This window comes from Arachis ipaensis, chromosome B4 (assembly GCF_059453495.1).
Source record: "Arachis ipaensis isolate K30076 ecotype BB chromosome B4, ASM5945349v1, whole genome shotgun sequence".
Lineage (NCBI taxonomy): Eukaryota > Viridiplantae > Streptophyta > Magnoliopsida > Fabales > Fabaceae > Arachis > Arachis ipaensis.
Genome location: NC_142439.1, coordinates 1842800 through 1902259, shown reverse-complemented (window position 1 = coordinate 1902259; position 59460 = coordinate 1842800). Strand labels below are relative to the sequence as shown.

General features: G+C 34.9%; 6 protein-coding genes across 6 annotated transcripts; 2 read left to right on the top strand and 4 right to left on the bottom strand.

The window, feature by feature from the left end:
• Nucleotides 1-5848: 5848 nt before the first annotated feature.
• Nucleotides 5849-9871, bottom strand: LOC107638283 (NAD(P)-linked oxidoreductase superfamily protein). The gene is made up of 10 exons (XM_016341483.2): nucleotides 9423-9871; nucleotides 8500-8591; nucleotides 8281-8321; nucleotides 8026-8190; nucleotides 7924-7946; nucleotides 7739-7810; nucleotides 7489-7656; nucleotides 7155-7237; nucleotides 7006-7068; nucleotides 5849-6193 (listed from the first exon to the last, which is right to left on the bottom strand). The coding sequence occupies exons 1-10, from the start codon at nucleotides 9628-9630 to the stop codon at nucleotides 6008-6010; spliced, it is 1101 nt and encodes a 366-aa protein (XP_016196969.1). The 5' UTR covers nucleotides 9631-9871; the 3' UTR covers nucleotides 5849-6007.
• Nucleotides 9872-12566: 2695 nt separating this feature from the next.
• Nucleotides 12567-17653, top strand: LOC148566443 (uncharacterized). The gene is made up of 5 exons (XM_088483637.1): nucleotides 12567-14795; nucleotides 14961-15556; nucleotides 15604-15887; nucleotides 16452-16786; nucleotides 17141-17653. The coding sequence occupies exons 1-5, from the start codon at nucleotides 12567-12569 to the stop codon at nucleotides 17651-17653; spliced, it is 3957 nt and encodes a 1318-aa protein (XP_088339763.1).
• A 691-nt stretch (nucleotides 17654-18344) lies between these two features.
• Nucleotides 18345-19057, bottom strand: LOC148566442 (uncharacterized). The gene is made up of 2 exons (XM_088483459.1): nucleotides 18863-19057; nucleotides 18345-18794 (listed from the first exon to the last, which is right to left on the bottom strand). The coding sequence occupies exons 1-2, from the start codon at nucleotides 19055-19057 to the stop codon at nucleotides 18345-18347; spliced, it is 645 nt and encodes a 214-aa protein (XP_088339585.1).
• A 10232-nt stretch (nucleotides 19058-29289) lies between these two features.
• Nucleotides 29290-32498, top strand: LOC107638284 (FAD/NAD(P)-binding oxidoreductase family protein). Its single transcript, XM_016341484.3, is given in 5 exon segments — nucleotides 29290-29673; nucleotides 30492-30796; nucleotides 30928-31138; nucleotides 31891-32367; nucleotides 32369-32498. Coding segments are annotated over 5 exon segments (1332 nt in total). The 5' UTR covers nucleotides 29290-29424; the 3' UTR covers nucleotides 32459-32498.
• Nucleotides 32499-33781: 1283 nt separating this feature from the next.
• Nucleotides 33782-36468, bottom strand: LOC107638285 (V-type proton ATPase subunit c''2). The gene is made up of 4 exons (XM_016341486.3): nucleotides 36171-36468; nucleotides 36007-36084; nucleotides 34381-34551; nucleotides 33782-34254 (listed from the first exon to the last, which is right to left on the bottom strand). Exons 1-4 carry the CDS (start codon nucleotides 36284-36286, stop codon nucleotides 34086-34088), a joined length of 534 nt encoding a protein of 177 aa, XP_016196972.1. The 5' UTR covers nucleotides 36287-36468; the 3' UTR covers nucleotides 33782-34085.
• A 10200-nt stretch (nucleotides 36469-46668) lies between these two features.
• LOC107638286 (putative 2-oxoglutarate-dependent dioxygenase AOP1) lies at nucleotides 46669-51859 on the bottom strand. The gene is made up of 3 exons (XM_016341488.3): nucleotides 51145-51859; nucleotides 49070-49391; nucleotides 46669-47056 (listed from the first exon to the last, which is right to left on the bottom strand). Exons 1-3 carry the CDS (start codon nucleotides 51531-51533, stop codon nucleotides 46814-46816), a joined length of 954 nt encoding a protein of 317 aa, XP_016196974.1. The 5' UTR covers nucleotides 51534-51859; the 3' UTR covers nucleotides 46669-46813.
• Between the last annotated feature and the right edge of the window lie 7601 nt (nucleotides 51860-59460).

The window sequence follows — 59460 nt, the reverse complement described above, 5'->3', positions numbered from 1 at the left end:
CGATTTATTGGTGGACTCCCTAAATAAGGGTTCAAATTGGTTTTATATGATTTATATTCATAATACTCTCTCGACTCCCAAATTTCAAGCTCATATTTTTTTCAGAACACAAAACGACAAAGTTTAAAATTGCGATTATAGAGGACAACTTGAATCATATTTATCGATTAGACGGAGTTATTCATATTGTCGGTAACATTAATGAGGAGGTGAGTACATAAAATTTCGTTCTTCATGTTAGATTAACAATGTTAGCAATTTTTAGTAAATTAGAACTATTATATTCTAAATATTAATTAGAGTAGTGATTTACAAATTTCTATTAGAATTTTAAATTAGAAATGTTAGTGAAAATAGTAATTTAGAATTGTTTTAAATTAGATTTTTATAAAAAAAATAGAAATATTAATGATAGGTGGATGTAAATACTTTGGAGATTTAATTTTTGTGGATAATAAGACTAGAGTATCATGTATGGTAGAAATTTCATGATTAAATTTTGAATATATGTTATGATTAGGCTTTAATATTTTAGGATAAGATGGTCATCATTTTTGCTAAAGACGTACTTAAGTTTGGTTTAGTTCAATTTTTTGAAGAGGTGATTGGGCCTTTCAAAAAGTTCGTGTGCTTGTATTTGCAGCTTTTAAAAGTTGTGGGTACTTTTAAAAGTAGTTAAAGGGGAGTTTTTTTAAAGTTAGTTTATAATTATTAAAATTAAAAAGTCTAATATAACCTCATATATTGATTAATATATAAATTTAATTCTTATATTAATGTCTATTATAATATTTTTAAATTTTAAAAATTATTTTACCAAATACACTTGTTATATTTGTGCTTATTAAAAGTCATTTTTAAATTAATTACTAAACACAGATGCTACAAATTTTAAAAAACTAAAAACTTTATCAAACTAAATCTTAATAAATTATAAGATTATGATTTTAACTATTATTTAATTATTTTTTTCAACGGGACATGAATAATTTAGAATTCTTTTAATATAGTTTTTTTGTCAATTATGTAAAGTTTATTCTAGATTTTAGTGAAAAATTACTATTATACAGTCGACCCAATGTATTACTAGCATGAAGAGACAATACGCTATGTTTCTAGACGACCAAATCATATCATATATGCAGGTTGCCATATTATACCTTTTTGTGAGACTCAACGACCACTGATTTAGCTTGGATGAACCGCTAATTAATACTTTTGTGAAAAGATGGCGTCTCGAGATGCATACTTTCATATGCCATTAGAGGAGTTCACCATTACAAGATGTAGCATACTAGCTAGGTCTTCCAATCAATATTGACTACATGAGTGGATGCCTGACAGACTTTGAGAGATTTATTGAGAACGCCCGACTTGCTTGGACTTGGTTCGAGGAGCTACTCGGTGTGTTAACTCATACAGATTGTATTGATAAGTTCACGGTGAAGTGCTAATGCTTTCTCCAGATACAAATGAAGAGACTATTAGGAGATATGTGAGGGCGTACATTATGATGTTGTTATCGACTTAGCTGTTTGATGACAAGTTTGGGACACGTCTTCACATTCGGTGACTCAGCTAACTTATGTAGCTAGGCTGCAAGACTTAGGCAGATTTAGTTGGGGGCTCACACTCTTGCATGATTATATCGATGCTTATGTCATGTTGCCAATAAGAACGTCGTTAAGTTGGCATTTCCCTGCTTTCAAACCCATTGAGTTTGACGCATTTTATTGATCGTTGACGTCAAGATACTTATGTTTTCTAAGTGTGTTATGTCGGTTACTAGTCATTTCAATAACTTGTTATTGTCGATCTAATTTCTTGGATGGCAGGTGGTCAAGATATCAGTCAACCTTGAATGAAAAAGTGTGAGATATATTTTCAAAAGGAAAAGTTTAGGGGGCAGCAACTTTTGTATTTTTTGGCCAATACTTAACCATCAAAATAAAAGTGAGTGATTTTCCACCATTAGATGTAATCTCACACCATTAAAAACACTATTGATGGTCAATTGATGGTTACAAAACACCAAAATTGCTGGCCCCTAGCATTCCTCTTTTCAAAATATGTGAATGCTATTTTGAAGAGTTACATCTCTTCATAGAGTTGTGACTTATTTAAAAGTTATACCTGTTAAAAGGTTGCAACTATTTAAATAGTTATGTCTGTTAAAATGTTGTAACTATTTAAAAAGTTGTGTCTGTTGAGTACATAGCTGCATGTTGCATGTACTCCGTCTCTATAAATTTTCCTCATTTCATTATCATTGGATAATCCATCTCAACACTTTCTTTATGCACAAAAGAAAGAATAGAGAATATTATTCTATAAATTATCATTTAGTGTAAGGCTTGACTGTGTGAGTGTATAAACAAGTCAAGTGTTCTTCATTGTATCATACAGAAAATTCGCCAGTAATCTATTTTGCACACCATTGTAAATTGGTGGGGGCGAATTAAGCCTAAAGGAAAGTGTGTAACACACGCCTTGAAGAATTGCGCTATTTGATTCACTATCCCCTTCTCTCATAACTCACAATCTTTAGGCTTAATTATTCACCAATAAAACAAAAATGGCCGCTGCATAAATTAAGGAGATGACGTCGAATTTTGTCAAGTTAGAAAGATTTGATGGTGAAAATTTCATACGATGGCAAAAGAAGATGCATTTCCTTCTCACAACACTAAAAATGGCATATGTTCTTACCATACCAAGACCACCAGAAGTTGAAGGGGAGGCCGTTGCAGAAACACGAGCCAGGCAAAAATGGGACAACGATGACTATATATGCACTAGGCACATACTCAATGGCATGGCTAATGCATTGTTTGATGTCTACCAAAATGTTGGGAACGCAAAAGAACTATGGGACAAATTAGAGACAAAATATATGGCCAAGGACGCAACAAGTAAGAAATTTCTTATCACTCGCTTTAATAATTATAAGATGGTTGATGGTAGATCTGTCATGGAACAACGGTATGAAATTGAGCGTATTTTAAATAATTTTAAGCAACATAACATGCACATGGATGATACCATCATTGTATCTTCAATTATTAACAAACTCCCTCCATCATGGAAAGAATTCAAAAGAACTATGAAACATAGAAAGGATGATGTTTCTCTTGAGCAATTAAGTAATCACCTTCGTATTGAAGAGAGTATCGTAAACAAGACGATACTAAAGAGTAAAGTGCTCATGCTAATCTTCACGTAATGGAAGATGGAAAATCCAATAAGCCCAACAAGAAGAGATACCGAGATTTTAATAAATCTCAAGGTAACAATGGTGATTTCAGAAAGAAAAAAGAAAAAAAATTGTTTTCATTGTGGAAAACTAGGACATTTTAAGAAAGAATATCGTTTTTTAAGAAAAAAGAAAGAAAAGAACGACACAGCAATAAAAGATAATCTTATTGCTGTAATTTCTGAGATCAACATGATTAAAGACATTGGATCATGGTGGATAGATTCTGGTGCAACTCGATATGTATGCAAGAATAGAGATTTTTTCAAGACATTCAAAGAAGAGAATGGGACTATTCTGTACATGGAAAATGCATCAACTGTTCAAGTAATGGGCAAAGGAACGTTGGAACTTGAATTCACTTCTGGAAGAGTACTGACTCTTACTGATGTATATTATGTACCCGAAGTCAGAAAAAATTTAGTTTCTGTCCCTCTACTTAACAAGTATGGGTTTAAGTCTGTATTTGAAGGAGACAAATTTATTCTGTCTAAGGGTGGAGTGTTTGTGGGTAAAGGATATCTACGTGAGAATATGGTTAAATTGAATATTGTAAATAATAATAATAATAATAATAATAATAATGTTTCTGTTTTTATTTCTGAGTCCTTTGATTTATGGCATAATCGTTTAGGATATGATAAAATATGATCTTATTCCAAAATCAATTAAAAATTCAGATGTATGCACAACTTGTATGTTAACCAAAATAACAAGACTTCCTTTTCAAAGGGTACAAAGAAATTCAAAGTTATTAGAATTAGTCCATTATGATGTATGTGATTTGCATGGTTGGCCTACTATAGGTGGAAAGAAATATTTTGTAACTTTTATTGATGATTTTAATAGATATTGTTATATATATATTTGATGCATTCTAAAGATGAAGTTTTGGATAAATTTAAGATTTTTAAAACTGAAGTTGAATTACAACAAGAAACCTTTATTAAGTGTTTAAGGTCTAACCGTGGAAGAGAAAATTATAATCCTAGTTATTTTGAGTTCACTGTTATTATTCATCAAAGCACTGCAGAATTTGTTGCTTGGCAGCAGCAAGCAAAGAAATTGAATGGCTTAGAGATTTATTACATAAAATTTCAATTTGGCCAAAACTAATGGCACCAATTTCTATATATTGTGATAGCCAAGCAACATTATCAAAGGCTTATAAGCCAAGTTTATAATGGAAAATCTAGATACATTGGAGTAAGATATAACTATGTTAAAAACCTTATTGGTAATGGAGTTATATCTATAAATTTTATAAGGTCAGAACAAAATCTTGCAGATCCTTTGACGAAAGGATTGACAAGGGATTTGGTGTTTAAAACATCAAAAGGGATGAGACTAAAATCTGTATTTTAAATAATTACCAATGGTGGAAACCCAACTCACACTTGAGTAACATTAAGTCTTGAGTTCAATGCGGTAAAGTACACTATTAGAGTAATTACAAGTACTCATAATTATTTCTTTCATCCCAAGGTAAAAAGTACTTGGAACCATAATGGTATAAAGGAACAGGATGAGCTTTGCTCTTAATAGACCTATAGCAAGTATATTATTGTTAAAGTATTTAATTATGGGATATTTTTGATAGAGTCTACCTATATGAGTGTGAACTGAGGCCAGTTCTTAGAATTAAGATTTTACTCTTAAAACACTTACGAAAGGATACAAGACACAAGGCCATGTAGTATACTAAATGTGTCATATTAAATATAACATTTAAATGATACCGAAATTTTATGTGTCATCAGTGTACGCTTGTTCATATGAGTTAAATGGTTCAAAACTTGTCTACTATTTTAAATTCGGATGAATGAATACCACTGGTTACTAGGTAAAGTTTCAAATCGCAAGATACCTCTACTGAAAGCATAAAACTTCCAGAATGATAAGATTGAAAAGAAATTTTGAAAATGATGGGGGATTGTGAGATATATTTTCAAAATATGTGAAAAACTATTTTGAAGAGTTACATCTCTTCATAGAGTTGTGACTTATTCAAAAGTTATGCCTGTTAAAAAGTTGCAACTATTTGAATAGTTATGTCTGTTAAAAGATTGTAACTATTTGAAAAATTGTATCTGTTGAGTACGTAGTTGCATGTTGCATGTACTCCGTCTTTATAAATTTCCCTCATTTTATTATCACTGGATAATCCATCTCAACACTTTCTTTATGCGTAAAAGAAAGAATAGAGAATATTATTCTGTAAATTATCATTTAGTGTAAGGCTTGACTGTATGAGTGCATAAACAAGTCAAGTGTTCTTCATTGTATCCTACAAGAAATTCGCCAGTAACCCATTTTACACACCATTGTACATTGGTGAAAGTGAATTAAGCCTAAAAAAAAGTGTGTGTAACACACATTTTAAAGAATTGCGCTATTTGATTTACTATCTTCTTCTCTCATAACTCTAAAAAAGGACCCATAGCGATGCAGTGGAGGCTAAAGCTGGATTTTAATATTGATTTAGGCAAAACTGGTATTGATTTAGAAGTGGACAAAACACAGTCATATTGATAACTCAACAGAAGCTATATATCCTAACAAAATTGTACAGTAACATGTATGAAGCTAACGGTATAATTAAAATTTTGCTGTTATTATTTCACAAATTAAGAATTGTACTAGTTTATTGTATTATTTTCTAAATATACGTGCTTGTTTATTTTTTGCAGGGCTATAACTTTACAATTGGTTTTGGAGCCATATGGTGCAATAACAAAGCGCTTAACTATAATTTCAGAGGTTTTCAACAGGGAAACCAACGACAGGCCCAATTTCTGAAGCCAAACTTCGAAGCTCAGCCACCTCGTCATCACTGAGTCTCCATCCAAGAGCACCTCTGAATTCCTCAGCTTGTTCGGCTGTTTTGGCTCCGGGTATCGGCACCACATTGCCCTGTGTTATCAGCCAGTTCAGAGATACCTGACAAAACAAATAAAAAACCTTTTCGCTTTATCAAGATTACGGAGCACAAGCTCAAGCCACAAAACACAACAAATAAGGACCAAAACTAAAAACCAAGTATTTTATAAGAACCAAAAACTTATTTAAGCCTAATAGATATTTTAGTTAAATTAAAATTAAGGACCTATGAAGCACGGATACTTCGCTAAGTTGTCGTGTTCTCTGCTTGCTTGCAGTATCCAACGGTATCTTAATAAAAAATAAAAAATTCTTCTTCGGACACGTTTGGACACACCTTAAATACCATAATGTGTTAGCGTATCCACCTTTATTCTTAACTTGTATTCTTGAAATAAATTTAAAAATAGTATATATTATTATTTATTAAAATAAGATATTAAAAATAATTAAAAAAATTAATTTATGTTTTAGTATCAATAAAATATCAAAATACCATTACGATTTATCTAAAAAATACTTTATATTTTATATATATGTGTCCCTGTATCTTATAAGATTTTAAAATTCGTGCGTCGGTGTGTCCTGTGTCGTATCGTGTCCCGTGTTCGTACATCATAAGGACTATTGCCCACGTATAATGCAAATATGCAATACCACAATTTGCTAGCAACGTGCATTTTGTATTGATGAAATTAAATTCACAGTTCTTAAGGGTCAAGAAAGAAAATTATATATTGATGCCATTAATTTTCCATCTTCAGGTTCAATAATAGCATATTAACTGTTATAGCATCTTCATGAATTTGTCAAATCAGGCTATACCATTAGTCAAATGTTCAAGTTATATAATGGAAAAGAATAGTTTGAACCTGTGTAGAAGTTTTATCATACTTCTTTCCTATTTCAGCGATCCTATTCAGCAAAGGTTGAAGCTACAAAATCAAGAAAACACATTAGTTATAAAGTAAATGTGACTACAAATGATTAGATCTAGAATTTGAAGAAAGGTCCCCCCCACCCTTGTTAGAAACTCCGGAGTATAAATTCTACTTCGAGGCCCACTTGGGGGTTTATCCGGCGTATACTTTCCAGTAAGAACACCTGCTTAAGATAGAGATACTGCATAATCTTTTACAGCAATTTTGTTATGAATTCTTGGCATAATAGAGATTAATTTTGATGCACTGACATTCGTGCAATCACATCCGTTTTTTTGGATGACCATTCACGTGGTCCATGTGAAAAGTAGTTATTTTTACTGGCATTACGTAATTGGATGCATGTGTAAAACTACTTTACACTGACAGTGCATAAAAAATATAACAAACATACTACGATAATGAAGAGTTAACCTTGAGCAATTGGTGAATAGGCAATCAATGTGATCCCAAGTTCATCACAGGCAGCCTTTACACCCTTTTCTTCCGGGGCTCGATAAATGAGGCTGTAGTTTACTTGGTTTGAAGCCAATGGAATACCTCTCTTCTTGAGCTTCTCGAAAGCCTCCCGGAGTCGTTTTTCTATCCAGGGTATTCAGATCTCAGATAGAAAATAAACAAGTATATTCAATGCAAAAGAAACCAACATTCTTTGCAGAATTACCGCTATAGTTCGAAACACCAACAGCCTTCACAAGCCCCTTCTCGACAGCATCACCGAGACCATCAATATACCCTGAAAAGTAATTCATAGGTGAACTAAGCTTTCTCTTGATCCGATCTTGAATAAGTTCCATTAACCATATGAAATGAATGGTTTGAGGAAATAATTTTGCTACACTTGACCACCTTCATTTCCCCACACACCAGGCCTGAAAAACAGCACATTACATTGTTAACAAAGATTATTGCACAAAAACAGTTTCATTTAACGGTCTTAGAAGTACAGACCAATGAAGCTGATAAAGATCCACGGAATCAAGTCCTAGTCGACAAAGGGAATCTTTAAGAGCAGAGAGAACGCTTTGCCGGCCGAATCTCCATGGTAGCGCAGCAAACTTAGTTGCAACTGCAATCTCAACATCTGGATCCTTTTCTTTTCGTTCCTTAATAAATCTTTAGATAACAAACAAATAGATGCAGAAAATTTTGCTTATTCCTTCAATACTGCATATGAAAATCATGTAAATATTTTAAAGCTCATACCTTCCAAGAAGAACCTCTGAATTTACAGCACCTAGAGCCAGCTGAAACAAAGAACACAGTTTATTAACATCAACTGATATTTGTCAAAGTACTTAGATTTATGAGATGGTTTACGATATTGATAGGGCACGAAATTATTGTTGATACATGCAACTAAGGACATCTTATGAGAAGAGGCTTGGCAATTACTGAAGAAAGCTAGATGAGTCAAAGACTCACCCCAGAACCGTAGACTTCAGCAGTGTCGAAAAAGGTTACACCGCCGTCAATACTGGCGTTAAAAGCATCTCTAGCAGCCTTCTCCTTCCTATCTGCAACACCCATGAACAAAAGATGAGTAGATTCTTAATCTCAAAGCGTATATTTAGTAACTATTCCATCCAATTTCAAAGATAACATATATTTTCATACAACAAAAACCTCTTTTTGCAGCCTTAACATCCTTATATGCATTGAAAGAGTCTACCTAGTTCCAATGTTTACCATATAAACCTAACTACCTAAACTTCCTAAAACAAAAAATCCTATGCCGCTATCCAATGGAAATTACTACTCACCAATGCTTGACAGCCAAATTTGTTTGAATATTTGACAATTTAACAATAACAACTTTTTAGAAGTTACTAGGAAAAGCTTTTGCAATCATCAAAAATTGAATATATCGAACAACTTTTTTAATCAAGAATTGGTGCCAAATAAAATATTCATGAATTGTCTATTAAATAAAATATTTTTATAGTTTCTATTCAAATACAATAGATGCACTCTACAGTACATATCAAAGTTGTATAGAGAGAGTATAGATTCTTTTTGTGGCTATTTTTGATTGTGCGAAAAAACTTTCTTCTAGGGCTTGAACTTGTTAATAGTACTATTTGATTCCATAAAAAGAAATATCTGTCAGCGTATAATTCACCAAAGGAAAAATCTACAAGGCCAGCAACTTTATCAAATTCTGGCGAGCATGTAACCATCAAAGAAGAGTAAGCCATTAGATGAAATCTCACACTAATCTCACACCATTCAAAATCTCATTAATGGCTATTTGATGGCTATAAATCCCAAAAGTTGCTGGCCCTAACATTCCTCCCAAATATTTCTAACACAAAAGCAATTCTTTAAAAAGAGAGAGATATTATTACCATTCCAGTCAAAATTGTTCCAGTAAGTAGTATCTCCCCATGACCAAGCTCCAATTCCAAGTGTTGTGACCTTCAAACCAGAGGCACCCAAATTGACCTTGTCTTCCACTCTCTTCACAGTCGCAGAACTCTCCCACTCCGATGCAACACTCCTTATTCTTGAATGACCCACCAGAGTAAAACCAGCACTGCTTATATGCAATGACATGAGTCTAAATAAATTAATAAATAAAATGAAACTAACTGACTAATATTTATGAATATAACAAAAAAACAGCTATGTATGTTTGTTATAATATGAATGAGAGGATCCAATTCTTTTGTTCGATCGAAAGTTCAAACAGCAGATAAAAAATTTGCGGCACAGGTTCTTGCAGACGGACGCGGATTCGTTGCTCCACGACATTTCTGTGAGTAACGTTCTTCACGGTGTATATAATGACCATAATGTCCCTCCGTCGCCCCATGTGACCATAATCCCTCCATGTTTTTTTAATAAATTAAAAGTCAAATTTTTAAAAGGTTAAGTATGATTTAAATCTCTAAAATAGAGGTTATAAATTTTTTTTATTTTTTATTTTCTATAAAATAATCTCAAATATTTAACTTAATTTTAAAATTATTTTTTATTAAATTTTTAATTTTTATTCTAAAAATATTCTTAACTAAAAAAATATTAAAAAAAGAAAAAAAAGAGGGGAAGGAAAAAGGGTATTAGCTGGAAGGGGGGTGGGGTTTTAATTGAGCGAAGAAGAGGGGGAAGGGAAGGAGAAGGGCCACCGCTGCTGCTCTTCGTTGTCGCCGCTTTTGCTCCTAGTCGTTCGGTCCTCGCCATTGGATCTCACTGCAAGGGTGGACGTCGCGAGCCGTTTCTGCTCCTCCTCCTTGCCCTTGCCGATGTTGTCACCTCGCCCTTGCTGTCGTCTCACCGCACCTCCTCCTCGCCACGCACCTCGTTTCGTCGTTTGTTTTGGTAATTATATTTATGAATTTTTTGTTCTTGTAATTGGAGGTGAATTTGGGGATTTCTGATTATTGTAGTTGCATATGAGTTTTATTAATGAAAGAGGAAGAATTTTAATTTTGAGTTTTGTTAATGATTCTAAGTTTTGATGATGATAATAATGATGATTTTTTTGTTTTTCTGAGTTCTGCGTTTTGATGATGATGACGATAATGATGATGATATGATGATGATGATAATGATTTTCTGAGTTCTGGGTGGGGTGATGCAGATGGTGATGGAGTGGTAGTGAGTGGGGATGATTGTGGTGGGTTTTGAGTTCTAATGTTTCTTCTTATAATTTCATTATCCATTGTTGTTGTTGTTGTTGTTCGTCTTATGTTTCTTCTTATGCTTCAGGTTTATTTTGGGAAAGAAGAGGGAAGGTTATTTTCGTCCGAAGGACAATTTTAAAATTAAGTTAAATCTTAGAACCATTTTATAGGTAAAAAAAGGTTGGAGACGAAAAAAATTTTCAACCTCTATTTTGAAGACCAAAACCGTACTTAACTTTTTTTAAAACGTTTTAATTATTAATTTATCAGTTTAAAAATTTAACCATTTTAATTGTAAGTTATAATAAAATAATTTTATAAAATTATAATTAAAAATAATTTATTATATTGTCATAAAAAAAGAATAATATACGGTTATTAAATGATATAAATTAAAAATGCAAAAAATATAAATATATTTTAATATGTTTAATTTTTAATTACATATATATTATTTGTTATATTATATTTTATTTGTTATACAATGATTAATAATTAACAATTAAAAAATAATAAAACTTATCAGTTTAATCAAATTTTAATTTTTGCATTTTATTTTTTTGAACGTAAAGTTATTTTATATCCATTTAATATATATATATATATTATAATAAATATATTAAACTAATATATTAATAATAAGCCTAATTTATAATAAAAACAAATAATAAATTTTATCAAAAAATGAAACAAATATTTTAAATAAGAAAAAAATATTTTAAACAAGAAAAAAATAGGCCTTTCTGATCACTATTTTATCACTGGCATTGTAAATGACTGGAAATGGCAGGGCAAAGACGAGTAGGAGCGAAAGAAGCTAACTCGAATGATTACGCGCATTAGCTATCAAGCCAAGAAGCAAGCCAAGCAAGGTATGAAATTTGTCCGTAACCCAGCAGCTTTTTCTTTCCCGTGTTAGGAGGCGCTATCTAGGTACCAATAAGTCTATTGTCTCCCCACCCACAGGGGGTAAGGAACTGGGACGGAATGTTTCATTCGCTGAAAAACAGCACCGAAAATAGAATAATAACCCTCTTCCTATGCAGTTAGCTCGACTCCAGGTATAGCTCTTAATAGGCATGTAGCCGTAAGTTAAAAAGTGGAAAAAGTTTTTATGCACCGGGACTTTTGAGAGTTTAGAATGCGAGCCACGTGCTTTAATATAGATTATTTATATTAATTTTATATATATATATTTATTTTTTGGAAGAAAGAAGCTCAACACTCAAGATGGAGCATACATAGTGATACGTCACCCACATCCTCGGTCGCCCGGAATACTCGGCACGCAAATATCTGAGGCTGGCGTCACATCAAACAAACTCGAAACAAGAGCAGGTAAGCTCTGCCTCACCTGTCCGAATAAATAGACACGTGCATCATAAAGCTCGGTCCCGCATCAGCCACCCAAAATACTCGGTACGTGAGCAGATAAGCTCGGCCTCGCCCATTCGAAGAAATAGGAAACGTGCTCAACAAAACAGAAGATCATAACCAACCTACAAACTAGGACTTATCCACTAACGGGTAGAAACCAACTCCTATAAAACCTAGCTAATATGCTCGGCTAGGTCTCAGGTTCTATCACTCTCATTCTTCTACTTTTACTCTTAACTCACTCACTGAGAACCATTACTGACTTGAGCGTCGGAGTATCTTGTGCAGGTATTCCCGCCGCGGTGTTTGACTTCGGCCGACGTAAAGCTCTTCCTCCTTGGTGGTGACTCACTCGGAAGCGCTTAAGCTCGGCCTCCCTAGTGTTCGGACGAACCACTTGGCGCCCACCGTGGGGCCGAATACGTCTAACCCCACTTTTTCCTTCGTTTAGTCTTCTACTCTATTTTGCAGGATTCCCGATCCTCGAACATGGCTGACAAGGAAAACCCACAACTCTCACAGGACGACCTCCTGGCTCAAATCGCCGAGCTTCAGGCGGAAGTACGAAGGATAGCCGAGCTGTCTACACAGAACAATGGAGAAACCTCCAAAAGCTCGGCTCAAGGCACTACAGACCCATTGAACATCATCCCGCCAAAGGAGAAGCTCACCCTCGACAACCCTTTCTCCGAGGAGATCACAAATTACCAGATGCCAAAAAACTTTACACTGCCCACCGCACTAGAGCCATACAAGGGTTTCGGCGACCCCCGAGCCCACGTGAAGAAGTTCCAATCAATGATGTTCTTCAACGGCCCTAACAATGAGCCCGTTCTCTGCCGAGCATTCCCCACATACCTAGATGGTGCTGCGTTACTTTGGTTTTCTAAACTCTCTGCAGGTTCGATTTCCTCCTTTGAAGACCTCGCCAGATCATTCATTGATTATTTCGCTGCATCAAGGATCTACGTACATGGCTCGGACTATCTCGGCACCATCAAACAAGGTCAGCACGAAAGCCTGAAAGACTACATGACCAGATTCGCTGACGCCACTATGGAGATCCAAGACTTGGACCCAGCCGTTCACCTGCACGCTCTCAAGGCCGGCCTCAGGCCTGGCAAGTTCCGGGAGACCATTGCCATAACAAAGCCAAAGACGCTAGAGGAATTCCGAGAAAGGGCGGCGGGTCAAATGGAGATCGAAGAACTCCGAGAAGCCCAAAAATCGGACAAACAACCACATCGGAGAGATGAAGAAAGAAATTTCAGATCGCCAGGCAACAGGGACACTAAGAAACCTTCCAAGCCCGCGTCAAAGTACAACACATACACCAGATTCAATACCAGAAGAGAGAACATCATCAGAGAGATCCTTAACGCCAAAATCATAAAGCCACCAGCCCGAGCAGGAAACTACCAGGATCAAAGGTTCGTGGACAAGACAAAACATTGTGCCTTCCACCGGAAGTTTGGTCACACTACGGACGACTGCATCGTCGCGAAGGACCTCCTGGAAAGGTTAGCACGCCAAGGGCTCCTGGACAAATATGTCAAAACCCGGAAGGGCAGAGGAGGAAACTCGGACAGGGTAGAGCATAAGCAAGCAATGCCCAGCGACAAAAAAGAGAGGACGACTCCTGATCCACCAAGAGGAGTCATTAACCACATATCAGGGGGATTTGCAGGCGGAGGAGAAACAAGCTCGGCCAGAAAGCGAAGTTACAGAGCAATGCTAGCAATCGAAGGAACCATACAACCAAGGAAGGACAAAGAGCCAGATGTTACAATATCCTTCAACCAAGCAGACTTCAAATCGGCAAGCCCTAACCTCGACGACCCCGTGGTAATTTCCATCCAGACCGGAGAACTGTTGGTAAGAAAAACATTGTTGGATCCAGGTAGTAGTGCTGATGTTTTATTTTACTCTACTTTTACAAAAATAAAATTATCAGAAAAATTGATACAACCCTCCTCCGGAGAACTAATTGGGTTCTCCGGAGAGAGAGTCCCCATCATGGGACACATATGGCTAAAGACCACAATGGGAGAAATCCCTATGTCAAAGTCAATTGATATCCAATACCTGATAGTAAACTGTTACAGCCCTTACAATATTATACTTGGGAGACCCGCCCTGAATATATTCAGGGCAGTGGTGTCCACATTACACCTGTGTGTCAAGTTCCCAGTGCAGGAAAACAAGATCGCCACGGTATATGCCGATCATCAAGAAGCTCGGCAATGCTACAACGCCGGCTTAAAACCAGTTCAAACAAAACATGTAGCTCGGCCCCAGGTTCAAGCAATCCACACGTCTGCCAACACAGCGACACTAGCCGATCTTGACCCAAGGGAAGACCTCGGCGAAAGACCTCGGCCAATGGACAATCTTCAACAAGTAACACTAACAGCAGACGACAAACAATGCACATATGTTGGAGAAGCATTAGAAGGGGCAGACCGAGCAAGACTCATTCACATACTACGTGAGAACGCCGACCTTTTCGCATGGACACCAGATGACATGCCCGGAATAAACCCAGAAGTCATCTGCCATAAGCTAGCAATCGACAAAACAATCCGACCAGTTGCACAGAAGAAAAGGAACCTCGGAGAGGAGAAAAAACAAGCAGCACTTGAAGAAACCCAGAAGCTCCTCAATGCAGGCTTTATCAGAGAAATTCGCTTTACCACATGGTTGTCCAACGTGGTAATGGTAAGGAAGAGCTCAGGTAAATGGCGCATGTGCGTCGACTTTACAAACTTAAATAAAGCTTGTCCTAAAGATGCATACCCATTGCCTTGCATTGATAAATTAGTTGATAACGCCTCTGGTTTCAAAGCTTTGAGTTTTATGGATGCATACTCTGGCTATAACCAGATTCTAATGCACCCAGAAGACCAAAGCAAAACAGCTTTTATAACAGAACATGGGAATTTTTGTTACAAGGTAATGCCCTTTGGCCTAAAGAATGCAGGTGCAACATATCAGAGGCTAATGGACAAGGTATTCCAACAACAGATAGGCCGCAATATGGAGGTCTATGTAGATGACATGGTAGCAAAAACGCATATGCAGGGGTCACACTATGACGACTTAGCAGAAATCTTCAGACAACTCGGAACATATAACATGAGACTCAATCCAGACAAATGTGCGTTCGGAGTACAAGGAGGGAAGTTCCTGGGATTCATGTTAACATCTCGAGGCATCGAGGCCAACCCAGAAAAGTGCAAGGCCGTACTTAACATGACAAGCCCAAAAACGATAAAGGAAGTCCAGCAACTTGCAGGACGAATAGCTGTCCTGTCACGTTTCCTGCCTGCAGTGGCAAACCGATCTTATCACTTTTTCCAGACATTCTCTAAAGGCAGGAAGTTCAACTGGACAGACGAATGCGAAAATGCTTTCACCGAACTTAAACAACACTTGACATCACCACCAATCCTCCAAAGACCAGAGACAGGTAACCCACTGTACTTATACCTATCAGTATCTAACCATGCTATAAGCTCGGTTTTAGTAATAGAAACAGGAAGAAAGCAAAGCCCAGTATACTTCATCAGCAGGGTGCTATAGCCAACAGAAACAAGGTACCCGAAGATAGAACAACTGGCACTAGCACTAATTACCACAGCAAGAAGACTGCGGCACTATTTTCAGAGCCACACAATCATAGTACGAACAGACCAACCGCTAAGGCAGATATTAACCAGACCCGAGCTCGCCGGCAGATTGATAAAATGGTCGGTCGAGCTCTCCGAGTTCGACATCCAGTACGAATCAAGAAAAACACTGAAGTCGCAGGTGCTAGCCGACTTTATATCGGAGATGACTAATGACACACACAATACAGAGGTCAGTTGGAGCATACATGTGGATGGAGCGTCAAACAGAGAAGGCAGTGGGGCAGGGATACTACTAAAAGAAGGAGACAAAGTGATGGCCGAGCAGTCACTACAATTCCGCTTCAACGCAAGCAACAATCAGGCAGAATATGAGGCCCTACTTGTGGGACTAAAGCTCGCCCTACAACTACAAATACCTCGAATAAAGCCTACTGCAACTCTTCATTAGTGGTACATCAAATAAAGGGCGAATTCCAGGTAAAAGATCCTTTGTTAGAGAAATATTGGCTCATAACAAAGGATCTAATTTCAAAATTTAAAGAATTTGATATTATCCATGTAAACCGAGAACAAAACACCAGGGCCGATGTGTTATCTAAGTTAGCCACAACTCGGCAAGCCGAAAACACATCGGCACTGACCCAGCTAACACTTGACAAACCGAGTTTTGAGCAGGATACAATTTTGAGTATTACACAGGTCCCAGATTGGCGAATACCTTTTCTCGATTACATCAATACAGGCACCATTCCAAATGATGAGCCAAACTTACCGCTCTTCCGAAGAAGAGCAAGTTTCTATACAATACTCGGAAACACCCTATACAGGCGAGGACATTCACAACCACTACTCAAGTGCATCAGCAACAAGGAGGCCGAGGAAGTTATGGCTGAAACGCATGAAGGAGTCTGTGGCAACCATATCGGCGGCCAAGCATTAGCAGCAAAGATTCTGCGAACAGGATACTATTGGCCGACGATAAAACGGGACTGCATCAATAAAGTAAAGGCATGCGATAATTGTCAAAAGCACGCCACCCTCTCAGAGACCCCGGCCGAGGAGCTCCATACCATAGAGGTAAGCTGGCCTTTCGATAGGTGGGGATTGGATATCCTCGGACCCTTTCCGAAAGCGCCAGGCCAGGTAAAGTTCCTCTTAGTGTCAATTGACTATTTCTCTAAGTGGATAGAAGCACAACCACTAGTGCACATAACAGCAGAAAAAGTGCGATCTTTTCTATGGAAAAATATCATATGCAGATTCGTTATCCCAAGAGAAATAATCTCGGATAACGGGAGACAATTTACAGACCACAAGCTCGGCACCTTTCTGACAAATTTTAACATCAAACATCACTTCAGCTCAGTAGAGCACCCGCAGACTAACGGACAAGTTGAATCAGCTAACAGAATTATCTTGCAGTGATTAAAGAAAAAGCTCGGGGAAGCTAAAGAAGAGTGGGCCAATCTCATTCCAGAAATTCTATGGAGTTACAACACCAGCATTCAATCTGCCACAGGGGAAACTCCCTTCAAATTGGTATATGGCGCAGAAGCGCTCATTCCAGTAGAGGTCAGCATCCCAACGTTAAGAACCGAGCTCTATAATCAACCAAATAATCAACAAGCTCGGACAGCCGAATTGGACCTTGTAGAAGAAGAAAGGGACATTTCCGCCATAAAACAACGAGCCAGAAAACAATACCTAGAGCTAAGACACAACAAAAGAGTAGTACACAGATCCTTCAACAATGGAGACCTCATACTTAGACGAACAGAAGATGCTCGGAAACCGTCATCACATGGCAAATTAGCTGCAAATTGGGAAGGACCTTTCCGAGTCCTTCAAAACCTCGGAAAGGGGGCTTACAAATTAGAAACACTTAGAGGAGAACAACTTCCAGGAACATGGAACGTCTCCTCTCTAAAGGAATATAAGTCATGACATAGCCTGTATAATAGCGAATGATGGTACTCTTTTTCCCTCCGAAGGTTTTTTCCCAAAACGCAAGGGTTTTACTCGGAAAGGGTTTTAATGAGGCCGGACGCAACAAATCATTGTACCCATACAACTTAATGTGCAACCAAAACAGTTCTCATTTTGACAGTTAGCATACATTTCAGTTAGAAAACACTTCAAATTATCCGAGCATAATCCTCGGAACCCTAACATCATGAGCCAAGCTTATTCCTCGGAAAACCTCCACCACAAAAACAAGTCAAAGTTTTTCCCAATGAACAAACTAATCCGAGCTTCATACTCGGAATTCTAAATGCGCATACCGAGCATAATACTCGGAAAAAATACAACAAACGTCAAACTATTTAAACAAGTCTCAAGGGATCACTCTACCACAACCCTTATATTAGAGCTACTGCTCTCTTTACCAACAATCAAGAAACAGTTGCAACTGTCACTAACGCAAACACACACATAATTGCAATCACGATTCTCATCACTTTGTAGAAATATCATATTTCATAAAGCTAAAACAGTCATTACCAAACCGAGCCGCTCGGAGGCCAAAATACCACTACTAACGATAAAACTAGAGATTGTTCAAACAAAACAGTCACAAGTCCAGAAACCAATACACCATGCACAGAGCTTACAAAAGAAAGCATAAATTAACAGCCTAATCTGCCTTATCACCGATACTAGACTCCCCACTACTATCTGAAGCAGCAGCCTCATCATCCACAAGCTGCCCATTCACAACTACTTTAGTCGCATCAAGCATGTCCGCATCCGACCCAGGAAACAACACCCGCACTTGTGAAACAGCGCACTCGAAGCCTTGTGCATATGACTCGTAGACCTCAGTCTGCAACTCCTTCACTCTTGACCCCAAGCGATCATTCTCGGCCTTAACGGTCTTCACCTCCTCTACAGAAGAAAGGTGAAGACGTTTTTCCTCAGCAAGCTCGGATTCTTTCAACTGTAACGAGGAGGACAATTCCATAATAGTCTTCTCCTTTTTCTCCAAAGCCAAGGACAGCTCGGCAACATCCAGAGCAGATTTATTTTCTCTCTCAAAAACTAGCTCTTGAGCACGACCAACAGCCACAATACGTGCACCAATCACCTAAAACAAAAACAAAGAACATCAATATAATATAACAAGCGCACACTAAGGCAAAATACAACCCTCACCTGCATAAAGCGGCTCACTCCCACATGGCCGACATCCTCAATCATCTTCATATCGTTCGGGAAGCAACAAAGCTCATCAGCCATGACAGAGAAAGGATACAGTTTTCCCCACAAAGAACGACAATGAACATCTTCCGAGTAGCCATGCAGTCTTTTTTGAGACTCATAGGCAGACTCCACTCGCTGAAGCTCCATAGAAGACTCCCCTTCCTTCAGGAAAGCCTCAGCAATCTTCTCTTTTGCAAGACCTCTCTTCCATTTAGACTTAAGAGCAACCTCGGGCTGAATCACAGGACCTTTGTCAGCATTGGTAGCCGAACTCTCCTTCTCAGTTTTCTTCCGCTGATTGAAGAATGACTTCAAGCCAGCAGTGGTAATCGTAGACACCTTTTCACCTGCACCGAAAGGCCAATAGAATAAGAACAAACAAAGACAAAACAAACAACTAAGCAAAAACAACTAATTTACCTAGATATCTCAGAACCGCCTCTCTATCAGAATCCCACTTTAACAATTCGGACACAAATAGTAACCCCTTTGGGCCCAACTTCTCAAACAGAAACTCCATCAAAAGTTGATCATCAACTGACCTATCATCCACATCTAAAGCTTGCACAGGTTCGGAACACCATGATAGAGGGAACTTCTCGACAAGAAACTCATTTAGATAAAAAGGAAACTCCTCGGGTACACTCCTCACTTTAACATACATGGTTTTAAAATCCTTAAAAGAGGACTTGTAGAGACCGAAGATAGCACGACGGGGGTAACTACTAAGATTAACCCAGAGACCTCGACTAACCCCTTTAGCTTGAAACAAAGAGAAAAACAATCGAAGAGAGGGCGGCTGCTCAAGGAATTCCATTAACACCTCAAATGCCCTAACGAACCCCCAAGAGTTTGGGTGAAGTTGACTCGGAGCGCAATTCAACCAATAAAGCACACCACACTCAAATTCAGTAAAAGGGACTCTAACTCCCAGTTCAGTAAAAAGACAGCTATACATATAGAAATAAGCCCAGTCATCACGGGAATGGAAAATCCGATCATCAACACCACAGGGAAGTATCTCTATTCTTATACCACTACCCCTCCTAACCCAAACGTTCGAACCCAACATATCAACAGACTCCTGATCACTAAACTGAGACACATACCCCTTAACCCTAGAATCAACCCATCCATACAAACCCCCCTCACCCTCATTAGGCATTCTACTTTCCATACGAACAGGGAGCAAAGAATCGAAATCAAGAGAAGAAGAGAGAAGCAGCGAGAAAACAAATCAACACTCACCTTTCTTGCTCATTTCTCCAAAAACGCAGAGGCACCCAATACAAAAAAGAAAAATACTAAGAAAAATACTAAGGAAAGGAAGCACGTTTATTACATAGTGGGAAGGCAGTTACATATGAAACGTTTTCCTTTGATCTACACCATCAGAAACCCACGATCAATCCTCACCAAATCAAACGGTCAGGGGCTCCTCGAAACTCACAATGCAATCAAATCAATCATTCATTAACGCACGAAGAACAACGCAGGCAATTAATGCTACAGACCATTTCAAAACACCAAGGCGCCAAAACTAAGACAAGCTCGGGGGCTGTAAGGGGCACACATAATAAATAAAGCGACCGAGGATTTTGCCATCCGAAGTGTACAAAGCTCGCCTTAGTCTTGTCCAAACCAAGGCAAGCTTGGGGGCTATGATACGTCACCCACATCCTCGGTCGCCCGGAATACTCGGCACGCAAATATCTGAGGCTGGCGTCACATCAAACAAACTCGAAACAAGAGCAGGTAAGCTCGGCCTCACCTGTCCGAATAAATAGACACGTGCATCATAAAGCTCAGTCCCGCATCAGCCACCCAGAATACTCGGTACGTGAGCAGATAAGCTCGGCCTCGCCCATTCGAAGAAATAGGAAACGTGCTCAACAAAACAGAAGATCATAACCAACCTACAAACTAGGACTTATCCACTAACGGGTAGAAACCAACTCCTATAAAACCTAGCTAATATGCTCGGCTAGGTCTCAGGTTCTATCACTCTCATTCTTCTACTCTTTACTCTTAACTCACTCACTGAGAACCATTACTGACTTGAGCGTCGGAGTATCTTGTGCAGGTATTCCCGCCGCGGTGTTTGACTTCGGCCGACGTAAAGCTCTTCCTCCTTGGTGGTGACTCACTCGGAAGCGCTTAAGCTCGGCCTCCCTAGTGTTCGGACAAACCACATAGAAAGATAAAAAGGTAAAAATGCGCAACTACCCAGCTCTTATGTTATCTCCGGCATAGCCATCAACAACATGAGCTAGTTCCACACCATTCCGTAGTAGAAAGCATCGATTGTGTCGCACACTCCGCAACTCCTACTGTTTTGTTCTGGAAGATCACACCATTCCTTTGTAGCCAAATATTCCATATAACTGAAAAGAACCCGACCAACCAGTACTTGCGTACCTCCTTTTTCATAGGAGTGGATTTCCAACTCTAAAAGTGATCTTTCATGGTGCCAAGGGCTGTCCACACGTGACCAAATTCCGCGGTCCATATACACCAAACCTGCCAAGAGAACTCACAAACAACTAACAGGTGATGAACATTTTCAACCGCCTTTTTACACAACACGCAGATATTCTCAGTCGGTTCCAAGATTCCCAACCTACTAAATTATATTATTTTAAAGTTTTAGATGTTAGTTTTTTAATGTCGTTAAAATTGTATTATTTGGATTTCTATAACTTAAGTTATGATTAAATTAGTGCAAAAAATTAGAATTGACAATATCTGATATATTTTTTACACTAATTTTTAATTGGGAGTTACACCTAAAATCGTTTAAAAGTGAAAAAAGTATTCAACATAAAAATTACAAAACTTGAGCTCTTATTTTCAACGATTCTAAGTTTGTTCTAATTTAATCACTATAATTTGTTGTGTTGTCTTTTTTTTCTTAAATAATGTCTTGTATTTCAACACACAACTTTAAACAAAACTTGTCACATGCACAAATTGAATATCAAAGCAATTATATTCAAATCAAAGGTAAAATTTATTTAAATTATCAATTATCACAATTAAAAAAAAAATACAAAACCAATTGAAATTAAAAAAATAAAAAATTTTATTCAAATTCAAGTAAATATATGCATTTTCTAGTCAATAATTGGATTTTATCCCCTTCTCACAATTCTTTATATATGTTTGTTCACATTCTTACTTTTTTTTTTCTTTTATTTGAGCCTATATCTAAAATAATTTTAGATATTTTTTATCCTTAGTATACTTTAGAAGAAAGAGTCTAAATCATTTTCTGCTCTTGTTTTCCTCCTTTTGAACCAATCTAATTTCAGGACAAGCCTTTAGAGCCATATCCTATAAATGATCCCTCATCTGAAACAAGTCATCTTAAGACACTTCCTCATACCTTTGAGATCAGCATCTCCTCAACCTCTTAACTCAATGCAACCACCGCCAAAAATTAAAACCTTGATGGCCAATCAACAAAATCTGATTGCCCTCAAACAGTATCAAGCCACAATGATAGAGATTCTTGGGACTCTCAGAGAATTTATGAAGGGATAAATAGGGACATCCCTCCTTTTTATGATGCCAAAGCGGGAGAAAAAAAAGATAGACACCTCTTAACTTTCATCTCACATCTTTTCATCTATTTGTTAAGCTCTCATCACTAGCACTCACTCCTCTATCACATGTTGTTGAACCTTTTTTTCACTCTCACACATCATATTTATCCACTTATTCACTTAGTCCGAACACAATTTAGTCAGCACTACATATTTTGTAACGATCAAACTTTTAATATGTCATAATCAATGCTAGCCACCAGGCATTATTTCACGATTTTTTTTAGAGATTTTAGACCTTAAATTAAATATATATATATATATATATATATATATATATATATGAGCCTGTAGCGCTAGTTGAGATTGCGTGTCAGATATATAGATATAACGAAATAGATAATAGTCAAATAGATAATATATACAAAAAGTATAAAAAATACAAAAAATATACTAATATAATATATATATGCCTAAAAGCTCATTTAATACATCATAATTCACATCGGATTACGCCGTTGCTTATTCATGAAAATATTTACAGACTCTATATTTATACTAACAGGCCTCGACTCACAAGAGTCACTCTAGTTTGAGACCTGTTTTAATTTGTTTATATATGTATTTACAAAAGCATCTAACCCTCTAAAAGTCTATACAGAGCGAAGGCAAAGACGACTACTACTGCTACTATTATAACTACTACTGGTAGCTGATCTCTGGAAGCTGAAGAAACACAGAAGTATTGTATGGAAGTAAAAGAAGTCGCTTTGACCCACCGGTAATGTTACTGCTACTCGCCCATCTCAAAGCTGGGAACTCAAAGAAGATCTTGTCAGTTTGCATCTGCGGAACGGGAGAAGTAAGGGGTGAGAACCTAAAGTTCCCAACAGGGTACTACTTAGAAAAACCTAAGAGGTTCCGCAGCCTAAGTCTAAAATTTCGCGCAGTTAGGTCGGTAAGTCACACAAACAAGTACAAGCATAAGTAAATAGTAGAATAGTAAATAAACTCAAAGTACAGGAAGTAGAGATAAATCACAATCACAGATAAATGCAGCAACCAAGTATGATGCATGTCTGGTCCTATGTAGGCCATGAACTCATGCGTCGGTTGACTACCCGCAATTCGACGTTACCTAGGAACTAGTCCTAGATATGGTTTCCCGATTTGTGTCCGTCCATGCATACGTGTTGATTTGGTTAAGAATACCACCAGTCTGTGACAACAGGCAATCGTCGCAAAGCTTGACGCTATAATATACGCACAAAGGGGAAATAGACTTTTAGCAGTCAGTGGATAATACCCGCCTCCAAACAACCTCAAGTACCTTGGAGTTTATAGTTCTTTTTCCGCAGCACATCTAAATAAAAATTATCTCTAAGGGACTTCTCTGCCCTTCTTTTTGAAAACTTGTGCCCGGTCATTTCTTAAAATATCTCAGCCTTATCACATATTTTACCATTTTATTCTTGGTATTTTTGTACATTTTCAATTTTACCCTTTTGTACATAACTTCATTTTTCTAGTTTTATTTAGGCTTTTAGTGATGCTTTCACCACTAGTGTTATTAATTTACTATTTTACCCTCATATTTTTTCCTAATAGACATTTTCTCCTTCATTGAGTTAATTAATTATTTTTAATTTGACTTTATACCTAAAATTTTAATATGCCCCTAAGTACTCTAATTTTACCGTTTAACCTGATTTACCATCAAAATATTACCGTATTAATCCTAATATTTTTCTATGACCAAATTATCCATAATACTTTTAGTTAATGCCAATTCTACTCTTGGGACCTAAAATATCTTTTTACTCTTTATTAATTTATTTACTCATTCTAGTTACTGCTTTTTACCGTTTTACTTCTAATTTTTACTAAAGATTTTATTTAGACCCGAAATTTTATTGTAATTATAATTTTGACCCAATTAATTTATATAATTACTAATTTATCCTTGATGACACTAAGTTTAGAATTTTACTTATTTTTTATTTAGATTACATTTTTAACCCCCTTTTTACCCAAAAATGACTATAACACCCTTTTTATTTTTACACCTTTGTTCCATAGGATTAAAATTTAGTTTTTTAACCCTTATACATGTGAATTTCATGATCATTTAGTGACTGAATTTTCAGGGGTGTTGTTTTTCATTTTTATTACTCTTATGGTTTGAAACTTAAACCCCCTCCAAATAATTTCAGTGGTTTCATACAATTTCTAAAGGAAAATAAGCTTCATATATCATTCAAATAACAGCCAAAAAATAGAGAAACATGACTGAATTTTCAGAATTAAGAATCAAGCACAAAATCTCCACAAAGTGGCTTATATGAATACCGAAAACAAGCACAAACATACTCTAACTAATCCTAACCCTAACCTCTTATGTAATTTAGTTATTAAACCTTTCACATACTAGAAAACGTGCACACAAGGGCAGAAACAAAGCTAGTGGTGAGTTTCGTTTTTTACCTAAAGTGTCGCAAAACGTCGAAATTCAACCACTTTGAGTTCGAATCTCTCTAACTCCTTAAGCGTGCTTCATGGGTACTTCAAGATGAGTTCTTTATATATGGAGGAGAGTAAGAATTTATCATAGCAACTGTTAAAAAAAATAGAAAAAAAAAAAGAGAAAGAACAAGAGTTTACCTAGCCAAAATTTCGGTATAAACGCAAGGATTAGTGAAAACGGGCAAGAGTTAGTGAAATAGGGGGCTGGGGCGCAAAGAACAAGTGCAAAAATTTTCTCTCTTTCTCTCTCAAGAATTCGGTCAAAAGAGTATAAAAATATGTAAAGTGTTTTGTGAATTTTGTGGCCAATGCTTCCTTAAATAAAAAATCAAAGTTTTGCAGAATTTATGATGGTAAAAGAGGCTGAATTTGTTGTGGTCAAGGGCTGGGCTTTAATGAAGAAGGGACATGAAAACGAGGAAGCTTGGTTAGCGTTTGCGTGTTGAGCTTATCCACAGTTAATCGCAGTTAGTTATTTGAGGTTAAAAACCCAGCAAAGAGGGGTGAAAGGCTGAGATAGTCTCGGCCCAAAGGTTGAAAGGAGAAACAAGTCACTTGGGTGGCAAGTAAGAAGATTTGGGGTCTCTAGGAGTCATTTGCGGAATACTAGTAAAAAATTCGGTTCGGAATAAATTTTACCGCGTGATAAAATAATTAATGGCTAGGATTTATTCTTAAATAAATAAATCATGAATGGATGACTAATATTAATTTTGGGACACAAATACCAAGGTAAAAAATATTTTTACCACTGGTTTCGAAATTTTCAAATACAAGAATTTTTTTCGACGCATACAATACCGTCACTAAAAGTAATTTTTCGACTCAAAAAGTCTCTAATAAGAAAAATAAACCAATAGTAAGCTAATATTTATTATTTATAATCAAACTTGATTTAAGGGATTAATTATCCTCATAAAGTCAATTTTAACGTTATTGATGACCTTTTTTATTTAATTTTTTATTTTTCTTTAATTTTTGTTTTTTCTTTCTTTCTTTTTATTATTGGACTAGTCTCATTATTTTTTATTCGACTGTGGTTCAAAATTCTATAAAATAAATTTTAAAATAGGCAAAAAAATCTATTTACCAAAAACTAGGTTCTTACATGTTCCATTACCAAAATAGCTATTATCACCTTAGAAATTATCATATTTGAACAACAATAATCTCCGCATCCTATTTCTCAAAATACTATTATTGATCTTCATCCATCTTCACCCCTATATCACTATTTTGATCCTTTTGCTCCAAGAGACATTACTACTAAGGGAAGTGCTATGGTGCTTATAGAAGATTCTTTCAGTAGGTAAAAAAAAGTGCTGGCAAAATGTGGAAACGACGCATGTAAGATCTTGAGAACTATGAGAAAACAAATTCTGTCCAAAAGCAGAGGCTACAGGAGTTGTAGGGTAATAGAATTAGATTAATTCTCAAAACATAATTGTAATTATGTTATTGGCCCTGTTAGCGTGAAGTTGCGGTCCTTTTTTAGAAGTGTGTCAATGATATAGGTTTTGGGTCTCGAAAGAAATTGAAAATTCAAAAATAATAAGAGTAATAATTGTATGGGCTGAAACGGGCATTGCCTGTAATAATAGTATTGGATATTGTATTAGGAGTAGTAATGAGTTCCTATTTCCCTTTTACTCTGGAGTTTAAAGGTGACAAAAGAAAAAAGAAGAACACCCAATTTTCGATGCCAATCTTAGGGTTGAGACATTTAGGCATTTTAAATATACTCAAATTTCAACAATTTATAATCTGATTATTACTAAATAAGTATATAAAATTTTAGTATTTTTTTATAAAAAAATTTAATTTTATTTTTATATTAAAATAAATATTTTTTTTACTAACTAACTCATTAGTTTATATTTATTATATTATTATATACTATATGTATTTATTAAAAAATAATATTAATAAATATTATATAATCATAAAAAAATTATATTGTTATAATAAAAATATTTGATCTTTTTTATTTATACATATTTAATTACATTTATATTAATAATCATGACTAATAAAAAATATACTTAATTTAAATATAAGTGAGTATAAAATTAAAATACTATTTAAAAAGAATTATTATGCGTTTTTACTATATAATTAAACATTAGCATTTAAAATAATAAGGAACGATATAGTTTAGTGGCAACGAGAGTATTTAAGCACAAAAAAGTCCTACGTTTAAACCACAAATTAATGAATTTTAGAATTATATCTTCAACAGTTCGCTTGAACCGGTTTTTACTAATTTTGAACGATTTTCAATTTCGACTGGATATTATCTTTAACCGGATGAAAAATTGAACCGCATCGATTAGGAATCTACTTCACCAATTTTTCGGTCGAACCGATTCCTACCATTAACATTGCATAGAGATCAGGTGATATATAGTGACTGGTTGACTGAGTAAGAAAGAAAAACAAGAAACAACAGTGCATAATATAAGACAATTACGTTATTTTAAATAAGTAAATAAAAAGACTAAAAATAAAATTTTATTCAAATTTCTGTTTTAAATTTACATCTCATGGAGTTTTAAATTTTTAGACATTAAGGAAGTACTCTAACAGCCGCCTAATTTCTCCTCTATTCCTCATACAAAACGTATTCACTACCCTGGGGCGTAATGTCCCAGCTGCATCGGTTAACAAACTCAACTTAACTTCTTACTATATAGACCTTATTTTTTGTATGCAGTTATTTTTTCCATGTTCAGGCCTAGGCCTAGTCTTCTTAACAAGTTTTTTTAATAATTTCATTCATATCTTTCCTTCATGCAAAAAATTTTACCTAGTCCAACCTCCTTTTCATGGCCCAATTATTTATATTGGTGTTCAAGTCCATATTGCTATAAATAAACATTACAATTACTTTGTTAACATAAATTGATTAGTATTACTTAATGAAATGTTTTAACCAAATGTACGTCACATCTCTTTTGAAGTGTGAAATCTCACTCAGAACACTCCAAGTACATGCTCTAGTTACCGGGCAGCAGCTCACTCATGAACAGCGCATTCTGGCGTGACATGTTTCATCAGCATATGCGGAAGAATCTATGTTCAGCACCAGAAAATTTTCCTACTACTAAAAAAACTTTTTCTCATGCCACTAATATGCAAGGGAAGTGTCCTACTCATTAAAAATATTAGGCTAATTTTTTTTCATAATCCTCAGATTATGATTGTAAAACATGAGCTACCAAGATTATATAGTAGGCTGCAACAATCTCTATCTCAAAGTTCTATTACCAATACAGAGTTTGTGATTTTAAATAATATTGTACAACATCTTGCCACAAAATTCGATGTTTTCTGAGTAAGTACTTAAATACAATCATAAAATTAGTAGAAATGTTGTTCTAGACATCACTGAATTTGAGTATTAAATTAAAGAGTCTTGTAAGAAAAAAACTAAGATTCAATTTGGGTAAATTTTTTAAATAAATTCTTTTAAAAAAATTTAAAATATAAGGACTCTTATTAATAATAACTTATAAATAAATTATTTTGTATTTAAAAAATTATTATAAAAGTATTTATTTTAAATTATATATTAAATAAAAGTGATAAAATAGTTTTTGAAAAGGAGAGACGTCAAATTTTTTAATTTCTTCAAAAATTTTTAAACAATTTTTTGAAAAATTAAAAATATATCTAAAAAATTGTACCAAACACTATTAATATAATTTTTTTTAAATCAAAAATAAAAAAAAACTTTTAAAGCTTTCGAAACAGCCCTTTTAAGTCTTTAACTTTTGATAGTTGGAACCTTTTCAATAAACTCGATCATAGTAATGATAGAATAGAATGTGTTGAGTGTAAAGGATATAAAAGAATATATAAAACTAGAGATAAGCGATATGCAAAATTAAGCATAAAGATATTAATCAAATAATAGCTAATATACTTAATAAAATTGGATCACATAAGATAAGATTTCAAAATGTTGTATAGAAAATTGACCGGATCCGATTCAGTCCAGCCGACTAGTTCAGTAATTTTGAAACAATTTTTGAAATAGCGATTTCTGATTCGCAGTTAAACTAGTTTGGCCTATCAATCCAGTCCGATTTTTAGAATTACGTTTCTGTGGCCATACATTTAATCGGGTAAATATCCCCGTTTGCCAACAAGTATAGACCAATCAATATTATAATATCCATGATAAAAAAAGAATTTAAATTTTTAAGAGAAAAAAGTTGATAAACTAATAAAATAAAAGATTAATTATTATTAATTTTATAATTTTTATAAAAAAACGTGTTCTGATTAACTTTTATTTTACCATTTTGTCATCTTTCTCATTTCAGAAGAAGATGATCCACCGAAAAAAGTGCAATACCCCAAAGATGATCAATCGGGTAGAACCGAACAAGTAATACTTGGAAAGCTTCTGCACGTTCTTCCTTCTCCGAAAGTAGAAAGAAAATGATGGTTGGTAAAGAGAAGGCAAAGGCAGTGATAGTCGGGGGGAGCATAGCTGGAATATCAACTGCACATGCTCTTATCTCTGCTGGTTGGGATGTCGTCCTGATTGAGAAAACCACTGCACCTCCAACTGGAAGCCCCACTGGTGCTGGTCTTGGACTTGACCCTCTCTCTCACCAAATCATTCAATCTTGGCTTCCACTTCCTCAATTCCTACATAACACCACTCTCCCACTAACCATTGATCAGGTTTCTACTACTCAACTTGATGATGATTCAGGATGCACTGAATTTCAAACTTCATATATTACTCCATGCTTGTTACTTTGTTTCACTAGGAACCGGTTGAGCTACTAGCTAGTATTTAATTATTTATCTGAAAAATGGATAATTCAAAGAAAAAGAAGGGGAAAAATGATTTGGATACCAGTAATTTTTAGTATTTTTGACCATCATTTGACAGCACAAACGCGAAATTGTCATTTTACTAATTCATGTGTGCGAATTTCGAAAAAAATATGAGTGCAAATTATATTGATTCATGGGTGCAAAATATCTTGATTTATGTGCGTAAAACTGGATCCTCTAAATTTTAAATTTCACTTTAAAGAGAAAAGTATGATCTCTCACTATTCATTTTATAGGTGGGACCAAAAATAAATGAGGAGTGTTAGGGGGCAGCGACTTTTAGTATTTGTAGCCATCAAATAGCCATCAATGATGATTTTAATGGTGTGAGATTGGTATGAGATTTCATCCAATGACTCACTTTTTTTTTACTGCTTACATGCCGGCCAAAATTTGAAAAAGCTGATGGCCCTCTAGACTTTTCCAAAATAAATATGAGAGAGAAACGATTCAAGAGTAGAAGATCACACTTTCCTCCCTAAAGTACAAATTCAACATTTAGAGGATCCAAATCCATGTAAATTATATACTTCTTATGTGTAAAATATCTGTAAATATAGGTCTAAATTATTGCTGATTAAGTGCTAACTAAAAATGATAATATTTGTTGGCCATTGCTCATGTTTTATTTCCCCTTATTTTTTTTTGGTTGTGAGCAGAACCAAGCAACTGATAGTGAGAAGAAGATCAGGAAGACATTGACAAGAGATGAGTGTTTCAACTTCCGAGCAGCGCATTGGGCTGATCTTCATGGCCTTCTATACAATGCGCTGCCGCCGAGTGTATTTTTATGGGGCCACCTCTTCCTCTCTTTCCATGTTGTGGACTTCAAAGGTTCCATAACAACAAAAGTCAAGGTTCTGAAAACCGGAGAGGTCATCAATATAGTAGGGGATTTGCTTGTTGCAGCTGATGGATGCCTCTCTTCCGTTCGGCAGAAATATCTCCCTGATTTTAAACTGCGGTTTGTATCTTCAAATAAGATGACACAAATTTTTTACTTTCATAGATTATCATAGGATATTATAGAGATCTACATTGCTTTTTGCTGTTCTTGTGTGTTTGCATGAGTTCCTCTAAGGCTATGATGTGCAGGTATTCAGGATATTGTGCTTGGAGAGGGGTTCTTGATTTTTCGAAAATTGAGGATTCAGATACAATAACAGGCATCCGCAAGGCATACCCTGACCTTGGAAAATGCTTGTACTTTGACTTGGGCTCAGGAACACATGCTGTGTTCTACGAGCTTCTAAACAAAAAGCTCAATTGGATTTGGTATGTGAATCAGCCAGAGCCACAAGTTAAGGTAATATTCTTCATTTCCTGAAATCATATTACCTAGAATCTCGATTTAACTCTTAAAATCTTTCGATATTATGATTTTAAATGAGTTAGTCGATTTTACAAATTTTGTACTAGATCCGACGATTTTACGATTTACATACTTAATTTAGTTTTTCGATTTCACGTAAAATCTCTATTTTTTCTGCCTTGCCTAAAATACAAATTTTCAGTCATTTTACAATCAAATATGTTACCAACTTGGTATATAAGGAGGAAATTGGATCAGCGAGTGTTCACTGTATCTCGAAATTTGAAGACATTTTATAGAATTCAAAAGCAGAAACCCCCTATTTTTTATTTTTGGCATAACTACTCAAGCAAGAAGATAGGAAACTTTCATGTCCAGATTTTAAATGTGGAGATCCTGTTGGATCTGATCCAAATTTTTCCATTAAAAGGTTCGGGTTTGTTTGGACGCTATTTTCAGCCATGTAAAGATCTTTTTATCTATTAATTATGTTTGGATAAAATAAGATAAAAATATTTTTTTGTTCATTTATTATGTGAAAAACATCTTTTTTTTTTTTTTTTAAAAAAGATCTTTTAAAAAAAATGTAAATTATATCTTCTCAAAAAATATGTTTTTTATTTTTTAGTGCTCTTACTTTTATTGTTAAAAATTTGTCAAACACACTAAAAATAATTTTTATTGAATTTTTTTATCGATTTAATCGCGTCCAAACAAGCACTTCATCCAATAGAACAACTTTTCAGGGAACCTCTGTGACGATGAAAGTAAGTAGCGAGATGATTGAGAAAATGTACCAAGAAGCTGAAAAAGTGTGGATTCCAGAGCTGGTAAAGGTCATGAGAGCAACAAAGGAACCCTTCTTAAATTTTATATATGATAGTGATCCCTTGAAGAAGATTTTTTGGGAGAATGTGGTGTTAGTAGGAGATGCAGCTCACCCCACAACTCCTCATTGCCTTAGAAGCACAAACATGTCAATATTGGATGCATCAGTGTTAGGAAAATGTTTGGAGAAGTGGGGAGTGGAGAAGTTAGAATCAGCTTTAGAAGAGTATCAGTCCATCAGATTGCCAGTGACCTCCAAGCAGGTGTTGCATGCAAGGTGGCTTGGTCGCATAAAGCAAGGTTTGGTTCTTCCTCAAAGGGACCCTTTTAACCCCAAATCAGCAACACCAGATGAATGCCAAGAGCTTCTGCAGAGGAACACACCTTTTTTCCACTGATGTGCCTATGCCAATTGCTTCATTTACATTTTGCATCCACCAATTGATTTCCAGTGATGTAGGAAGTATTCTTGCAAGAATATGTTGATTTGTATACATATATCATGATAACCATCTTTTTTTTTTTTTTTTGGGTTGCCTATGGTATACCCCAACCCGACAGGACAAGGACTAATCCGTCACGGATCGGAGCTCCATTTAAGGGTCTGCCGCTGGCCAATGGGTTGCTGCATGCACAAGGCGGGATTCGAACTCCCGACACTTGCTTAAGCGGACGAGTGAGCTGACCACTCGACCAACCCAAGTTGGTTATGATAACCATCTATTTGAAGCACATGGGCTTTCAAACTTTATTTCCGTTATTTAAAAAAATAATAAAAAATTGGATCAAGATATTTCATTTGACATCTCATAAGAAAATTTCGGTAAATTAGAATACATCTACCCAAAAATTGGTTAGAAGTAGCGGTATAAACAGGTGGGGCTAAGCTTTATTCTTAGTAGGCCATATTTGTAATGTAGTTAATTGGTCTGCAGTATGCTAGACTCAATTAAGAGGTTGCGGGTTCGAGTCTCCTATCTTTGGTAAAAAAAAAAAAAAAAAAAGACTGTTACAGGCTTGTTTTCAAGTTTTAAATTTAGAATTTGTTTGGAAAATTTTAATAGTTTTTTGTTTTTATTATGAAAAGTCATATTAATGGTGTATGGTACCGTATTTTAAATATGTTTTTTAACTTTTTGAAAGGCTATTTAAAGTTTTTGAAGAATTAAAAAAATTTTATTTTTCTCTTTTTTAAAAGCTATTTTATCACTCTTATTTATTAAAATAACTTTAAAACAAGTACTTCTATGATAAAAATTCAGATACAAAATAACTTATTTATAAATTACTTTTAATATAAGTTAACGAGCTATAACTCAAATAGCATAATCTCTCTATCTTTACCTAGAGATCTCAAGTTTGAGTCTCACTCTTAACTATATTAAATGTAATATTTATGAAAATATCTAAACATTTAAAGTATTTAGAAAATAGTTCTGAGAGTCGAATTAAATCGGCCAGTTTAATCGAAATCGGTCACCTAACCAGTCAGGTTCAGGTCAAAAATTGATTGGCAAAGAATAGGTCAAAGAATGGGAAAAACCTATCAAGCTTAAGCTTAAGTAGTGCTGAAAGACATATAACGCTAATTTGTGAGTTAAAGTCAGACCTATATCTCTAAATATGACAGACCAACGACTAACCTATTACGAATCTGAACTCTATTTAAGAATTTGTCACTGGATAATGAGTTGCTGTATGCACAAGATTCGAACTATAGACCCTCACTTAAGTAAACGGGTGATGTTAACCTACTCGACCAACCCAAATACTTGCTAGTTGCTACTGAACAAAAAAACTGATTCTTGATTTTATACACATGCCCAAATAACTTCACATCTTTTTTATTAAATGAGTAAACACTTCAAAATTAGTCCTCCAAAAAATATTGAAATCCAACCAACAGCTTGATGTCTTTGATGATGATACACATTACATTCTAACTACTTATTGGTAAATGGTACAACCTAAAATGGAGGCAACGCTACTACGCGGGATTTTACATTCATACCAACAAAGGTAAATAGATAAGACTTCTTCAATCACTTGGCAGTACAGAGAAAATATTGTGCTCCACCATAATTGTATTCCCACTGTCTTATATGAAAGCAAATTAAACCTTTGTTGGCCATGTTGCTTGAGCTGACATAATGATTCCAACAATAACTCCAAATAGCCCAAGAGCACTACCAAAAATTTCAATCACAAGAATCTTCACAAAGAGAGAGGAGTTTTGAGCATCAGACAACGCACAACTGCTTCCAATTATTCCTACACACAATCTGCCAAGAAGAGAAAAAGGAAAAAGAGAAAATGATTTATAAAACAGCAGGATGGAAAATGTTTATCTGCATTTGTACAAAATTTTGCTGGGGATATATGAGATGTTGGCAGAAATGAATACAGACCCACAAACAAGATTTGCGAAGCCAACAATAAGTCCAGAAGCAAAGATTGCATATCCAGCCCTAAGAGACTCGGCTGCATAGATCTGTGATGAAGGAACGCTTTCTAATTTTGTTTGTAGAATGATGGCCACAATAACACCATAAATAGCAACAGCTTCACAGAAGATTACACTGCAATACCAAAATATCAGGAACAACCATTAAAGTGGCAGACATGACCGTGTTAGAACTATATCAGCTGCACCAACCTATTTTATGCAAGTAACATTTAAAAAGGAATAATGTTCGTAGCGTTCATATAAAACAATCAGTATTTAGAAATTCAGAATGGCAATACTGAATTTTTCATTAAATACAGGATTTCACATGTTAAAAATTTACCATTTAACTTCAATGGTTTGAGTAGTCAACCCTTATAATCTTATCAGTTTAGGATTATACAAAGCCTGGGAAAGAAAACATTGTGCACTCTATCATAATCTAACTCCCACACAGTGATATAAATTATAAGGCAAGCTAAAATTTTGACAGCCACGATGTTTGAGGTGTCATAAATTCTAGAAACTCTAAATATCCCAAGTGTGCAGTAAAGATCTTAATCACAATATTCAACACTAGTGGGTCTTGCCATTTTTCTATAGCTTTTTAAGTTTAATTATTAATTTATTATGTATCAATAATTTATAAAAAAATACTATTTAATAGAATAAATGCGTTAATTTTTTTTAGAGAATATTTGTGTTTGGAAAAAAAGGAAGAAGAAGGAAAAGGAAAGAAAACAACATATCCAACAATGGGTTTACATGGTTATTTATGATTGTATAAATGAGTGCCACCACTTCAACTTATCCAACAACCATCCCCAAATCTTAGTATATTAAGGCTAAAGTTTTCCCCTTTTTTGACCAAGTAGTGTAGCATTACTCGTTGTAGGTTGATCGATGAGTTTAATTTGTATGCCCTGTAAGTCTGGGAATATGAATAGTTTTACACTTAACATCCAATCATGAGGTGCCGCATAGGGATAATTGATTTCTTTTAAAGATAGTGAACATGAGATATAGCTATTTTTTGCTTGTATGACAACATGAGATTGGATTGCAGTGGCAGTTTATAGAAATTAAACTCTTCCTTAATAGTTTAGGTCTTATTATAAACATAAGTCAGCAGGAGAATATAAAGAATATGATGCTGAAAGCTAGCACAATTATCAAAATTAACACTAATTTTGTGTGAAATCACCACAATACTAGCTGAATTTCTAAAATCTCAATATCATTTCCTTTTCACAACATCAATTCCAAATTCTAACTCTCTATCAAAGCTAAGAATACAATGCACTAAGCACAATCATAAAACAGTTAACTATCTAAAACCCAATAACACATCTAATAGAACACTGCTGAACCCTAAGGCATATCAACATAACCAATTGGATAAAAATATATGGTTGGCCACTTTAAAAGTTCTTAGATATCTCAAATGGATAAAAATAAAAAATAAAAATAAAAATTGAGAAACACCAACAATTAAATGTATAGAACCCTAATTGAAAACTAAATCCGAACACCAAACAAATGAGACTATGAAATTTGAGTGGATAAAAGGACAGATCAGTAATTGTACCTAATGAGATTCTTGGAAGTGATTCGGGGAGCCTTGATTGCAGCACCGATCAAGCTGCTACCAGTTATGTAAATCCCCCTTCGCAAATCCAAAAAGGAGATTATCAGAAACGGTTACGGAAAATAAATTGAGAAAATCTGAAACGGAAAAGGGAAACGGCGTACCAAGCAGCACCGAGAACTGATACACCGATGGAGACGGCGATGCCGATGGCGGAGAAGGTGTAAGGAGAGATCTTAACGAGCGCAGTACCCCAAGAGCTGGGTGTAGCGGTAGACATTGTGAATCACTGAGAGGTTCTGTGATCGGATCTCAATGTATGTCGTGTAATGGTGTTTATCCACACAGAAGGAAACAGAAGAAGGTTCAGAAGGAGGCCGAAGCTCAGCGTTTCTTCACCTTTGTGAACAACGACAAGTCGTTTAGAAGGGAGGTTACTTTTTTTCCTTTGGGTGTCATTTAACACTTTAATTAAAAAAAGTGAATATCCAATTCGGTCCTCACAATTATTTTAAAAAAAATTACAGAGCCCTTAACAAAATATAAATAAATAAATACTTAATTCGATTTTTTAATTTTATTTTTATGTGATTAATTAATTTCTGTGCTCAAAAAAATAAAAAAAAAATACTGATACAGAAACTAATTAACCCTAAAAAAATAAAACTCAAAAGCTAAATTGAATATTTTTTTTTATTAAAGATCTCCTTCACTTTCGAAATAAGCCGTTTCATAAAAAAAAATCATCTTGCTAAATGGACCAACCATTTGTCCTAGAGATACCGAGATGCATATTACTCTCTCCCTCTCTATCCCGTCATTTATTCTCACTTGGAGGACGACTCCTAGTCAACTACAATTAGGGGTAGGCATAAAAAGAGTAAATTACCAACCTGATTTCTATTTATTTTGTAGAATGACAAAGCAATTCTTGACGAATAAAGCAATTCATTTCGATCTCTATCTTATACTTTTGTGATACAAGACGGTTTCTATGGGTGAATTTTTGGTAATTATGAACGAAAAACGCTTAACTATCACGGTGAGCGTGTGTTCGCTTGTTGATGTGGATGAATGCTGCAGACGTGGACACATCAAATAGTCAGAGAATTAATTATCCCCATCCACCTTAAATGGTCAGGGGGTTAATTGTCTCCATCCACATCAACCAAAACGATCTCCCTCTTCCATCTTCGCTCAATTGTCCACATCCACATCAACCAAAACGACCTCCCTCTTCCATCTTCGCTCAACTGCTACGCTGGAATGGAGGAACCGCCACCACCGCCAACCTCCGCCAAAGGGGCCCGAGGAAATACTGTATGCTATATCTATGATTGCCAATGGTGAAATAATAATTTTGTTTGTCACAAGTACAAACCCCTAAAATTATAAACTGAAGTATTTAAACCTCGGGTCGTTCTCCTTAGGAATTGCGATAAAGTGTCTTGTTATTGGTTATGAGATATTTTGGGGTTTTTGGGATAAGAGACATGAAATGTAAATGGCAATGAAAATAAACTAACAACTAAAAAGGTCTTGGCAAAGGTTGGTGGTCAAGGATCTCTATCCTTATCACTAGCCACAACATGAGAATTGGCAAGGATCAATCCCACTAAGTCATCCCCTAACTAGTAGTAAAGGAAAGTCAAATGAGCTATATCAATCCAAGTCCATAAGTCCTAGTTCTCCACCAATTCAATTAGTGAGATCTAGAGTTAATGGCTCAAGAGTTCCTAAGTTACCATCCCAAGCCAAGAGCATAAAATTCTACTCTAACATCCTTCCAAGCATTTTATCAAACACTTGGAAGGCATAAAAGAAAAGCATAGTAAAATTGCAAGGAAAGTAAATATATACTACTCAATTGCAAGGAATTAAACAACAACAAATCAAATGAACAATAAAGGAACATGAAAACATAAATTGCATAAAAATGAAAATAGAAGAAACAAAAGTGCATCAACATAAAAGTAGAGAATTACAAGAATTAAATGCTAAACTAGAGAGAAGAGATGTAGAAGAAGAAGAATTACAAAAAGAAAAGTGAATCAAAGCATGAAATTAACCTAGATCTAAGAATTCCTAATCTAGATCTAACCTACTCCTAATCCTAGAGAGAAGTGAGAGCTTCTCTCTCTAAAACTAACTAAAGCATGATAAAACTAAAATAAAAACTCACTAACTAACTAGATGCCTCATCTCTCTTCATTCCTTGGGTTAAATAGCATCAGAAATGAGTTGGATTAGGCCCACAAGGCTTCTAAAATTGCTGGCCACGAATTGCATTAAGTGAATCATGTGCAACCATCGGCGCGTACGCGTACAGTGCACGTGCCCGCCCCTATGCACGATGCAACTATGGCAAATCTTATATCAATTTGAAGCCCCGGATGTTAGCTTTCCAACGCAATTGGAACCGCGTCATTTGAACCTCTGTAGCTCAAGTTATGATCGATTAAGTGCGAAGAGGTCGACTTGACAGCTTTTGCGATTACTTCATTTCTTCATGAGTTCTCCATTTCTACATGCTCTTTCTTCATTCCCTTAATCCAATCTTTGCCTCCTAAACCTGAAATCACTTAACAAACATAACAAGGCATCTAATGGAATCAAGGTGAATTAAATTTAGCTATTTTAAGTCCTAAAAGCATGTTTTCACTCTTAAGCACAATTAAAGGAGAAGTTATAAAACTATGCTATTTTATTGGATAAATGTGGGAAAAGAAGATAAACCCTACAAATGGACTTTATCAGCCGACTAGGGTTACAAAAATAAAAACCAGTTGACAACAGTATTTTTTCCCTATCTTTCCTAAAATAACATCAAGGCCTTTATAGGAAAGAACTCTTTGGAAATAAAGGAAAAAAGCTAGAAATCAAAGAGTTGAAGAAGAAATTAAAGAGGCAGTTGAAGAAGAGTTTGAATTCAACATGGCAGAGAATGCGAACAACAATGCTAATGCTCCTCCAACTAGGAGGATCCTTGGATCTTTCACTACTCCTAATCCAGGAAGTTGTGGAAGTAGCATTGTGACACCTACTATCAATGCCAACAACTTTAAATTGAAGCCTTAGCTTGTCACACTAGTGCAACAAAATTGTCAATTCAGTGGGAGTCCGCAGGAAGATCCTAATTTGTTCATCTCAAACTTCCTACAAATTTGTGATACAGTCTAGACAAATGGAATCACATCTGAGGTTTATCGATTGTTGCTCTTCCATTTTGCTGTAAGGGATCGAGCTAAGCAGTGGTTGGATAATTAGCGCAAGGAGAGCATAGCCACATAGGAGGACTTGGTCACTAAGTTCCTAACCAAGTTCTTTCCAACTCAGAGGTTGACCAAGCTCAGAATTGACATTCAGACTTTCTGGCAACATGAAGGAGAGTCCCTTTATGAAAATTAGGAGAGGTACAAAGAGATGCTGAGGAAGTGCCATCCAGACATGTTTGCTGACTGGGTCCAACTTCAGATTTTTTATTACGGGATCACCCCTGCCTCACGGGTTTTATTGGATAATTTGACTGGAGGATTTCTACATATGAAGAAGACCACTGATGAAGCACTGGAGTTGATAGAAATGGTGGCTAACAATCAATACCTCTATTCTTATAGAAGATCAATTAGGAAGAGAGTTATGGAATTAGATACCTTAGACACTCTATTGGCTCAGAATAAAGTCATGTTACAATAAATTAATGTAATTACTCAACAATTAGGAGGTATGCAAGTTTTAGCAGTGAGCACCCAAGGAAATTCCTATGGCATGAGTAGTGGACTACATCAAAGTAAAGGTTTGGAGTATGGACGTTCTTCTTTGGAGCAAGTAAATTATATAGATAACACTCCAAAGCCACCTCACAATGATCCCTTCTTCAAGACCTATAATTTTGGATGGAGAAATCACTCAAATTTTGGATGGAGAAATCAAGGTCAGAGGTCCCATAATTTCAACAACAACCATCCACAAAACCACTTCCAACCTTAACATAATTCCTTCAAATCCCATCACCAACAACAACCACCGTTCACCCAACCATCTCAAGACTCTCAAAGACTTTTTCCTCTTGAACTGGCCATAGAGAAACTCTCCCAGAGCACATTCACATTCATGCAAAAAACTAGAGGCTTCATTGAGAAAATAAGATCTAACTTTCAAAATCAAGGTGTTTCAATTAGAAAGCTGCAAGAGCAAATAGGCTAAATTGCTCAACAATTGGAAAAATTCACAAATGATCTTCCTACTGACATAATTCCAAACCCAAGGAAAGAGTGCAAAGATATTTATTTGAGAAGTAAAAAGTTGTTGGAAAAAGAAGAGAAGGAAGAGCCCACGGCCATGCAAGAGAAATAGACTCAAGAGGAAGCTAATCCCCTGGAAGAACACGTGACCCCCACCTCTCAGGAACATATAATTCAAGCTTCAAAGAATGTATGAAGAGAGAAGGTCCAAGTGCATGAGTACAAGTCTAGGATTCGATACCCTCAAAGATTCCAAGGAGAGAACAAAGAAAAATAATACTCCAAATTTTTGGAGATATTCAAGATACTGCACATCAACGTTCCCTTCATATAAGCACTTTAACAAATGCCCTTGTATAATAAATTTTTGAAGGAATTATTGTTCAAGAAAAAAAATACTTGAAGGAAGGCCAAATAGTGGAGATGACCAAGGAGTGTAATGCAATTATTCAAAGGAACTTGCCAACAAATAAGAAAGATCCAGAGAGTTTTCAAATTTTTTGCACTACTTGCAATACCACCTTTGAGAGAGCATTATGTGATTTGGGGGCAAGTATTAATTTGATGCCCTTATTTGTAATGAAAAGGTTACAAATTTAAGAGTTGAAACCCACACAAATAACTTTACAAATGGCAGCAAATCAATGAAGCATGCACATGGAATGGTTGAAAATGTCTTGATCAAAGTGGGAAGATTTTTTCTCCCAGTGGGTTTTATTATTCTTGACATGGAGGAAGATGAGAACGCCCCCATCATTCTAGGAAGACCTTTCCTAGATACTGGAAGAGCCCTTATTGATGTTGAAAAGGGTGAATTAATGTTGAGGGTGCACGAAAAACATTTAGTTTTTCATGTTTTCAAGACCATGCATCATTCAAGTGATCAAGAGGATTGCAAGAAGATTGAAGCCAAGGATCCAAACTTGAAGGAAGCACCTAACAAATCACTTCCAGAAACTCCTTTTTCATGATGGGGAAGAAAAGAACCAAAAGAAAAGGTGTAGCAAGGTGAAAATTCAATTGAAACTATTAAGGGTTTTGAACCAAAGCCTCCATTTACAATCAACAAGAAACCCCCTGATATTAAACCTAAGTTTGGTGTTGGGTGTGTATCAAGTAAGGAGGAAGCTCTCAAGAAAAAAGTACCTAGAGAGTGGAGAAACAAGAAAATTTCTACTAAAGACTTCTCACCAGGGGAGAAAGTGGTCTTATCTCACCACCCATTGTTGCCATACACTGTGAATAAAATTCTATCTCTTGAGCATCTTGAGCTACTACATTAAGACACAGGGAGAAAATTCAAAGTGAGAGAAGAGGAGGTGAAGCACTATGATCAACCTCCACATTAGCAAGGAACAACCGTCAAGTTAGTGACGTTAAAGAATCTCCTGTTGGAAGGCAACCCAACGTTTGGTATTTTCTTTTCATTCTTCTTTTTGCTTTGTTTAAGGTTATGTATGTATTTCATGGATTAAGTTTGATGTGCTACACCAACAGGATATTTGCATTTCACTGGGTACCTGGCCTAGTTCACATTGATTGTGTCACACTAAGTTTGGTGTTCTCACATTAAGTTTGGTGTTGCCACACCTCACTTATGCAAGGTCCACCCCCATGCAAACATATTAACAACATAGTTATGTTACATTGTTTTATCTTTTCTTTAGTTTTGTTTTAATTTTATTTGTTTGATTTGAATAAGCCTTTGCACTGCTTGATTGCTTTCACTTGATAATCCTGTTTATGCTTATTTGCATCACCATTATTTCTTCTTTTCTTTGTTGCTTGAGGACAAGCAACCATTCTAAGTTTGGTGTTGAAGGCTATAGTATACATAGCCTAAAAGGCGATGAAGAGGAAGATGATGAAGAGAAAGGCAGTGAGAACTAAGGTTGTTGAATTCTAATTGTTTCCTACCTTTTTAATTATATGCATTCGTTCCATTTTGTTCTATCTTATATACTGCAGTTAAAATTCCTATTTGTCAAGTACATATTATTACTTGTCTATCACAACCAACAATTATAATTGTGCTTGCTCCTAAACATGGGCAAGGAGTCATGTGCTAAGAAAAAAACAAAAAGAAATAAGGATGGATCATAAAGAGCATGACAATGTGAGTTTTGAAGGCCAAACTAACTAAGAATATTCAATACAAGCTGAGCCAAATTGCTCGAGGTTTTAGTCTAGAGGACTGTTATGGGATCTTTATACTTGACAAAGCCTTGAAGAAGCAAGAAAATAAGGAACATTAACTAAGAAAAAGGGGTTGGAATTGAAGCCAAAGGCTCTGAGTACCACTGACTAAGGAAATTAAAAGAAAAATAAGCTAAAAGAACATCCTAGTCAAGTGCTTGTGGTGCTTATGTATTAAGCAAAAAGCTTGAAAACAAAGCATTTAGAGTCACGGATAGGCTCGAGGTGCAAAGCACCCCCCCTCTCCAAATGAGAAAACCAAAGGCTCTGAGCACCAATGATGGGGAATGTTAAAAGGACAATATAAGCTCAAAGAGCTCCCTAATTATGTGCTTGTGGTGTTTCTGTGTCGAGCAAAACTTGAGACAAAATATTTAGAGTCACGGCTAGGCTCAAGGTACAAAGCGTCCAATGAAAATAAACTGTGAAAAGAAAGTAAATAAAATTGCTTCAATGTGATGGTTCAAGGAAGGATTCTATAATCTAATCCAGACAAAAGCCTTGAAAGATTATAACCAATTGTGTTGAATTATGCATAAGTGAAACAGCAAACCAAACTCATTTGGATTGCAACCATTGAACCTTGTATTATAAGGTTGAAAAGTTTGATGACTAAGCCATGATTCTTTGCTTGCTTGAGGACCTGCAAGAGCTTAAGTTTGGTGTCGTGATGCGTGCGCATATTTAGTATTTTTCTCTTAGAATTCCATCCAATAAACTAAGAATTATTGCATCTTAAACAACGTTTTCATCGTTGATTAAGCAATACTTTGAGTTAGTGTGCATTCATTGATTTCAGAAAATTTGGAAGAGAATTGGCAAAGATTAAAGAGAAAAGGAGGCAAGGAATTACTTTGAGCAAGAAGAATAAGAATGGAGGACCAAATAGAAAGCTCTTTGGATACAAACAGAAAGCCCCCTAAATTGAACAGAAAGCTTCACGTGCAACATGCCACGGAAAACCAACTATGCACTCTCAGGGGCATAAGACACTCCAACATACAACGTGGGAGCATTGGCGTACAACACCAAAATGGAAGCTGTGCGTACGCATGACCCATGGGTATGCACAAGTGGCAAAATTCGCTCATTCATGCGTACGCATGACCCTCCATTTCAATTGGTATGTAGAAGACTAGACGTGAGATGTGAAGGCTTTCACGTAGGACGTGGCCATCATGCATGCACATGACCCATACATACGCACAATAAGAAGATTTTGGGATATCATGCGTACACATGATTACACTTTCACGTAGTACGTGAGATTTTTTTATGTACAACGCCTGGAGCAAACAGAGGCCACAATTGAAGGTTTTTAAGACCACGTATAACGTGGATTTGCTCATGTACAACGTGAACTAAAACAGGGAGCAATTTGGGACATCAAGAAAGCTTCACGTATAACGTGAATGCCTCACGTAGCACGTGAGATTGTTTGCTACTTCCATGGGCATCAAATCAAGCCACTAAATCTCTAATTTCTGATCATTTATGTGGTCAATTAATGGCTCAACTCAAGCCCACTAATCACAATATTTATTAAGGATTTGCAAGAAGATAAAATTAAAAGCTTTGCTGGAGGCAATCATTAATTAGTTAGATTTGATTTTCTTTGAATTTTGATTCTATTTTAGTTTGAATTTGAATTCCTTTTAGGGTTAGTATTTAAGAAAAAAGTTAGAGACTCTAGAGGCTCTTCTCTTCTCTCTTTTGACAGTTTTTGTTTTCTTCGAGGATTTCTTTGAAGAACATGAGAAATTAATTTTTCTTGGTTAAGTTTATGAGCTCTGTTGATTCCATGGATTAATATACTAGCTTTTTCTTCCTTTGATTTATGCATTGATATCTTTTCAAGAATAGGTTTTCGTTCATCATCAAAAAGGGTTTGAATGTGTTGGGAAATAAATCTTTTCTAACTTGAATTCTTTTAACTTCTTGGAAAACTTGATTAATTAAATTAAGCTTAAAAACCAATTCTCACAACTCTTAAGTTTTGAAACTAGACTTGATAAGTGACATAGAATCAACTAGAGGAGATTCTTATGAATTGTGTGGCTTATGAATCAGTGAACGTGTTTAACTCTTTTCTTAAATAATTGACTAAAGGATTAGCAATTAATTAGGTTAAAGAGAAATCAAATTACCAAAGGATTGTGGTTTGATTATTGATGATTTACCATGATTGTATCTTTGCATGATCAATGTGGAAAGTGAAAAGTATAAATCCAGAAGCTTCAACATCTCTAAAACCTTAACTCTCCTTTAATTATATTTTTTTTCAATACTCACTGTTTGCTTTTGTTACTTTACTATTTATGTTAAAGCTTATAGAAACCCTGATTTTGATTGTCTGACTAGAATAATCGATTAACCATTGCTTTTTTAATTTGTTAATCTTCATAGGATCGACACTCACTCACTGTGAGTTTTTTACTTAGTACGATGCGGTGCACTTATCTGTAGTATTGTGGTGTAAAACCTGCATCAACATGCTACCTTTGCTACTTGATTTTCTTTTTTAATCTTGTATTTCATTGAGTAACACTTAGAAAATACCTTAGTGGCAAATGAGACTTAAAAGTGATGAGATTATAAAAAAAATTATGATTAAATCTAAAAATACAAGAAATTAAAAGAGGAAAAATACTAAAGATGCAAACGCATCACTTAAACTAAAATAAACGAGACAAAAGCCTAAAAAAAAGAAATGTTGAGTAGTTTGGGGCACTGTTTTGGACTAGACCCAAGTTCCTAGAAGCCAATTTGGCCTAACAATGACATTAGCGCAACGTAAAATGTTCCTAATTCATAATCGAATAAGACTATGCTGGAATGAAGAAATCCAGTAACCTCAGATACTCTAAGGGTATGGGAATGTAGATTCATGGTATTAAAATATCCAATTATGAAAGAATAACCTAAAAACGTTATAGAATAGGAATAACGACCAAATCATGATGAACATTGACTAATACAGTTATTATCTCTGTAACGATAGTAAACACACATTTAAAATGAGGAGTAAGCCAAAATAGATGTAAGAGAAGCTACATTAAAAACACCCAAAACACTCAACTAACTTAAGCACTAAAGTGTCATTATAGGTTGCCCTCTCAGCATGAGCATGGTTCATGACTAGATAAGAAAGCAAATTCCTCAATTTCCTATTTGTTTGAATATTTGAAAAACCTTTCGAACATTTTAAAGGTGCTTCAATTATATCCTTCATGTGGGCAACTTATGACATGCTAGTGATACCACAGTGTATGAATGTCACATGTTAGTGACACGACATTATATGATTGTCATGTCAGCATTTTTATTAATGGTATTAACCTTCAAAGGTATAATTGAAATATATTTGAAAATTATAAATAAATTTAAAACAAAATATATTATAAGTATATTCTTAAAGTTTTTCAAAAAATTTCAAGAAAAAAAAGTATATTTTAACGAAAAAATTAAAAGAAATTATTACACTGTAATGCTAAAAGCGTAATATAGCACATTGAAATTCAATCAAAAGTAAGAATAGCAAACTAAAAATAGAATCTATAAATGTAAGAAAAAAGCAAAGGCTCAAGGAACAAACTGTTGCTTTTAAAATAGAAGAATGTGTTTGTCTATTTATAACAAGAGTCTCGCTAGGGAGACAATGGACTATTTGTACAATGTGTACAATGGGCTATTGAGTTACAAAATGAACATCCCCCATACTATCTAGAATAACCATCCGAGTACTAGGGATAATAAACATCTTCCCAAAAGCTTAAACTGATTTTTGGATTCACCAAGGATCAAACTCTTGACCTTTCGGATCTAGAGTTCTAATACCATGCCATGATACCACTCATCCCAAAAGCTTCAGCTGATGGAAAAAGGTAACACTAATGATTATATCTCTAATACACCCTAAACCTCCATTGGTACAAATATTCTATTGGCTCCTTATACTTTCCCTTATAACAATCATATAACTGGTAATAATGATTTCAAGTTATACCATCATTATTTAATCTAAACTCAAAATACAAATATATCACTTATTTGCACCTATTACGCTTTGTAATCTCAATTCATAAACATGAGCTTGTCCATTTCATCTCAGATGATTGGATAACACACTACTCTTCTGTCGCATTCATCCGACAAGAAGTTGACGATTATATTACATAAAAATTACTGAAATAAACATAACATATCACATATAAAACATCAATAATAATACGAAACGTAAATTTTAACATGACATTAGAATCATAAGGACACCACACAAACTAACACACATATTTTTAAGTTCTAATGGGTTTGCACAATTGAAATTAAAATCATGAATCAACCAAGTACATCACAATGTATGTGTGTTAGATTCCACAATATGCTTTGATACGCGAAGTAGATTTCAGAGCTTCTTCTGAGAGAAAGAAACGGAGGTACCCGTAATGGTCAAAAGGCTTGTAACAAAGAGGGTTTTTCTCATCCACAAGCTCCTCTTGTGGTTCCATTATGTTATTAACATATGAAAGCAGCCCCGTAGAGTATCTATCTATCTTTGAGTTTACCAAGACTCGGTGTTCACAAGCAGGTATTCTGTCATTACTCCACACCTGTGCCATGAAAATTTCAAGTTATTTACTAAGTCAGAGCAATGTAAAAAATTTTGAAGTATATTCCTCAAGGAAAAGTACAGGTAACCAACAAGATTTTTGAACAATGTGTAAACAATGTGAATTAATAGGATTAAAAGAGTAAATTTAATTAGTAGCATTAAATTAGGATGTAGTATATTTTCATTTGATTGGTGGTTGTTCATATTGTTCAAAATTTTCATTGTTCACCTAGCACTTCCCATTTCTCAATTAGTTGTGCCAAAAATCAAGTGGAATTGTCAAAGACTGGGAACCTTGTTTCGTTTAAATTCTGCACTTTCTTTTAATTTTTTATCACAAAAATGGAGATTTATTTTTGTTATGATAAAAATAAGGTACTTGGTTCGATTATTTTGAGAAAAATAATTCTTTTACTCATAAGTTTTCTCTTAAAACGATTTTATCAATAGGATTTGTTAGCTATTAAATACATTATTTCCTAGTATTTTTTTCATTAGTATTTTTTAAAGTTTTAAAATATTTATCTCATTAAGAATATCTAAGTATCACCATAATTTTAAAAAATATATAGTATCAATTATAATAAGTAAAATTTATCTTTTTTATGAAAACCACTACTTTTTTTCTCCTAATGGTAAGATAATTGCATTTTACTAGAAAATGAAGTACATTATTCAAAGAGAGACATATTAAAAGAACGAAAAACTCCCACAAACAAAAAGAAATCTAGAGAAGAGGGACCCAAATAGTTTCATTTACTCTAACCTTCCATATATCTGTTGGTGGAGCTTCAACACTAAGGCCACTACCTAAGGAACTTGAATTTTCTCCACTTCAAAGACTTCAAGGTTCTGGGATTTCTATGTACCCCAGAACACACTGTGAACAGTGCTGGTTTGAACTCACAAAATTATTTGTGAAAACTTGGAGTCTTTGAACAGGTACTTTAAATTTTGATATAATCTTATAAAAAATAGAGGATAGACTAATAGGTTTGATTTGAGACATGTCTCTAGCGTTTAAGATCTTGGAAATTAAGCAAATCAGAGCGTGGTTGAAACTTTTTAGAATTCTTTCACCCCTAAAGAAGTTACATAGTCCCTTCATGCCAACACAAGCCACTTGACAAACCATTTAAAAAAAAAAAAAAAAAAAAAAACCATTTAGGTCTATAAAAGTGAACGTTAATATCCATATGATTTAAACTTTCTCTTCACATTTCGAGATTAGCTTTTTGCTTCGCAGAGAAAAACCAATTAGAAAAAGTGAAATTGGCACATTCTTTTAAGGTTATAGAATAACAAAATTAAAGGTCCTCCTAAACTCCAATAAAAAAAAATAGATACTTATTTTGAAACATTATCCACTTTTTGTTTTGGACGAATATTTAAGAGCAATACTATATAACCAGCAAATATTATTATTATTGGCCAGCAATAATTTGCATATATATTTATAGATGTTTTGCACACAAGAAATATATATTTACACCTATATTTATTAGAGTTTTGCACATATGAATCAATACAGTTTGCACCTATATTTTTTAGAGTTTGCACACATAAATCAGTAAAATTTATTTATTGAAGACAATTTAGTATTAGTGTAGGTCAAATAATGATAAAAAATACTAAAAATTGCAAGTCCCAAGAGTTTTTTGATATTCAAAATGGTGAGAGAAAAAAAAATGAGAAAATGACAAATAGGTCCCTGATCTTTTGCCCCGCGGACATTTTCGTTCCTGACCATTGAAAAATACTTTTAAGTCCCTGACCTTCACAAAACTTGGACGGATCAATCCCTCACGGAGGCATTTGGACGGATCAGTCCTTGACGAAGGCATTTGGGCGGAGGGACTGATCCGTCCAAGTTTTGTGAATGTCATGGACTTAAAAGTATTTTTCAATGATCAGGGACAAAAATGCCCGCAGAACAAAAGGTCAGGGACCTATTTGTCCTTTTCTCAAAAAATATTATATTACGTACATGTCAAATTTAAAAATGACTGACCTGCAATGCATCACCACCCATAACCAAATACAAAGAGGATGAAACACCAACTTCAAACCATTCCCCATTCTTCAGCTTAACCTCCAAGCCTTCTACCTTCTGATTTAGTATCGTTAGGAAGGCTGTGTCTGAATGAGGAGCCACTCCCAAGTTGCTTTCACCAACTTTTGGTGTTCTGTACTTGTAACCTCGGAGCACATAATCAGTTGAATCCAGCAAACATTCTAATTTCTTATTCTCCAGTCCATAGCTCTCAAACAACATTCTTTTCACAACGTGGTCTAGTCCTTGTAATTTCTTTGCATAAGAATTGACACTTTCGCTGCATGTTGAGAGCGTAGTTAAATCCCAAATGTTCAGTCAATATATTTGACATAATAATGAAAATGGTAAAGTATATTTTTTGTCCTCGAAGTTTGGCAAAAGTTTTAAAAATACCCATAAGTTTTATTTTGTTTCAATTTTGTTCCAAAAGTTTTCGATTTGCATCAAATATATTCTCGGAGGCTAAATTTTCAAAAAATTTAAGACCAATATAACAATAATACATGAAAATTATGCTTGATTTGCTTGTGTTGAGGGGTTGTTCTTATGAAATTGTTGTTGAATCGATCTTAACTTTTTTGAAAAATTAGCCATTAGGGGTATATTTGATGCAAATCGAAAACTTTTGGGACAAAATTGAAACAAAATAAAACTTAGGGATATTTTTAAAACTTTTGTCAAACTTTAAGAATAAAAAATATACTTTATCCTAATGAAAAATAAATTATATAAAAATTTAATATTTTTATATATTTACAGCGTAAAAACTGCTTATAGAGCAAAAAGTTAGTGTTGTGATTCAAGGTTAGGGATAAATTCGTCATTAGATCAATCAATGCAAAAAGAGGATCCATTATAAGAGGAGCAAAAAATCTCTATACATACTAAAAATTAGATACTAAATTAGTTATTATATATTTATGTATATTTATACATATTTGATTCACATATTTTTTAATTAAATAATTAGCCAAAAAAAATCAAATTTGGTATAGTAGAATAATCAAAGTATCAAACTTATAATAAACTAATAATCAAATTTATTTATAGTAATATATTTATGAAATGCTAAATACATACTTTTATACATAATATTTGATTAGTGATTAATTTTTGGTGTACATATAAGTATATAACACACTTATAAAAATAAAAATGAATAAAATAGTAAAAAATAAATCAAAAGCCAACTAAAACTAAATATCTATCTAAAAAGAATTTAAGGAAAAGTCTACTTCTATACTTATAAACACCAACTACGAATCTTTATAGCTCCTCCTTTTGTTTTTCCTTTTGTAAAGAATTTAAGAACTTCAACTAAAAGAGTAAGAAACAAAATAAAAAAGAAAGTTACAAACCTTATTTACTAGTATCAAATTTAATTAAAGGTCAAACACGAGTGTTTACAAACCTTATTTACTAGTATCAAATTTAATTAAGGGTTTGTTTGGATGTTAAAAAGAAAATGGAAGGAAAGAAAATGAAATGAAAAGTTGAGTTATTTGTGTGTTGTTTGGATGAATAGAAAATAGATGGAAAGAAAAGTGAGAAGAAAGAAAATCATAATAGTATAAAATTACATTAATACCCTTATCATAAAATAAAGTATAAGTATTTTTATTTATTCATGTTTTATTATATTTTATAAATATTATAAAATATTATAATTTTATATATTTGATTTAAATTATTTATCTAATACATATAATATTTAAATATAAATTTTATTATAATAATATATTAAAACTAAATTTATATTAATATTTATTAATAATAATATAACTAAGAGTAGTATTAGAAATACAAAAATACAATACTTTTCTTCTTGTTTTCTTGCTTGTGATGGAAAGAAAATTTTTTTAGTGGGACCCATATAAAAATTTTCTTTTCTTTCTATTTTCCTTCCATTTTCTTTCCATCCATTTTCTTTCCACTCATTTTCTATCAAACCAAACATGGTGTAAAGGTCAAACACGAGTGTTCATATAGAATCACTCTAAATTGAAAGTTTACAAGAAAAGATTAATTACCAGAAATGATCATTTCCTTGAGGCCACATAATATGTGTAAACTTTTGACATTGATCTACGCTAAGCGGATCCACGATACCCACAGATTCATACAAGGGTATTCTAGAGAGTTGACCAGAGTAACTAAATATAGGCTTCTCCGTTGTGCTCTTCCTTTTAGTTTCAACTGGAAGATCAAACAGTTGTTCCATTGCAGAGTAAACAGAGTCATAAACCTCTGAATCAACTTCGTCATACAGTGCGAGAAAACCACCATGATCGCAAAGCGCTGTACGCACAACTTGGGATGCTGAAACCCAAGAGTCACTACCAGGGTTCAGATTTTCAGTTGTGAAGTCTATTAGTGGCAACGAGTGATGAGAATTATTAAACTGTGTTTGGGATTCCATGATTATGATGATCCCTTAATTTTGGACTCTTTTAGCTCCCTAATTACCTAGAGCAATGCTAGGGGTCAGCAACTTTTGTGATTAATAGTCATCAATGATGATCTAATGGTGTGAGATTGGTGTGGGATTTCATCCAATGGCTCACCTTTCTCTGCTGGTTACATGTTGGCCAAAATTCAATAAAATTACTGTTGGCGATGCTAGAGCTGTTGGCGATGCTAGAGCTGCAGGAGGCCACGTTAAAGTCAAGCTCTTTTGTGAATGTAATGGTGGAAAATCGACATGCAAGAATATATGTATGTGCAAGAGAGGAGGAAGAGATATGTAATGGTGGATAGGCATGGTTCTCAATATTTATTGATGTATTTAACAAATAAATAAATAAATAACCAATATTAATCTGTCATTGCTTGATTTTGGCACCCCTATTTCCGTTCAGGACCACATTGATTTGGGTAATAATAGTTTTTTTTTTTTTAATCAAAGATAGGAGACTCGAACCCGCAATCTCTTAATTGAGTATGGGGAGACTATGCCATTTGAGCTATTATTTATTAGCTTAAAATTTGGAAAAATAGGAGACTCCAATCCGCAACCTCTTAATTAAGTATGGGGAATCTATGCCATTTGAGTATATTACTCAAATGCTATTTGAGTAATATACTCAAATGGCATAAACTCCCCATACTCAATTAAGAGGTTGCGGATTGGAGTCTCCTATCTTTTCAAATTTTTTGGTTAATAATAGTTTATTGATTAAGCATGACTGAATTAAAAAAACAAAATCATTAATCACTTAAAAAAATACAAATATAATGTTGATGATTTATCACTTGATATTATAGTTTGATTACTTCATTAATTTAAGTATATGAGTTCAATACAAATTCAATGAAAATAACTTTTTTTTATTTTACCGTATCTTTTAATTTGAGAGATTAAAAATTAATTCGTTACAGATTTAAACTTTATTTAATGGTTTGTTATTGGCTAATAAATTATTACATACACAAAATGAAATCCAAATTCTTAATATTTACTTAAGTAAATGATTAAGTTAAGTACTCGATTTATCCAAATTAGTTGTTATATAAATATAACTGAATAAAAAATAAATATTGTGAGGTTATAGTAACGTGTCCTCCAAATATAGTAGTTTTGTTTCTTGGTATGATTCTCAATATTTATTGATGTATTTAACAAATAAATAAATAAATAATCATTATTAATCTGTCATTGCTTGATTTTGGGACCCCTATTTCCGTTCAGGACCACTAAATATGACGTTGTCCTGGATTGATTTGATTAATAACAGCTTATTGATTAAGCATGACTGAATTAAAGAAACAAAAACAAAAAAACAAAATCATTAATCACTTAAAAAGATACAAATATATTGTTGATAAAATAATTTAAGTATATGTTAATTTTTTAGTTTTCTACTTTTCTACGATATTTTTTAACTGATAAATTAATAACTAATCTAAATTTTATTTAAAAATTTATTGTTGGTCATTGATTATTATATACATAAAACAAAATTTAAACTCTCAAACAATTTATTTAAGCAGACTAATAAATTAATTATTAGACCAATCAAACTCAAGTGATCCATCAACTTTATATTTACTTAATTTGATGAGGACCACAATTTATGACATGTACTGGATGTTTTATTGCAAAATAATAAAATTTTAATTATGTGACATAGTAGGTGCATTTTTTTTAAAACTTTTTAAAAACAGATAAACTAATTGACTACTCCTCGTCATTTCAATGTACTACCTGCTAGTATAATAATAGTCATTTTCTTAGTTGGCTAAATTATCCCCAACTAGAAGAAATTAAAAATAGAAAAAAGACATAAACAACGATTTGAATATATTGATTGTAATTAAATATTTCAAATATTCGAAGCAACAATTATTGTGAATAAAAAAATATGTTTGTTGAACATACATTTTATTATATTCCGTAATCATATCAATTACTAGTTGGATCTTTTGAAATTAGAGGTGACAAACGGATTTAAATTCGTTGGATTGTCTGTATAATTTGTCAAAAAAAATAGAGTGAGATAAAAAATTAAGATTGTCACACATCAAAAGCTCACCTAATTCGCACTGTTTAAACTGTGGGTTTTGAAACAGAACGGATATTCTCGCTGAGTTCAGGATTTTTTTTAAAGATATTTTAATTTAGTGTTTTGGGTTATGTTTTACGTTTGATTGATTATGTTCTAAATTTGTAGATGTTTAATTATATATTTTGGATAATATTTATTTTACTTTGCACAATATTAATTTTACTATTTTGTTTCAAAAAATTTGGTTTATAATTATATTTATTGTATATTTATAATTATAAAGAATTTAATATTTGTAAATTTAAAAATTATAATTTTTTTATGTTTTTAGAAATTATAAATAATTAAAATAGTTATGAAATTATATATATTATTTAATATTTAATAAAAAAAGAGATTTTGTGGACTTAACCCGCCAACGTGCTAGCTCATTGTTAAGCATAACAAAATGATATTTTAAGACCGCCTCATCAGAATGGGGCGGAACAAACTTTCTCACTTACCACCCCTATCTGAAATCATTATTTCGCTTAGTTGAAATGTTATTTTGATAATTGAATACTAACGCATAATAACATGGCTCTTCGTGCAAAGTTGGCATGAACCACGCAATTTTGTACTTGATGGAGGAGGCATATATGTAGCAACTAGGTGTGGCAAACAGGTCTAAACTCGTCGAGTCAGTCCGCGTAATTCGCCAAAAAAGGCGGGCCGGACTAGAAAATTGGGACCGCCAAACAGCAAAAGCCCACCTAACCCACACCGCTTAAACTGTGGGCTTTGGCGGGGCGGGACGGGACGGACTTCCTCGCCGGGCTTAGTTTTTTTTTTTGTAAGGGGTATTTTTGCAATTTTTTTTGCCAAAATCCAACTTCCTCCAACCCAATTTACAAGAGTATGAAGATGAAAATTGAGTGTGTTAGATTATGTTTATGTTGCTTTGGAGAAAATATTTATAATTATATTTTGGATTATGTTTATTTTGCATTGGAGATAATACTTATAATTATGTTTTGGATGAAAATTTGGTTTATAATTATGTTTATTATATATTTATAATTACAAACGATACCCACTATATTTTTCAGGTATTCTACATCCTTTATCATCTCTGTTATCACCACATATATATCGTGATTATTTAGAGTGATCACCTTAAGTTCGGGCCCGGGATTGGCTGTCTAGCAATCAGCTCAAAATGCAAAATATATTGACCCCGTGAAGCAATCTGAAGCAGCCTCTGATCATCTGATGCTGGGATAAATGAATGTGGATCATTCTTAGCCTTCAACCAACCTCTTAAATCTTCTTGTCTATAGGAGTGTATTGTTGCTACGACATATTTCACCTCGTGTGCTTCTATAGTGGTTGTGACCTTATAATTTAAGGTCAAGTCCCCTGGTCGTAATCCACTAACTTACCGGCAAGTGCACCGGGTCGTACCAAGTAATACCTCACGTGAGTAAGGGTCGATCCCACGAGGATTGATGGATTAAGCAACAATAGCGTTTGATAGGATTAGTTAGACAGACAGAAAATAGTGTTTGGAAGTTCAAAAGCATTAAACAGTAAATTTAGAATATTAAAGATAGACAAATAAATAAGTTGGGAATAAAATATTGAGAAGGTAGTTAAGGTTTCAGAGTTATCTATTTTCTGAATTGACTTTTTTTATTAACTATTTTAATCATGCAAGATTTAATTCATGGCAAACTATTTGTGACTAGACCCTAATTCCTTAGACCTTCCTAGTCTCCTCTAAAATTCATCAACTGCCAATTCCTTGGTCAATTAATTCCAATTAGAGGGTGATGATCAAATTCTAGTTTATATGCCACAAGAATTCTAATTATCTAAAAATAAAGGAATTATATGTCACGTGTCCCGTTAAATACAAACAATTAGAAATTCATGATAATATATTTTCAAGCTATTGTTCAAGTAAAGAGCTTTTCCAAGTTATACAACAACTCAAATAGAACATGAGTCATACTTACGTTCCACCCAAATTCATAAAATAAAGAACGAAAACAATTATTGAAATATAAATCAAAACATGAATTAAAATAGAAAAATAATATTATCAATCCATCCAATAGACAGAGCTCCTAACCTTAACAATGGAGGATTAGTTACTCATGAAATATGGAATGTAAATTTGTATGGAATAATGTTGTGGAATGTTGTTCTGGAACCACCCTCTTGGGATCCCTTTTATAACTAATCCTAATAATTTAAAAATCAAATTTCTAAAATTAAAATTAAAATAATATCTTTTCCTAAAATAAGATTTGAATTTAAATTCGAATTAATTAACAAGTCTTCAGCTGATGGGCGGGGACCACTTGATTTGTCCCTTCTGCAACTTCTAATCTGTGATTTCTGGGCTAAGAAATGGGTCAAAACAGCCCATAAATTGCCCCCAGCGTTTTCTGTCAATTCTGCAGATCGTTCATGTGACGCGTCCGCGTCGTCCACGCGTTCGCGTCATTTGTGCAGATTCCAGTCCACGCGTTCGCGTCAGGCACGCGATCGCGTCATTACGATTTCCTCCATTCCACGCAGTCGCGTGAGCCATGCGTCCGCGTCAGTATTCACTGGTCATCTCCTTGGTTTCTTCTCTTTCTCTGCAGAAACTTCATCAAATCCATCCGAATGCTACCTAAAATGAATAAAATTGCACAAAACTCAAAATAGCATCCATAGTGGCTAAAATATAATTAATTTTTAATTAAACTCAACAAGTTAGATGCAAATTCACTAGGAAAAGATAGGAAAGATGCTCACGCATCACAACACCAAACTTAAACTGTTGCTTGTCCTCAAGCAACCAAAAACTAATATAAGCTTAGGATGTGAATTTGCATGAGAATGAGAGCTCGATTAAGCTCGTGTCTCTTCTTATAGTGGGGTTTACAACTGCAATCCTGAATAGTTTTGGCATCTCACTTTATCCTTTGAAGTTCAAAATGATTGGCATCCATAGGAACTCAGAATCCAGATAGTGTTATTGATTCTCCTAGTTCAGTATGTTGATTCTTGAACACAGCTACTTTATGAGTCTTGGCTGTGACCCTAAGCATTTTATTTTCCAGTATTACCACCGGATACATAAATGCCACAGACACATAACTGGGTAAACCTTTTCAGATTGTGACTCAGCTTTGCTAGAGTCCCCAGTTAGAGGTGCCCAGAGTTCTTAAGCACACTCTTTTTGCTTTGGATCACGACTTTAACTGCTCAGTCTCAAACTTTTCACTTGACACTTTCACGCCACAAGCACATGGTTAGGGACAGCTTGATTTAGCCGCTTAGGCCAAGATTTTATTCCTTTGGGCCCTCCTATCTATTAATGCTCAAAGTATTGGATCCTTTTTACCCTTGCCTTTTAGTTTAAAGGGTTATTGGCTTTTTCTGCTTACTCTTCTTTTTTTTCCGTAAGCTTTGTGTTTTTCATTGCTTTTTCTTGCTTCAAGAATCAATTTTATGATTTTTTAGATTATCAATAACATTTCTTTTTTTCATCATTCTTTCAAGATCTAACAATTTTAACATTAATAAAATTCACTATAAAAAATATGCACTGTTCATGTCATGCATTCAGAATCACAGAAAATACCATCACATCTAAGTGAATAAGACTACTATTAAAATTAACTCAATTTCTCATGCAATACATCACTTCTGTATTTTTTTATTTGAATTCAAGCTTAGTGAGTAATACATGAGACATCTTTTCAGAATTAAGGCAAGTAAGAGAAAACTAAACTAGTCCTAGGATTCTAACTAATAAAGGATCATGCAACAAACATAGCAAAATAGCAGAAAACCGGAACATAACATTGAAAAAGAGGGAGGAAAAAAATGAAAGGAACTCAACCACCTTAATTATCCTAGCAGTCGCATTATTCTTCAGGTTGTGCTCCTCCGTGAAGATGATTCGCCTCCCTTTTGGTGCTATAGGAATAAACAGAAAACTTCTAAGCGAAGCGTCAACACCAAACTTAAAGGTTTGCTTGTCCTCAAGCAAAGAAGAACTGAAAATAGAAAGAGATAAATTATTATGAAGAAAGAAAAAGAAGATGATAAAATAATAAGCGAGAATAGGGATTGGGAGAGAGAGAGAAAGAAAACTGGGCGGCGCAACCGACGCGTTCGCGTACGTCGCGCATTCCTCATAATGATGCGTTAGCGTCAGGCACGCGTCCGCGTGCCCTGGATTTTGTGCGATTCGCGCAAAGCTAGCCGCGCGCCCGCGTGACTTTCTGTTCGCATGGCTTGGGAGCCAAATTTTCATACGACGCGTTCGCGTCGTGCACGCGATTGCGTGGATGGCCATATGTACAACTGACGCGGATGCGTCGGTCACGCGTTCGCGTGGGCAATTTTGTGCTTTTAGCATACTTCCAGCCCCAAGCCAGCATAACTCTCTGTCCAGACACCTTTTACGTCGATTTTTCGGGTCACGCGTCCGTGTGGGTGACGCAGACGCGTGAAGTGCCAAAATCATGAGTGACGTGCATGCGTGGGGTACGCGTCCGCGTGGGCTTGTTCGTGCGAAAGGCTTCATGCTGACGCCACTCCCGCGCAACTCTCTGTCAATTATTATTATTATTTTTTTTTTACGCACACATGATTGACGCGTTCGCGTCAATGACGCTTGCGCGTCGTGTGCCCCCTTTTTTTTTTTGAAATATAGCTTGAAGTGTTCGGTTCCTGGAAGAACATAGCTGTATGATCAGAAAATTAGTAAGAACTCAATAAAAATAAAATAAAATAACTAAGAAAACGACTACTACAAAAAATAGCTAAGGATACGAAATTATCGGGTTGCCTCCCGACAAGCGCTTCTTTATCGTCACTAGCTTGACGGTCAGCTCCTCTAAGGAGGAGGATCATAGGGGCTTAGCTCTTCACCCTTACTTTGAACTTCTTTTCTGTGTCTCCATAACATAGCTCAATATGCTCCAGAGAGAGGATTCTAATTACTGTATAAACCCATGCTGGATTGCTGGTCATTACCACCTTCATTCCTGGGGAGAAACCTTCAGTGGGGATCTTTTTGTTTCTCCATCCTCTGGGTATTTTTTTTTTCTTTTTGGGGACCTCCTCCTTGGTGGATGATGCAGTTCCAACACCAAACTTAGGTTTGATGTCAGGCGGAATTTTATCGGTTGTCACCACAGGAGGTTTGAGTTGCAAATTCTGCTGTGCATCATCAGGGGGTTCTTGAAGGTTTGGATCAATAAGCTCAGCCTGCATGCACCTCTCTTCTTCACCTGTTGAATGTACATCTTTGAAGACATGAAAGACCAGTTGCTCATTATGCACTCTAAGCACTAATTCACCCACTTCTACATCAATCAGAGCTCTTCCAGTGGCTAAGAATGGTCTTCCTAGAATTATAGAGGCATTCTCATCCTCCCCTGTATCAAGAATCACAAAATCTGCTGGGAGGAAGAACTTACCCACTTTGACCAAGATATTCTCCACTAATCCGTATGCAGGCTTCATAGATTTGTCCGCCATCTGTAATGCTATCTAAGGTTGTGCCTCTTGGATCTGCAGCTTCTTCATCACAGACAAGGGCATTAAATTGATGCTTGCTCCCAGATCACATAACACTTTCTCAAAGGTTGTACTCCCGATGGTGCATGGAATTTGAAAGCTCCCTGGATCTGGCATCTTCTTTGGTAAGTTATTCTAAATGATGGCACTGCATTCTTTAGTTAGGACCACTGTCTCATCTCCCTTTAAAGGCTTCTTCTTTGACAACAGCTCCTTCATGAACTTGGCATAGAGGGGCATTTGTTCCAAAACCTCAGCAAAAGGAATATTGAT

Coding starts and splice junctions, on each gene's coding strand:
- LOC107638285 (XM_016341486.3), bottom strand. CDS start 36,286: ATGTCTACCGCTACACCCAGCTCTTGGGGTACTGCGCTCGTTAAGATC. Junction 36,085..36,170: donor TCAGTTCTCGGTGCTGCTTG/GTACGCCGTTTC, acceptor GGATTTGCGAAG/GGGGATTTACATAACTGGTA. Junction 34,552..36,006: donor ACTTCCAAGAATCTCATTAG/GTACAATTACTG, acceptor TTGGTATTGCAG/TGTAATCTTCTGTGAAGCTG.
- LOC148566443 (XM_088483637.1), top strand. CDS start 12,567: ATGGCTGACAAGGAAAACCCACAACTCTCACAGGACGACCTCCTGGCT. Junction 14,796..14,960: donor GGTTGTCCAACGTGGTAATG/GTAAGGAAGAGC, acceptor GGCTATAACCAG/ATTCTAATGCACCCAGAAGA. Junction 16,787..17,140: donor AGGAGCTCCATACCATAGAG/GTAAGCTGGCCT, acceptor CAGTGATTAAAG/AAAAAGCTCGGGGAAGCTAA.
- LOC107638283 (XM_016341483.2), bottom strand. CDS start 9,630: ATGTCATTGCATATAAGCAGTGCTGGTTTTACTCTGGTGGGTCATTCA. Junction 7,947..8,025: donor GATCTTTATCAGCTTCATTG/GTCTGTACTTCT, acceptor GCTGTTTTTCAG/GCCTGGTGTGTGGGGAAATG. Junction 7,238..7,488: donor CTATTCACCAATTGCTCAAG/GTTAACTCTTCA, acceptor TATCTTAAGCAG/GTGTTCTTACTGGAAAGTAT.
- LOC107638286 (XM_016341488.3), bottom strand. CDS start 51,533: ATGGAATCCCAAACACAGTTTAATAATTCTCATCACTCGTTGCCACTA. Junction 49,392..51,144: donor CAAGGAAATGATCATTTCTG/GTAATTAATCTT, acceptor CTCAACATGCAG/CGAAAGTGTCAATTCTTATG. Junction 47,057..49,069: donor TGGGTGGTGATGCATTGCAG/GTCAGTCATTTT, acceptor TTCATGGCACAG/GTGTGGAGTAATGACAGAAT.
- LOC148566442 (XM_088483459.1), bottom strand. CDS start 19,057: ATGGAGCTTCAGCGAGTGGAGTCTGCCTATGAGTCTCAAAAAAGACTG. Junction 18,795..18,862: donor GAGTGAGCCGCTTTATGCAG/GTGAGGGTTGTA, acceptor TTTTTGTTTTAG/GTGATTGGTGCACGTATTGT.